This window comes from Schistocerca americana, chromosome 8 (assembly GCF_021461395.2).
Source record: "Schistocerca americana isolate TAMUIC-IGC-003095 chromosome 8, iqSchAmer2.1, whole genome shotgun sequence".
Taxonomy (NCBI): domain Eukaryota; kingdom Metazoa; phylum Arthropoda; class Insecta; order Orthoptera; family Acrididae; genus Schistocerca; species Schistocerca americana.
The window spans coordinates 252451993-252524081 of record NC_060126.1 but is presented as its reverse complement, the minus strand read 5'-3'; the positions used below and the strand labels follow the sequence as shown (position 1 = coordinate 252524081).

Genomic DNA, 72089 nt, shown 5'->3' with positions numbered 1-72089 from the left:
TAGTTATAAACTGTTCTACAGCTTATGGTAAAGGGGTTAACTCGTGGACGTGGTACTACACCAAAAAGAATTTTAATGATTATAACACGAATTAATTAAAACATCTATTATTTTGAAGGTACAGTGCCTTGATTTACAAAACCTGACTCCGAGAGTGTACTGAAATTAAATGTTAACATTTAACAGAGGTAATGATGAAGTTCAAATTAGTTCTTATTTTCGTAGTCTTATAGTGATTTTTTTAATATCTTCATTCGCATATGGGGCGAGTACAAACAGCATGTTATAAACGTGAATTTTATGCGAACAGAGCCAGCATTATGCGAGAGGTATAATTTTTATTATGATTCTCTGAATAATATAGAAAACTGGCCCATACTTTTACGAGCATGTTTGGAATTACTGCAATTATCGCTGTTACTATGAAGCGTCGCAGTTCACCCAAAGTTGTTGGAAAGGGAGCAACATAGACGGAGCCTTTCAAAAACTTCCACGAAATAAACCACATACCGTGAGATAAGGCGAACTTGGAGACCAGTGGTACCGTGCGAGGTTTGTATGATCACTACAGCCGACCCAACGTTGAGCAGATCACTGTTACGAAATACTCTCTCATGGAGGTGCCAGCGTGGTGCTGTTCCGTTCTATTTAGAAATACTCTGTAAGCAGGTTTTTACAGTTGAGGAAGATGCTCACTCCCATACATATCAAAGCACGTGTTTCTTACAAAGGTCTTTTGTGCAAGAAGCACGTGGTTCTTACAAAGGTCGTTTGTGCAAATAACGATGAGCCGTAAATCTTATCACGGGAAATGGATCACAGCACTTTGAAAGCTACATTTTGAAATATTTGCACCTTTCTTGTTTGAACGTATGCAGTGTGTTCCTGACTCACTGAGGCTCGGCAGTTGGAGTGTGTATTTATATATTTTCCTTTATTGCATTTCGAATCCCCCCCCGAGCCTGGCAGCAGCGTAATACGCTGCTCTACCTTATGAGAAAATAAACAAACAAGAACAAAGGCGATAAAACGGTGACATTATAAAAAACTGGAAAATGGAGGAAAGTTGTGGAATTTAAAATATAAAAACACTGCGGAGACGATGGGGATGAAGACACACATTAGGTAGTCAGGCACAATTAAGAAAACACGGCGACAGTGTGGTTTCTGTTCGCACGAGATAAGAAACATAACTAGCGGCAGTATGGTTAGCAACACTCACAGGGGACGCACAACACTGAACACTCATTTAAAACACCACTATACAGGTGCGACACGGCGGCAGATGGGGGGAGGGGAGGACCGGACCGATGAGGAGAAAAAAGGGGGGGAAGAGAAGAAAAGAAAAAAGGGGGAACCATGGAGGGAGGGGACATAGAAAAAGGGGGAGGGGCAGGGCGGACGCGAGAAGAAGTGAGAAAGGCAGTGGGGGGGGGGGGGGGGGAGAGCAGAAAGAACTCGGGGGTGAGAAGGGAGGCAGAGAGAGGGTAGGCGGGGAATTGGAGTGTGTATACTGCCTACCTCACTTACGTACTCAACACAACAACGTTGTACAAGCGGGAGTATACCTTGTACAACAAGAAAACAACAAACTGCGTTAGTTACAGCAATTGAATTGCTCCACAACCTCAACACTGACGTAAATACAGATGAGAACAGTTCTCACTAATACTTAGTTATATGAATGAATTAAGTTTCCTAGAACATACATCAAATATTCGAATTAGTGGCACCTGTTTTACAATGGAATTCCACCACAGAGGCAACACAGTTTAACTACGTAAGGAGAGCGGGCCATATTTTGTTTAGCCGGACGGAGTGGCCAAGCGGTTCTAGGCGCTACAGTCTGGCACCGCGCGACCGCTACGGTCGCAAGTTCGAATCCTGCCTAGGGCATGGATGTGTGTGATGTCCTTAGGTTAGTTAGGTTTAAGCAGTTCTAGGTTCTAGGGGACTGATGACCTCAGCAGTCAAGTCCCATACTGCTCAGAGCCATTTGAACCATATTTTGCTTAAATTTACGGTTGAAAAGGAAAAACGCTCCTAAGCATTAATGTACAAGTGTATTTTTCTCATGCCTGCACCACAATTAAATGAATTCCAATTTATTTTATGAACAAATGTGAATATCAGTCCACGTAATGATGGCAAAAATGACTGCTTACTTGAATCTCAAAGATACAATGGACCTAAAAATGAATTCGCTGGACTCCAGATTTCGTGTTAGAGTTGACTGATTAACAAAGTCAGTTCCACAACGGAACACACGTTGAGGTATGCAACAAATGAACGCTTGAGCAAACATCTGTTAGTATAGAATGTACCGTTAACATCTGGTAAGACCTCAAGCTGTGTGGGAAACTGCTACGGAACCGCGATTGAGTTTCCAAATTTGCGCAGCTCTGTGAGTAAATCAACTAATCAGACGTTGTACACTGTATTTACTATGTCACTATTAGTTGTCTGAGACATTTGTGCCCCAGTGACGATGCTGCTGCCCAATGTGATTTGACTGACAACATACGGAACATAAAGTTCAGAAGTTTCCCTACACTAGCAACTGCGTAATGGGGGTTGCGTGTGTTTGCATCAGCCTACAGTGTGTGCAGATTCGTCACACCAGCAATACTCACATTACCTGCGGCCGCTGTTTTCGAATATCAGAGACCGTTCCACGTCTACATCATTACTCTTCCACTCAGGATTAAGTTCCTGGCAGAGGCTTCATCGAACTACCTTTAAGTTACTTCTCTACCGTTTCACTCTCGATCAGCGAGCGGGAAAACCGAACACTCTAACCTTTTCGTGCGAGTTCTTGTTTTATTATGATAATCATCTCTTTCTATGTAGGAGGGCTCCAACAAAATATTTTCGAGCTCTGAGGAGAAAGCTGGTGATTCAAATTTCATGAGAAAATCTTGTCGCAACGAGCAACCCCTTTGTTTTGATTACTGCCACCCCAGCTCGTGTGTCATATCTGTGGCACTCTCTCCCCTATTTCCTGGTAATACGAAACGACCTGCCCCTCTTAAATCTTTCGACGTTCTCCTTCAATCCAAGGAAACCGCCCCCTATTCAGAGCGCCAAGACCACGCAGGCTTTTCGCAACGCATCCTCTCAGGCCCGTCTCAGGAAAGGACAATTTAAGAACCTTGCACCGTAAATCAGTAGCTTATGGCTCTGAGTACTATGGGACTTAACATCTATGGTGATCAGTCCCCTAGAACTTAGAACTACTTAAACCTAACTAACCTAAGGACAGCACACAACACCCAGTCATCACGAGGCAGAGAAAATCCCTGACCCCGCCGGGAATCGAACCCGGGAAATCAGTAGCTACAACTGTGTATATCCCTTCACCGCAGTTAAGAAAATACAGCTGAGAAATTTAATTAGTATCACAAAGCAATAGTAGACTGAACTGTCAATTTAAACTTTAACCAATGAATACATAGAACTGTATGATTCCGATTTCAGTGCCCTGGAAGCCTTAAACTTTGCATGAAACTTTATCCGTAAATGAAGAACAATGGAACCTGACTGTTAAAACGAAATACGCTTTTAGAGAACTGACTTTCACATAACGAAGTGGAATAATAAAGGAATATTTAATATTAGTTAAGTCAAGAGAAACTGGAACCAAAAACTTCAACTTATCTAATTCAGCGTATCGGTGTTGGTGTATTATTCCTTATACGAATAGGTGCAACACAGGTAATCTGCACACTGTGTTCTATAGTATTTTAAAATCAAGAAATGATCTTTCTGTTGGAGGGCCTTCATGTGCCCTCGCGATTGAATGTGTAGCAATGGATCATGTTTCTTTCAAGGATAATGATCAAGTGACCAAATGTACGGACTAACATTACGAATACAACATTTATAAAGAATTACGTAGTTTAGATGAAGACTGAAGTTAAATTATTTTGCTATCCAGAAAGTAGATATAAAGCCTCATGGATAGTACAAGCGGCGATCGAAAAGTTTACGTTTGAGGTTGTTACTGTAGCGTATATGCGGGTATGTAAGCAACGACATGTAGGCAAGTGATTAATGTGGCAACTTGGTCTTTCCGAGGTTATTACCAAATCCGTCCAAGCAGGACCAACGTGCTGCTGTTATTTTCTTGACTGCTGAAGGACACACGACGGTAGACATCCATCATAGAATGAAGAATGTGTATCGGGCAGCATATATGTGGAACACCACCGTTGTGAAATGGTGCGACAAGGCGAACTGCTGATTCACGGTAACGCAAATATCGTAAAGCAGAAGTTACGCCAACTCAAGAGGGAGACACTAGTGCACCCGCCCTATATTTGCTATCTCTCTCCATACGATTATTACTCCGATGCCTCGAAGTGTCGACGATTCCTGTGGACGAGGATGTGCAGTAGGCAGTTACTTTCTCGTGAAGCTGATCGCGGTGTCACACCACACGAGTATCGAACTTGGTGTGTCGGTGGGATTACTCTTTCGATGCTCACGGCTGTTTTGCCTGATTGGCATTGCGATTCTGGACTATGCGGCCTTCGAACGGAGACTTTTGATTGACCCTTACACATAAAAATGTTCTTCGACGGAGTACGTATCATTACAGAACGAGAGGAAGGTAATCATATAAGTCACTCGTATCTTCGGTTGAGCGAAGATAAATTTGATAAACGTCCCCATATACTTTAACCAATACAACTACAAAATATCTCACGTACGTAAATCTGAAAATCACTTAGCATATGTAAATGTGCTGTGAGACAGTAAAAGACTAACCAAAATCATCGCTGATTTTGCTTCAGTGTAGCCATACCAATACCGCAAGAAAAAGCAGCTGTACTTCACAATCGGCAGCAAGCAATAGAGCTGGTCAAAGTGGCCAGCGGAAGTTTTAATTAATGATCTCTAACCTAGACTAGAGAGAGCCTTTGTCCTGCAGTACATGCTGCCTTAGTGAACTCAAACTTCAACGACAAGCAGTATGATTGGCAGGCTAAACTAAGTGCCTCAAATACTGGCTTCCGACATCCTTTGCAGTTGCCAGCCAAAGACAAAGCTACTCTAGCAGACGAATATATTGATTGCAGGGTCTTTGAGTCATTCAAGTACCTAGCAAATCGTGTACGACTACGTGACGAAAGTCGTCAACTGCAAACGGCTTTCAACATGAAACTTTGGTGAGCTCCCTTTGTTAACGCCTATGGTACGTACGGGCAATGCTTGTCATATTATTTGGCTCTGCCAATTCTCTTCACCACTTCAGTTGAAGACAGCTTCATCACTGAACACAAAACATGATAAGAAAATGCTGTCTTCCAAGTCCAGAATGGATTCACAAAAATGTACGCGTTGTTGTGTACCACCCTGTATATACCTTAAAAAGGTATTTCATGAAGACTTACAAAGGTATTTCATGAAGACGCGTGGATCGCTTAAAGCTGCAAGAATGACGTTACAGGAGTGTCCCAGACAGCGTTAAAGGGAGGCTGACTCACATGCTGCGTCACTATTTTCATTTTAAATCCGTTCATGGTGGCAACACTGATGCCACCAATCTTGGAAACTGTAAGCAATAGGTGTGGCACCTTTTATGGAGCTGCATGTACAAAATAGAAATTACATTAACTTTCGTTCGTTATTAATTGCTAACACAGCTTTAAATTAATCTCAGACGTTAAGAAAAGCCGTCGACTAACATCCTTGGATAATATAGCATCGAGAAAATATTTGTATAATAATTTATTACGTGACGATCGTTTTAATATATATCAAAATGTCGACATCACCGATTTCGAAAAATGTTTGCCATCTTCAGATCTGATAAACATGTACCTATAAAACTTCGTACAATTTCAGTGTCGGAAAAAATCGCAATGCCAAGGAGTTGTCTGACATAAACGAAGGTTGGTAGGCCTGTTTCGTCATCTGAAATATGATGTCTACTCAAATTACGAGCCAGTCGCATAAGAGTAGCGATAGTAGCGCCACTATGAGTATGCGCTCAAGTATGCTTTAAATACTACATGCCTTTGAGAGTGGAGTTGGTGAGTTTATGTTGGTCAAGAATGCCTTTAAGGCAACAAAGACGCCATTATCAGCATCTCACTGAGCTTGGAAGAGGTCAAGCAATAGGGATAAGAGAAGCTGGATGTTCCTTCTGCGATACTGCAGAAAGAGTTGGCAGGAATGTAGCCACTGTACATGAGAGCTGGCAGTAGTGATCACGAGAATGTATGCTCGCAAGAACACCGGGCCATAGACGACCACGTGACACTAACGCGAGGGAAGACCGTTGTGTTCGGCGTATGGCTCTGGCGCATCGCACTGGATCTGCAGCTGCAATATAAGCAGCGGTTAGCACCACAGTGACAACGAACTGTTACAAATCGTTTACTTCAGGGACAGCTCCGAGACAGGCGCCCTGCAGCGTCCTCCCACTGACCACAAACCGCCGCCATTGACGACTTCAGTGCTGTCTGGTGGGAGCCCATTCGAGGGCAGAGTAGAGGTCTGTTTGTGTCTTCTGATGAAAGCTGGTCCTGCCTCGGTTCCACTCATAGCCGTGTGTTGGTTAGGAGGAGGCGAGTTAAGATCCTGCAACCAACCTGTCTGCCTGCCAGATAAACTGGAGCTATGGTCTGGAGTGCGATTTCATATGACAGCAAGAGCCCCCTCACTATTATTCCACGCACCCTGACTACAAATTTGTACATCAGTCTGTTGGTATGACCTGCAGTGCTGCCGTTTATGAACAGCATTCCAGAGAGTGTTTCCTTAAATAGCACACCGCTCGTCCACATACAGCTGTCGTACTGTTGTAACCCAACATGCTCTACGGATTGTCGAAATGTTCCTTGACCAGATCTTTCTCCAGTCGAGCACAAATGGGGCATCATCGGACGACAACTACAACGTCATCCACAACCAGTATCAACTTCCTCTGTATTGACCGACCAAGTGCAACAGGCATGAAATTCAATCCTACAAATTAATATTCGGCACCTGTACAATACAATGCATGCACGTTTGTATATTTGCATCAAACATTCTGCAGATTACACCGGTTATTAATGTACCAGCATTTCACATTTTCAATGGATTATCTCGTGCTTACATTAACCTGTAATCTTTCAAATGTTAATCATTAAAATAAGTTACCTAGACAAATGTTGAAACACGTATGTAACGTAGCAGCGATGGCGAGGCATTGCAGAGTCTCTGACCAGAGAGCCATTTATCGTAGTTAGTCTGCGCTTGACCGCGCGAGAGTTGCGAGCAGCAGTCTGTCGATAACAGTAGCTCACTTGAGTTGCGTCCAGTAGTACGCTAGTAGTAGTCGTGCAGTACAGTTGCGAGCAGTCTGTCAGTGGGCAGTCTGTGAGCAGTGCAGTATGTCGGTAGTAGCAGCCGAGTGCAGTTGTGTGTGAGGAGTCGGCGAGCGTCGACATGGCATTCTGGTCAAGATGCTGAATGAGGTATATTGTTAATTAAGGTAATCATCAGATAATGTAAAGTTTATTTATTGTAATTAATTTCCAACAAGTGCCCCAATAATAATTTTGATTTCAAAGCAATTTTTACAAAAAAAAATTTATTTAATTGAACTAACGATTTCCTTCCACTTCCCTTAAAGAAAAGTTTCAGTTAAATTTCAAAAAAAAATATGTTATTTGCAATGCAGTTCCTCCAAGCCGTGGGCAACAATAAGAGCAGAAATTTGACATGCAGTTATACTGAGGTAAGAATTTAATTATGATTTTTGCACAGGGCCAAAGACCGATATTTCGGTTTAATTGAATTATCATTATCACTGAGATTTTCGTATCACTGAATCGACTTTCATTTTTTTTTGTGAGCAACTTATAGTTGGGTCAGATTGCTAATTTTTGTTTAATTGTCATTGTCAGTAGATTTCATTGTGGGGAGGTTACACTTGGCGACACCTAGTCCAGGATCGTATTTCGTTGAGAATCTTTTGAAAAACAGTCAGATATCTGCTCTTATTTGCTTAAGTATAATTAGGATTTGGCGCTACGCTTTTACTAAACTTGTGACTTTCTTTCTACAGGTCAACGGCAATTCGTTGCTCTATTGTATTTGTGTGTTGCTTTTGCATATGTGCTTAATTGTTTTGTGAATATTTGTGACTATTGCAAAAATGCCGCGAAAGACTGTGAATAGTGTGTCGCGAGGTATAATGAATGAAATTAACGACTCAAACAACTTTACCGATAGGACATGTGAGACTCAGTGTAATGATGTCAATCCTGCGTTCACTAACAATCAGTGCATTCCAACCACTAATGATGACTTTTATCTTAATGATGAACAAACGAACTCAATTGTCTCTTCTGTTAATTGAACGACAGTTGATGACGCGGGACGCTCCATTGTAATGAGCGCTACCCAGCTTAACACAACCGGTTTGGAAAATTCAAGTAACATACAAACAAATTTTTCGAATGAAAATGGTCAGTGTAGTGAAAGTACGACGGATCCATTTAATTCAGAAATAATGACCGACAGTGTACATTCGACTGACAAACCTTTTTGTAAATCTCAAAATGACCAAGTGGTTACAGAAAGTGAAACAATTCCAGATCCACCATCAAACAGCACAGAGAATAGAAATGCTGACTTTGAGTCGAATCCAATTATGGCATTGTTGCGACAAATGAGTAAACAACTTAATGTAAATAGGGAAGATTCCAAACAACAGAGTGAAAATCTCAAACAACTTAGTGAACAGGTCAAACAACAGAATGAAAAACAAAGTGAAGATTTTAGACAACTTAGGGAAGATAACAAACAGTTAAATGAAAAATTAGACGACAATTCCAGACAGCTTAGTGAACAAATTAGAGCTGTTGCCGCGCAGTGTCATGACACTAAGGAACAGTTGCGCGCGGAAATTGAGGCTTGTTCAAGAAAAAAATAGCGAAGAAATTAAGTCTGTTGCGCAGGAATTAAGGGAAATGCAAACAGCCGCAACAGACACACTCAGAGACGAAATTAGCGGAGTCGCTAAACAATGCTCTGAAAAAGCTACACAATTACGGGAAGAGTTTAAAGCAATGACGGTAGAACTTTCGCGCACAATGGACGCAAAGATAGACGCGAAATTCGAACAACAGAACTCTCAAATTAACGAACGTCTTAATCACCATACACAAAACAGTGATACGCGTTTCCGCAAATTTATTCAGGATCAAAATAAAGTCAAACGTCAAGTCATGGAAACAATCACAGCACAGAGACAGGAAGACAAACGTAAAATGTTTGCGAAGGCAAAAACGTATGTAGACAATAATATTACTACAGTGTCCGACAAAATTAATACCATAGAACAGTTGAACGCGGAATTACGTGATGAAATTTCTGATCTTAAATCAAAAACAGATACACACACAGTAAATATTCAAACAGTGACAGACAGATTCGAACAATTAGAACTAACACAGGATTGCGATGTCATCAAAGCTGATGTTAAAAAACTGAGCGAAACTACGCGTAAGTTGCAAAAACAGATTAATGCATCCGATTCTAAAACCGATGATCAGGCAAAAATACTGACTGAAAAATATGATGAATTAGCCAGTCGTATTGATGCTATTGAAAGTAATAATGATAATAAATCAGACGATACTGCACCGGTTTCATTTAACCAAACACCTGAATTTCAAAATTTACAGCAGACAATTAATGACATCGATTCGTCTAATAACACGTTGCGTAGAAAGTTATCGAGTTTACAACAAGAAGTAACAGAGATGAAAAGTATTTCAGTTAATAATAACTTACCACAACAGACGCCACTTTATGAACATTTGTCAGACTCACGCAGCGCGTATAATTTGGGTAATCTACAGAGAGTACGGGACTTAGATTCCGAACAACCACAGTTCAATAGATTCTCTTACAATCCTGAACCTGTTCCATCACACAGAGACGATAATTTTGATTACAAACATTTTCTGTCAGTGAGAAAGTTTAAAGTTTTTAAAAACGATAGAACGCAGATTCACCCACTGGATTGGATACAACAGTTTAGCTTTGCTTTTCCACCGACTTGGCCTGTAACACATAAACTTGAATTTATTTGCAGTTTTTTGGAAGGCGAACCGGCAACTCGTATGAGACCGATCACGAGACAGTGTTACTCGGTAGAGGAATTTCAGAATGCTTTTCTATCAGCGTACTGGTCGAAGACGACACAGCGCGGAATTAAAGATCAGTTAATTAGTTTGCCGAATTACGAGAACTCAAATTTTCCCAGTGTGACGCAATTTTTTGAGCACATGGTACAACAAAACCAATACCTGAGTGAACCGTACAGTGAATCTGCACTTATACAATTATGCATTTCCAGATTACCACGGTCATTACGAGTGTCACTTCTAACGGGCCAGCAAAAAGAAAACATTTCAGCATTCAGGGATCTGTTGCAGCTTTTAGAAGTACAGCAATCTGATTATTCATTTGTAAACAAAAACTTTTCGTATAACAACCAAGGTCAACAAACTTACAGTAATTATGATCAGGGACGTAATTTCAATAGGAAAAGTAACAGACGCTTTAGGAACGACAACTTCCAGAACTTAAATCACAGACAAAATTCAGATTATCAATATCGTCAAAATTTTCAGCAACAGGAAGCACATTTTGGTAACAATAGAAGTTTTCCACCGCAACAGCATGAAAGTCAACCGGTTAGTATACGTAACCAACAATGTAATGCACAAGGTCAACCAGGCTTTAATGTTCCGCCGCGTGCACGTATAGTCACAGATCCAACAAATAGTAACGCACGACAGCAAGAAAACAACTACGTACAAAGAAGACAATATTTCAATTCCTATCGCAATGCACCGTATAGGAATGACTATCACGGCAGATGTAAAAATAATGAGAAAAATTTTCAGCGTACATCTAACAACAGTCGGACATACCAACAGCAAAATTATACACAAGAACCTATTCTCATGAATGAACCCGACAGTAGGTATCATCCAGAGCGTAATACGTCTGGAAGAAGTAATAGAACAGTTCAAATAGTAGAAATGCCACAGAATCCTCATAATAATAATAACACGTCAGATAGAATCTGACTAGATACTACACAGGACGCATCTTCCAATAACACAAGCACCACCTTTGACACGCAAAATGTTGTTCACGAAAATGTAATTACTTTTGACGATATCAGAGACACTCTCTTGCAGGAAAGACCATTTGTTCAGAAAACTATTTCACATCCTGTCATCGAAATTAAAATTGGTTCATCGAAATTCTCAGCAGTAATTGATTCCGGATCACCTATATCAGTAATAAATGAAGAGACTTTCAACGAGTGCAACAAAGAGAATACTTATCCGACATTACCTTTAGGCAAAACAAAAGTGAAGGGAGCAGTATCGAGTAAATGTGTGGACGTTAAATTACAGACGCATTTATCATTTTGTATTGGAGGTCATACTTTCCACTCAAATTTTTGGATTGTTCCTTTATTGACAACAGACGTTATTTTAGGTACGAATTTTCTGGTACAACACGACGCAGTTATTGATTTTCAGAATTCTTATTTAATGTTAAAGGACGAAAATGTACAACTTGCTTTAGAATTTCAGCACTCACTATCTGCGGAAGAACAAACAATAAACCGCACAGAGGTCATTTCCGTATCACGTAACATAGACTGTAATCCCACATTGTTCACGGATACGTACGTACACAACTATAATACTCCAGACGAAGCTGACTACGACGTAATGCAAATGATTTCCGATAAAGTTAGACAAAGCAGTGCAACTACAGACGACGAACGAACGCAACTACGCAAAATTCTTTTACAGCAAGCTCCAGTTTTTGACAATATTCCTGGTACTATGTCCGGTTTTATGTATGAAATTCAAGTGAAACAGCACGACACATTTAAAGCAAAGCATTATCCCATTCCATATATCCACAGAGAACAAGTTAAAAAAGAATTGCAGGATATGCTTGACCAAGGAATTATTGAACCAGCAGTTAGTCCGTACATAAACCCGCTACATATTGTTAAGAAAAAAGATGGCTCACTTCGTCTCGTACTTGATTCACGTCACATTAACGACATTATTATTAATGAAACAGATCGACCGCAGACTTTGGAGGAACTTTTACAGAAATTTCATGGTACTGCTATTTATTCTACACTAGATTTGAAATCGAGATTTTGGCAAATTCAACTTCATCCGAATTGTAGAAAATATACAGCTTTTCTCTGTTTTGGCGACTGTTATCAATTTTGCAAATTACCATTCGGCTTAACTATTTCTTCAGCAGCTTTTATTCGCGGTTTGAACACAATACTTCCGACAGAACTCAAGGACAGAATTACGACGTATGTAGACGACATTCTTATCGCAGAAGCTAACTGGTCGGAACACAATATGATTCTTGAACAACTGTTGCAGACTTTTCATGCACAAGGACTTACAGTTAACCTTAGTAAATCGCACTTTGGCAAAACTTCTATAAAATTTCTTGGACACGTAATTTCAGCAGAAGGCATTGTACCTGATCCGGAAAAACTTCAAGCTCTACGTGACATTACTGTTCCTACGACGAAGAAGCAATTACGCAGTTTTTTGGGTTTAATTAATTTTTTTCGTAAATTTATTCATCACTCTGCTTTAGACACACCCAGATTATGCCAATTAACAGGTAAAAACAGTATTTGGTCTTGGGATAAGCAAGCACACTCTGAATTCATGAACCTGAAACATGCTTTGTTGAATGCTCCACTTTTATCGCACCCAGATCTTACCAGAAATTTCTCCATTGCCACCGACAGTTCTAACACGGCTTTAGGCGCACATATTTTCCAGGAAATTGAAGAAGATGGCTCTACAGTAATTAAAAACATCGCATTTGCAAGCCGCATTCTGTCACCTGCTGAACGAAATTATTCTGTTACAGAACTTGAAACATTATGTGTTGTATGGGCTTTTACGAGATTTCGGCACTTTCTTTATGGCAGACATACCACCGTCTACACAGACCACAGAGCGATACAATTTTTACTTTCGGCTAAATTCACTCACGACAGATTAAGCAGATGGAAACTTTATTTACAAGAATTTAATTTTACAATAGTTCACATTCCCGGCACACAAAATGTTATAGCAGACGCACTATCGCGTTCTCTCGGCAACAATCAGCAAGACGTAGCAACCAACTTCTGCAAAACAAATTTCAGTGTCATGTACATTCAGCAAGTTGCATTTGAAAACTTTATTTCGTCGTCATTACAGGACATAGCACAAGAACAAAATAAAGACAACGTGTGGAAAGAAATTAAACACCTTTGGCAAGATAGGAATAATGTTACGATTAGAAACCATTACACTGTACGCAATGACATTCTGTTTCGCCGCTCTCATCCTGACAGCAACAATTGGTTATTATGCATTCCTGACGAACTGGTTAACAAATTAATCTGGTACACTCATTTAAGTTACGCACATTACGGAGCAAGAAAATGTTTTTTTATACTGAGACAGAACTGTTATTTTACCAACATGGAGAAACGTATTCGACGAGTTTTAGCGTCTTGTAAAATTTGCCAGAAAGCTAAATCAGACACCACTTCACATATTCCTCCTTTATATCCCATTGTACCTGTTAAATTAAGACATATGGCCGCAGTAGACATTTTTGGTCCGATTCCGAGAACTAACAGAGGTTTTTGCTACATATTTGTCGCTGTTGAGCTCACTTCAAAATTTGTTACTTTCACTCCATTACGCAAAGCTACTGCTAAAACTGTTTCGAAAGCATTTGTAAAACATTTTCTATTTCATGTAGGGCATGTGATGAGAGTAATTTCTGACAATGGATCTCAATTTCGTTCTAGCATATGGACACGTATGTTACGAGCTAGAAACATTTCTCCGATTTATATATCCAAGTACCATGCTTCTTCGAACCCTTGTGAAAGATTAATGAAAGAAATTGGTAAGCTGTGCCGAATATACTGCCACAAAAGACATATTGATTGGGATACACACATACTCTCATTCCAAGATGTAATTAATTCCATTCCAAATGAATCCACTATGCTATCTCCGTCTGTTATATTGAAAAACGTTGAACCACCAAACAAAATTAAAGAATTAGTAAACTTCCCTAAATGTCGTCGACTAAGACACCATGAAATAATTGACATTGCGCTGAACAACATCAAACATGCCGCAGAGCGCCGGAGAAGACAGCAAAAACAGGTTTGTACACGCCGCGACTTTCACGTTGGACAGAAAATATTAGTACGTACACACTATTTATCCAGTAAATTAAAAGGTAAGTGCAGTAAATTTGAACTTCTATACGCAGGTCCATATCGGATTCGCAGCATCCCTCACCCCAATGTTGTACACGTCGAAACTTTGAGAACCAGAAAATCGAAAGGCAACCACCATATCTCAAACATTAAACCGTTTATTGAATGAAGACACTTTATGATTCAACACACTATGATGCCATTTACTAATGCAATTATATTCACCTGACTAATTACTGATGATTATCGTATTTTTTCTTGGCAAGTGCCCGGCAGGGTAAGGTTAGCAGGTCACTTTTCTTGTCGTTACACATCAGACGGTGCACATTTTCCACTTTTTTTGTGTATATGATTGTATTCCAGTTTTGTTTGTATGTATTGTGAAATAGTTAAGATATAACACACACCAGTTGACTTTGACATTTATTGCCCTATGACACCTCAAGATCGTGACTGTTTTACATTTTGCTGCTGCATTGTGATATTCTCTGTACATTTTGGCTTTGAACACTGTCAATGTCTTTGACATATTACGTTTTCTGTTTTCTGTCCTGTTATGCTGTATGGTTAATTATGTTACCATAAACTAGTCATTATCTAGTGGGTATACGATTTAAATGCAAGACATTAATCTTTGTTCATCAATTTCAGAAAGAAATGATGCGTGTAAGAAATAAATTCAACAGAAATGGGAATTTCACCTACGGAATAAACGAAAGAGGATGCAATAACTTTATGAGGAAGAGTAAATGGATCAGGATTAACAAGCATTAACAAGAATATACTATACTCATCGTAGAATAGCAGTCTTAACTAATTTTTCTTTCAGAATACAAGGTGATTGATGCAGGCTGTCAGACAGAACTACACATCTTAGTTTTAGTGATGAAATATGCTAGAGATAAGGAATAGTTGTATAATGAGTAATGAAGTGATTTTTTTGCAGATGATAATGAATGCTGATGAATAATGATGAAGAATATGCTGTTATGAATAATGAAGTTATAATGAAGTTTTTCTTTATAGGTGATGATAATAATGAAGTTATGATAATATGTATAATGAAGTGATGGATAATGAAGTTTTTTCTTTACAGATGAGGATAATGCTGAAGTTATGTATTTATGCTATGTAGTTATTTAAGTATTTGTTGCAGTTTGTTTTGACAGCAGGTGTTATATTGCATAGTAGGATGACAGAAAGTTTTGGAAAGGACAGCTATGGAACACATTTTTATACACATTTCACTACCTGTTAATTCGAAGTTCACTACTTTTCAGCATAGTATGCGTTTCTTCTTTCAGCTCAATAATCCATTTTGTATTTTTTTTTTTCAGGAGAAGTTTTTCATGATACTTACTAAACCTGTTACTTATTATACCTGTTCTAGTACTTGCATTTTTATTTTTTACCCATTTGTGTTTGTCATTTATAAATGTGATCACATATACTGCCTTGTTACATAACCTTGCTACAGCTGAGTCATGACGAATGACGTTAACTATCCTCATTTGCAGCAATAGGTCAAAAGCAAATAGTGTTATGCCTCAGCAATTAATTATCGATCCCAACGCAATGCATTGCTAACAAAAATATATATATATATATATATATATATAAAATAATGCTTTGTAACTGGCTAATAACTGCCACTGTTTATTGTAATGAGACTACTTATAATGGCCGTGATTATTAATGCTATGATTGTAATTAGCTGATTTTTAATAATGACTTCGTAATGATCTGAATAATACTGAATGAGGAACGATGTTTTATTGTAATGAGACTACTTATAATGCCCATGATTATTAATGCTATGACTGTAATTAACTGATTTTTAATAATGACTTCGTAATGATCTGAATAATACTGAATGATGAACAATGTTTTATTTTATTCAATACTTGCTAGCCACTGAGTGCCAATAATTAATGTCACTCAATGAATTATGTTATTAATTATGTCATTAATTAGCTCTTGTTTTCAATGTTGAGTTTTCATATTTTCGTAAATGGCCAACGAGTGCCAATAATTTGTATCACTCAATGTATTATGTTAATGTTAGGCCAATAATTGACTCTCCTTTTCAATTAAGACTTCTGATGAACATTATTCTGTCATACTAAATATGCTTTGCAACTGGCCAATGACTGCCACATTTTATTGTTATACGATTACCCATGATGCCAGCTAATGATTATTACTATTGGAATGACAAATGATTAATTAAGTATGCTATGCTTTGTAACTGGAAAAGAATGCGATTATTTCATAATGCTTTGTAACTAGGAAAAGAAGGTTACTGATTCTATGTAAAACAATTAATGAACATTTTTCTGTAATACCACATACATGGTACAGAAATGTTCAACAACTGGGCTATGAATGCCGCAAACTACTAATGAAGAATGGTATGTGACTTAATGTCCTTCACCTTATGAGCTAACTACCCTGAATTACTGCAATGTCCATTTGTCCTGTCTATCCTAGTGATCATGGAGCACTATCTTTGGTTTTGCACTAATTCTACGTTGGTGTGCCTTGTAAGAGCGTGGTGTTGACACGACATGCTGTCCACCACCGTGAGCGATGAAGACGTTATTATGGTCCCACTGTTTGGTGTACCTAGTGTACTGCCAAAATGAGAACATGGAACATTACTACGACAGTTCAGTGTCTTGGCTACACTGATAAATTCTGATGGGAAAAGAACTTCAAATTGTGTCACTTGGTGTTGTACTTCTGTGGAAAGATATGGACTTTCAGAACAGCTGTGTGCAATCTAAAGTGCTACAACCATGATGCAATCCTTCCCTTTCCTATCCTAATTCTTGTCACATAGTGAAGATCATTTTTTGGTTAACATCATTTATGTTCATGGGCTATACATTTTTTTAGATTTGCTGAACTCCAGTGCGAGTACACTTATGTCACTTGTTGATATGATTTTTTTGCCACTATGTTTATTTATTGCGAAAATGCTAAAGACATTTTTTCGATTTGTTCTGAACTACAGTATATGTACACTCTTGTCTTTTATATTGTATACACATTTTTTATTTTAATGATATGTTCTGAACTACAGTGCATGTGCACTTCCGTTAGGTATTAATATGTTTTCTACTGAACTTCAGTGCCTGTGCACTTTTCTCATTTTTCAATATGATTTGTACTCATTCTGTATGTTCAATAATACAGTGCGTATGCACTTATGTCATTTGTTACTCATTGTATATACATTTCGTCATTTGCTGATATGTTCTCAACTCCAGTGCGAGTACACTCATGTCACTTATCAACATGATTTTCTGACATTCTGTTTATTTGTTCTGAAAATGCTAAAGAATTTTTTCAGTGCGTGTGCACTCTGTTATCTGTCAAATAATTTGTATATACATTTTTCTGATTTGCTACTATGATTTGTACTCACATTTTGTCTTTGTCTGATATATTTTGTACTTGGTGCATGTGCACCACATTTAATATATGTACTACATTTGAATATTCTGTAAATTGTAAAAATCTCTTGCAATGGCAAGTCCAAATGGCTCACCATCGCTGCCAAATTTTTGCCCCCCCAGTGGAGGGTTATGAAACACGTATGTAACGTAGCAGCGATGGCGAGGCATTGCAGAGTCTCTGACCAGAGAGCCATTTATCGTAGTTAGTCTGCGCTTGACCGCGCGAGAGTTGCGAGCAGCAGTCTGTCGATAACAGTAGCTCACTTGAGTTGCGTCCAGTAGTACGCTAGTAGTAGTCGTGCAGTACAGTTGCGAGCAGTCTGTCAGTGGGCAGTCTGTGAGCAGTGCAGTATGTCGGTAGTAGCAGCCGAGTGCAGTTGTGTGTGAGGAGTCGGCGAGCGTCGACATGGCATTCTGGTCAAGATGCTGAATGAGGTATATTGTTAATTAAGGTAATCATCAGATAATGTAAAGTTTATTTATTGTAATTAATTTCCAACAAGTGCCCCAATAATAATTTTGATTTCAAAGCAATTTTTACAAAAAAAAAATTTATTTAATTGAACTAACGATTTCCTTCCACTTCCCTTAAAGAAAAGTTTCAGTTAAATTTCAAAAAAAAATATGTTATTTGCAATGCAGTTCCTCCAAGCCGTGGGCAACAATAAGAGCAGAAATTTGACATGCAGTTATACTGAGGTAAGAATTTAATTATGATTTTTGCACAGGGCCAAAGACCGATATTTCGGTTTAATTGAATTATCATTATCACTGAGATTTTCTTATCACTGAATCGACTTTTATTTTTTTTTTTTTGTGAGCAACTTATAGTTGGGTCAGATTGCTAATTTTTGTTTAATTGTCATTGTCAGTAGATTTCATTGTGGGGAGGTTACAATGTATTCCCAAAATTTCTTTACATTTATTATTTCTTATTGTCGGATTATTCCCGTCAGTGTGTATAACAAATATAAGTTAGGCATTTATAATTTCACAAAGTCAACCAAAATATTTGAATGAATGTAAAACAAATGATGTGATGTACATTCACTGAAATATCGTAGTTGACTTCGTGCTGTTCGCAGTGCGTATCTGTATCAATACAAATTGTAAAAACGGATGCATGTTTGTTCCACATATCCTCCTAATCAAATGTACCGATATCAGCCAAGCTTGGTACACAGATCACTTATTGTCTGGAAATAATCACTGTGGGGGTAAGAACGACCTAGCTATTAAACGGTTGGGGGTGGAGGTATAGAAGGAGTCGTACGAATTCCCAAACTTCTCGAGTACTTCAGAATGAGAGCACTCGCTGACTTGCAACTAACTTTACAAATAAATTCAACCATTACGAAACTTTTTCTCCCTGACAAACCTCACAAAATGATGAAAAAAAGTTTATTGATTAATACATTTTCGCTGATCGTGCAGTAAAACGGTCACATGAGGAAGGAAGTTTGAATTTTTTTCTTTCCTATCAACTGTATTCACGAAACATTTCGCATACAATATCCACAAATGCTGCTGAACGTATTTACGCAATTATATCACTCTATGACACATAGTTCAGGAGATATTTCATAAGTGATGAGCTGCATGAAAACGAAACTGCAGGGTGAAATTCACTGGAGACACAGGTAAACAACGTGTACAAATATGTGGGAAGTATGTGAAATATGTGTGATATGTGTACAATGCGTGCAAATACGTGTAAAGTATGTGAAATATGTGTGATATGTGTATAAGCGGGAAAGGCACGAGTGAAATGTACCTCCTAAACACATAAAACAGATTCAATAGAATTTGGTACACATGGTACTTATATGCTGGAAAGAAGTACTGTGGGACAATAATCAGCAACCACTACAGGGTTTGAGGTGATAACGTGGAAAGAGAAGGAGTGGACACAGTTAGGGGGAGGGGGATTTGAACAGAGATAGGAGGGAGCGGAAATGGACAGAGAGGGGAGAGGAGGAGATGGACAGAGAAGGGGAAGAAGAGATGGACAGAGAGAGTAGGAGGAAGATACAGTCAGGAGGGAAGGAGATGGACAGAGAGTGAGATGGAGATGACAGAGAGGGAGGAGGGGATCGATAGAGAGGGGTTCGAGGAGATGGGCCATTTTGTTATGTATCAGTATGAAGATTGGTGGTGGATTTTGTCACATCTGAAGATGGCGGATATTCACCAAAACCTGTGATGTGGATATTTTAATAGATATATTAATGCGATAGAGACGTAATAAATCATTATGCAAACATTTGAAAAGGTCGCATGCTTCCAGCTGACAATACGTCAGTTTTTCAAAAACCAAAAAGACAAGTACATCCACAAAATTTGTAGATTTGGGAATCTGTATTCGCGAAGGCTCGCTTACTTGCTGATTAAACATTATGAGGACCTCAAACTGACCTGACCTTTACGTTCAGAATTGAAATAAAAGATTATGCAGTGGTATACAGCGAGTATATCGGAGAATTTTTCCAACATTGTAGAATGTTACATTGCACCACTGCACGACGAAAAGCGCGATGCATCCTCTTTTCCCGCGGTATGCAAATACCTTCGCGTTCAGCTGAGTTACTGGGTGACGCTGCGTACGGGAAAAACTTGACGGCCAGTTTAGCGGCCGCGAAAAATTCCAGAAAAGCTGTTCGGCAAACAAGTCAGGTGGGAACGCCTGCAAGACTACGGCGTTTCAGAGAATGGAACGCACAGGACTGCATAAACACCTGTGGGGCCACTCAGCCAAGTTGTTCACCTCAGATGTCTTAAGGTTGTGTTACAGAGTGGTCAGCACGATCAGTAATCTCGATGTGCGTCACAGGGAAATCCGTGGACAGTTCGGCAGTCCGCCAGGCTTTCAGGAAAAGGTCTCCTGTTCCCTAAAACGCGAACATATGATCAATAGAATGTGCCATGTACTACACCTCATATGGTACATTCGGTAACTTACATTCCATTTATATATAGCAAACTGAAAAGTACGTTTATCTATCGTTACATTTACGCTACGGTTAGCTACAGTACGGTACATAGTGGGGTTGACAAAAATATGGAAACAGTACGGTGCGTGAAACCTGTTGGCATTCAAAACACCTTCCAATCGTCTCGAATGCTTAAATACAGATGCTTTAGGGTTCTGAACGTCATCTTATACCATCCCTCCCGCAAAATAAAGGCTTTCTCAGGTAAAGAGGTTAAAAGTGGGTAGTGGTCACACACCTTCCTTTGCAAAGTGGACCACAAAGGCTTAGTAGTATTGAGGTCTGGTGATTATGATGGCAACAGGGGATACAACAATTCGTCCTCGTGTTCTCAAAACCAGTCCTGAACGATGCAAGCTGTGAAGCTGTGCGAACGGGGTTCTTGTCGTCTCGGAACACAGCATCACCATTGGGGAGCAAACACTGAAACATGGAAAAGACCTAATCAGCCACAACAGTCACATAAACAATGGCAGTAATTCGACTATGCAGAGTAACCATAGGGCCCACGGAATACCAGGATAAGACCGCCCGTATCATCACCGAAACCCCGCCGTGTAACAGTCTTGTGCTGGCCGGGGTGGCCGAGCTGTTCTCAGCGCTTCAGTCTGGAACTGCTCGACTCCTACGGTCGCAGGTTCGAATCCTGCCTCGGGCATGGATGTGTGTGCTGTCCTTAGGTTAGTTAGGTTTAACTAGTTCTAAGTTCTAGGGGACTGATGGCCTCCGATGTTAAGTCCCGTAGTGCTCAGAACCATTTGTATCAGTCTTGGGATGTAAATTAGGCCAGAAATTGGAAGTGCTGTTGAACAAGATTCGCCTGACCAAATGACCTTCTCCCACTGCATCACAGTCCAGGTTTTATAGCTTCGGCACCACGTTTTTCCGTTATGGGCGTTTGCGTCACCATGAGTGATTTAAGAGTTCGAGCTCGCCCTGCAATTCCCAGCTTATGTAGATCCCTTCGTGTTGTTTTGGTGCTGACAATGCTCGCAAGTGCGGCGTTCAGTTAGTGACCTTTTCAGCTGCTTATATACTAAGATGGTAGCTGTTCTTTCAGACATGTCCGAAAGAACAGATACCATCGGTGACCATGCAGCTCGTTAGAATGAAATTACAATGAAATGAACACCGTTAGCTGCTTACAGGCGTTGACATACGTCAACGGGGACAGATGAAAATGTGCCCCCGACCGGGACTCGAACCCGGGATCTCCTGCTTACATGGCAGACGCTCTATCCATCTGAGCCACAGAGGTTGGTTGGTTGGTTGTTTGGGGGAGGAGACCAAACAGCGAGGTTATCGATCTCATACGATTAGGGAAGGATGGGGAAGGAATTCGGTGGTGCCCTTTCAAAGGAACCATCCAGAAATTTGCCTGAAGCGATTTAGGGAAATCACGGAAAACCTAAATCAGGATGATCGGACGCGGGATTCAACCGTCGTCCTTTCGAATGCGAGTCCAGTGTGCTAATCACTGCGCCACCTCGCTCGGTGAGCCACAGAGGACACATAGCTCGACTGCAGGGATTTATCTCTGGCACGCCTCCCGCGAAACCCACATTCTTAACGTATTGTCCCGCACTACATTCGTAGTGCCCCCGCCCATTATACTCATTACTCGCGGCGCGTTGCCGATTCCCGTAAGAGTTCGGGCAACGGTTGTGCATTCGCGCAGAAGAAGAAAATGGTCAAGTGGCCGGTAAGCCTTAACTATATTTGTATACTAAGATGGTATCTGTTCTTTCGTACATGTCTGAAAGAACAGATACCATCGGTGACCATGCAGCTCGTTAGAATGAAATTACAATGAAATGAACACCCTCAGCTGCTTACAGGCGTTGACATACGAACTCTTACGGGAATCGGCAACGTGCCGCGAGTAATGAGTAAAATGGGCGGGGGCACTACGAATGTAGTGAGGGACAAAACGTTGAGAATGTGGGTTTCGCGGGAGACGTTCCAGAGATAAATCCCGGCAGTCGCATTATCCTCTGTGTCCTCGGTGGCTCAGACGGATAGAGCGTCTGCCATGTAAGCATGAGATCCCGGGTTCGAGTCCCGGTCGGGGCACACATTTTCATCTGTCCCCGTTGACCTATGTCAACGCCTGTAAGCAACTGAGGGTGTTCATTTCATTGTAATTTCTTTTCAGCTGTTGTCTCTTATTTTTCGTCACAATTCACTTCAATGACTGTCCGTCACCATCAGTCAATACACAGTTACGTCCTCGTTGTGACTTAGCAGACGAGGTGTATCCGCTTTCACTGTATACAGTGTAAACCTTCGATGCGGTGCCTCTTGAAACACAAACACTTCGTCATCTTTGTTACGGAAACAACTACCATACGCGCAACAAAAGACTGCCTATTTTTGAATTCACTTGGCTCCAACATAGTGCGCTCGTAACTACACGGAAGACTTCTCGCCACGGCTGGCAGGTGCAACGTATTGGGAACATTGCACAGGTGCCTTTCGTGGTCAACTACGACATCGCGACGTGCTGGCTTGGGCAACACTGTACTACTATGTTCAAAGTCCGCAGCTTGTGTTCTAGTGGCGAGCGTTGCTACCTCTTTATCACGGGGTCCCGGGTGCGATTCCCGGCCGGGTTGGGGATTTTCTCAGCCTGGGGACAGGATGTTTGTGTTGTCCTCATCATATCATCATCATTCCTGACAGTGGCTAGATTGGATTGGGTAAAAAAAAAATTGGGATGTTGTAAGGTATTACTATCTTTACTACGTTTCTCATCGAGCCATATACATTATATCGCATTTCTAGTCGCTTCTCTCACACAAATAGTGATAAAAATTCAGGGTCGCCACCAGCCCAAGCCCTTCCTAACCATTTAAAAAAACGGAGCTGGAAAATTATTAGTGTAATTACTTTAATAATTTAACTACAAGTATGCAAATTTCTTTAAGTAGGCAGATAAATAGCACCCAATGTCGCGCATGAAGCAACTTGATTAATTCAGGATTGGAAATCGGAGTTAGTGGGTAAGATCAACACCACAGAATTTTTTTCACGTAGATTATTTATTGTATATAAGTATTTGGTTGCACATCCTAACTACACATAACTGGTGCCTGACTAGAAATATTTAAGTAAGAATTACGTGAGAAAGTAACAGAACACAATTTAACTACAGCAAGAAGAAATACAAAAAACGGGGGTGGGAGACAATGATGCTATCATCTCCTTTGCATTCATACCATAAAAATATCTCAGTGAGATTCGCATTACGATACTACGCATGTACTATTCTGGACAGAGGTTTAACCAATGCACGAGGTTGTGCGATAATTATTCAACATACTAACTGCGTCTGCTGCTTGCAAACGGCCGAACTAAAGCACGTGGTGCACTCTGACTCAAACTGTTGTGCTGCTTTGTAGAAAGCGCACGAAAGAACACATATTCTCGCAGAAATTATAGCTCATTAAACAAGCAAACTGTTAAAATAAAGCCTACTGCGGTGTCGTGGTGGACCAGAAGGGTCATTGATTACCAAACAAGTGGCACAAAATCGACACACAAATGACGAAAGCAACTTCCACAAAATATAAGATTAAAATCATTACAAATCACACTCACTTCGTCACAGTATTACACTCACGTACTGTTGAAGTGATTCTAACCAGCTTTTCCTAATCAGATTTACCATTTGAAATTCTGCATCATCGTCGTTCAAAATGAACAAAGTAACTTCCACACTTTTAACTCAAACACCGAAAAATCGCCTATTTAAAGCAATATAATTATGGCACATTCGGAAAAATAACTCGCTTCACACGCTTCAGTTAAACATAACGAAGTCCTAACTCAACCTGCTTCCTATCACCTGAAACCACCCTTAAGAGCTACTATCCGTACTCACCAAGAGTACCGCTGCCTCTTTCGAGATTACCTAGCTCCTAGTGCAGCGGAAGCTACCAGAGGGGTAGCCCCACCGTCACCAACCTCACACACAAAAACAAAACCTCTCTGTTCAGGCACTGGAAACCTAAGTTGGTTGTCCTGTGCTCTCCTTCAAACGAGAAGCAACATCGTCTGCTCCCAGCATACGATGACCAACTCAGCGTTTCCCACAAAACAAAACCGAAACCCCGCGTTAAAACACACATATAATATCAATAGGCCTTATTTGAGTGCTCCGTCTTTCTGGAAGAGTTCATGAATTGAGCTAAAATCGGGTAGTAAAGTGAATAAGTTGTACCGAATTCGACAAGTGTCTTATGAAACGACTTCACAGAGACGTTTCACTGTGTTAAAATTGGGACTTTGTGTGGGTGCTGAAGACCGCGCAGTTGAGCGCCCCACAAACCAAACATCATCATCATTATGTTCAAGTACGCATATCTCGCGGCGTTTCCACATTTTTGTCCACCCTTGTAGCTGTGACTACATGACTTGACAGGATTAGCTGCTCCTATAGCTTAAGGTGCAGCTTACAGGATAGCGAGGTGAGCCACAGCTGGTTCGAATCACGGCGGCGGATTAGTGACCGCTGGCCTCGTCCACGGGTCAACTAGAGTCTGGTTTTAGGTGGCCTTCTCCCACTCGTTTAGGAGTATATTGGGCAGGTGGAGCACAAACAAATACCCTGCTGCCGGCCGAAGTGGCCGTGCGGTTAAAGGCGCTGCAGTCTGGAGCCGCAAGACCGCTACGGTCGCAGGTTCGAATCCTGCCTCGGGCATGGATGTTTGTGATGTCCTTAGGTTAGTTAGGTTTAACTAGTTCAAAGTTCTAGGGGACTAATGACCTCAGCAGTTGAGTCCCATAGTGCTCAGAGCCATTTGAACCATTTGAAATACCCTGCTTTGGATTAACTGACGACTGTGGGGACAGGAAACCATCCAGCAACGAAGTTAAAATAAATTTGGCAGATCATCAAAACTGCGAATCTCGCTACTTCTACATCTACATCTATACTCCGAAACCACCATATGGTATGTGGTGGAGGGTACTTTGTGTACCCAGTCTCTCTTCCTCCTTTTCTGTTCCAGTCGCGAATGGTTCGCGAGAGGAGCGATTATTGGTAAGCCTCCGTGTGGTCTTTCCGGGAGGTATATGCAAGAGGAAGCAATATATTGGTTGACTCTTCTAGGAACGTACGCTCCCGGATCTTTAACACTAAACGACACCTCTCCTGCAGCGTCTGCGAATGGAGTTGGTTCAGCATCACTGTGACTTTTTCGCGCCACTAAATAGACCTGTAATTGGACGCACTTCTTTCCGTTTTATTTCCTCTATTTTTCCTATCAATCCTACCTGGTATGGATGCCAGACTGACGAGCAATATTCAAGTACTGGTCGAAAGAGGGTTTTGCAAGCTACCTCCTTTGCGGGTGGACTAAACTTTCTCAGAATTCTTCCAATGACTGTCAGGCATCTGCCTTGCTTGCGATTCGTTTCATATCATTCTTCCATTTTAAAGCTCTCCTTACTCATGCTGTCTGATACTTTATGGATCTGGTTTCTTCTAGTGATTGTTCTTCAATCGCGTTAGCATAGTATAATGGGTTTCTGTTTGTCTGTGCCCAAAACGTCACATTCGTTTACGTTGATGGTCAACTGGCAATTCCTCCACAAAAAGTCTATCCCCTGTAGATTTTCCTGAACTTTGCTACAGTTTTCTAGGGTCGCGACTTTCCTGTATACACTGTGTCATCCTTGAAGCCTTATGGGACTTCTGGTAGTACCCACTAGGTCATTTATATACATGGTGAACAGTAAGGGTCCAGCGATACGCGCTCGGGGTACAACCGAAGTTACTTCTACGTCTGAAGATTTCGCTCCGCTGAGAATGACTCACTGCATTCTGTTTATAAGAAACTTATCAATCCAATCACACAGACCGTCTGATGTTCCGTATGCTGTTATTTTGTCCATTACGTGCCTGCGCGCAGTTGTATAGGATGCCTTTCAGAAGTGCCGAACTACAGCATTAACTTGAGTGTTGCTATCTACGCACCATTTTCCAATATTCAGCTCCAGTGCCCCTTCCTATATTGAGCGATTTCGGTTGCTTTCATAATCATTGTCACTTACTTCGAAATTTGTCATGCTGAAGTTCGTGCGACGATTTAAACTATAGTGCGATCTTCCTCAGCGAAATACTTTTGGCAAATGGAGTTTAGTCTTTCGACCTTCTGTGCGTCATTCACCGTTTCGATGTCATTACGGTTACGGAGGATCAGGATAGTATGCTTCGATCTGTCTTCTGATTGAACATAAAACCAAACCTTCACAGGTTTTTCTACCAAGTTGGTAGACTGACTTTCGATTTCGCTGAACGCTCTATGAATGGCTCTCCTTACACTAATTTCAGCTCCGTTCAGTTTTTTGTTTGTCTGTGAAGTGTCGGCTACGTTTAACTTTGCAGTGCTCTCTTTACTTTCGTTGCAGTTTTATAACGTGGCGTGGCCGTGCGGTTAAAGGCGCTTCAGTCTGGAACCGCGTGACCGCTACGGTCGCAGGTTCGAATCCTGCCTCGGGCATGGATGTGTGTGATGTCCTTAGGTTAGTTAGGTTTAATTAGTTCTAAGTTCTAGGCGACTGATGACCTCAGAAGTTAAGTCGCATAGTGCTCAGAGCCATTTGAACCAATTATAACGTGGCTGTTGAACAACGGCGTGTCTTCTCCGTTCCTCACAATTTTCTCGGCACGTATATTTCTAAAGGGCATTGTACACTACCCTTGAACTTTATCCATTGGCGCTGAACATCGCCAGTGCCGGAGATGAAATTTTCATGATGACCACTCACGCAATATGTAATCGGTTTCTTCTCAATCCAAGGGAAAGTATCTTCCTATCTTTCCTTATATTACTTCTAGCTGATTACCCAGCAAACTATTTCTTCCTCTATTAGCTCACGTCCTCCTGACCCTCTCTCTGTTCATCTGCTTCACTCCCTTTCACTCCCTCTCTGCCCATCTTCTCCTCCCCCTCTCTAAATCCACCTCCACCTCTCCTCTCTCACTGTCTATCTCCTCATCCATTTCCTTCTCCATGTCTCCCTGTTCATTTTTTCCTTCCCTCTTTGTCACTAAATTTCCTCCCCCCCCCTCTCCCCCCCTCTCTCTCCATCTCTTTCACTTTCTTAACCGTCCATCACCTCTTTCCCCCCTCTCTCTGTCCTTCTCTTCCCTTCACCGATTTTCCTTCCCTCTCTCTCTATCTCCTCCTCCCCAATATCTATCACCTCCTTCATCCTCTCCGTCTGTCTACCTCCTCCTTCCTCCGTTCTCTCTCCACGTTATCATTCCCACCCCAATAGGAGGCTGGTGGTTCTTACCTTCGCAATATTACTTTCAGAATAGTATGTAATATGTGTAGAAAGTTTGGTTGAAATCGGCCCACTATCTTAGAAGGAGATTAGGAACATGGATACATACATACATTTGTATGGTATGTATAGATTTAGAGCCGTAGTCAGTGATGCTGTAACGGCCTTATGATCACTGATTCCCTGATCTATGCTGAGGGGTAAAGTTCGAGCCATATGGTAATCAGATGATCTGGTATGTTGCCTTCAAAAGTCGGTTCTTTGAGTAACTGCTCGAGTCAATTTTCCGATTAGGCATTTAGAAAAACCTTACATGATTCTCTTTCCCTACCACATGCGTTAATCACTTGAGGCTTGTAGTCTATACTTGGTAAGTTAAATCCCCACCTAACACTGTGACATAATCAGGAAATCTTGAGCTTGGTGATACAGGAGTAAAGCACGTGGATCGAATCCACGTCGCCGACAGTTTTGTTCAAACTGGCTTTAACCCTACTTTGATTTATCAACGACGTCAACATTCTCCAGGAACGGTTCGATCTTTACGTTAAACTGTAGGTCGTGTTCCCCATTTGGATAACTGTGGTTGGTTAGGGTCACGTAAGTCACCGAAGTGATGTCCGATTGAAAGACTTGCACCATGCCGTTGAGCCACACGAAATTCCTGTACGCGTAATATCCTCCAAATTTCCCCTCAAATATCCTCCACTACTGCTCCTGAGGCAGAGATCTACGGAAACATTCGATGATCACTTTTGATCCACCTTTAAAACTTACTTTCACACAAACTATAAAGGACGTTCAAAAAGAAAAGAAACAGAGGCATAATTACAGAAACCATTACCTGCATGTTAGAAGTATTGACCCTGGCTGTTGAGACACTGGTCCCACTGTGTGACAAGGCGGTGAATGGCTGTGTCATAAAATTCCCGGGGCTGCGATGTTAACCAGTTCCGCATGTCCAGCTGGATGTCGGCGTCCGAGGTGAATCGTTTGCCCCTCATAGACTTTTTAAGGGGACCAAAAATGGCGTAATAAGAAGGAGAAAGGTCTGGACTGTAAGGAGGGTGGTCGAGATCCATTTGAACATCTTCAGGAGTGCCGCGACTGTGTTAGCTGTATGAGGCTTTGAAGTGTCGTGGAGAGAATGATCCCATGGGTAAGATTGCCTGGTCGTTTTGACTTGATCGCTTGACGAAGGATGGTCAAGATTTGCGAGTAGCGCTGGGCATTCACTGTTGTTCCATGCTGCAGGAAGTGAAGCAGAAGGTGGCCATCTTGGTCAAAGAAGAACGTCAGACTGGTAGCATTGGACGATTGATGCATGATGCTGCTAGCTCTGTATAGTCACGTGACGTGCACGCATGCCCTCTAGCGACGGTCTGTGAACTTCCACGCTCTGGTTGGAACTACACCTCCTTACACACGCCACGATATTACCCTCCTGTCATCAGGTTGCGCATTCAAGACTTCCGCTCGTTTCTTTTTGAACGCCACTTATATTTAACATTTGCAATCTGTATTAACCGCATTAGATAATATCGTACTTTTTACGACTGTAAATGCCGCGCGGGATTAGCCGAGCGGTCTCAGACGCTGCAGTCATGGACTGTTCGGCTGATCCCGGCGGAGGTTCGAGTCCTCCCTCGGGCAAAGGTGTGTGTGTTTGTCCTTAGGATAATTTAGGTTAAGTTGTGTGTAAGCTTAGGGCCTGATGACCTTAGCAGTTAAGTCCCATATGATTTCACACACATTTGAACATCGACTGTAAAAACGCCTTTGCGATATATGTTCCAGTCTGACTTTAGAAGTTCGCTGTTGCACTGTCTACTCACATTAATGTGATCACCTGTCCAAAGCCTGAATAACCACATACTGCAGCTTGAGTCGTGCAGGAAGAGAGTCAGTGATGTTCTGGAAGGTTCCGACTGGGATGTGGTGCCATGCCGAGTCCAGTGCCGTAGACATCCGCGTTAGGTTCCATGGTTGAGGCTCCATGGCGCCAACATCCCGATCGAGGTGATCCTACAGATTCTCGAATAGGTTTAAATCAGATGGCCAGGGAAGTACGATAAACTCATCCAGGTGCTCTTCGAACTACGCACGTATACTGCGAGCTGTGTGACATGTTGCATTGTCCTGCCGCTAGATGCCATCGTGTCGAGGAAAAAAAAACTGCATGTAGGGGTAGACATTGTTCTCAGAGGTAGATGCGTACGTGTGGTAATCCATTGCGCCTTCCAGAATGATGATATAACACAGGGAATGGCGCGAAAGCCTTCGCCAGACCACAACCCCCTCCTGGTTACAGGGCGTTTGCTTTCAGATGTTTCGCGCAATACACGGCAATGGCCATGTCTGACGGAGCATAAAACATGATTTTTCAGCAAAGGGCAATCTGTCACCGATGAACAGCAGTGTGGGTACAGGAACCAGGCATCTGCTGCGAGGCCCATACGTAGCTACGTTTGCTGAATTGTGGTTGACGAGACACTCTTGGTTCAAATGGCTCTGAGCACTATGGGACTTAACATCTGAGGTCATCAGTCCCCTAGAACTGAGAACTACTTAAACCTAACTAACCCAAGGACATAACAAATAGCCATGCCCGAGGCAGAATTCGAACCTGCGATCGTAGCGGTCGCGCGGTTCCAGACTGAAGCGCCTAGAACCGCTCGGCCACACCGGCCGGCAGAGACTCTTCTCAACACCTTGGTTCACCTGGCCGGTCAGTTACTCCGCAATTGCACATCTATTCGCCCGTACACATCACCGCAGCCGTCGTTCACACCTGTCATCAATTGTCCGTATTGTCCGTTGCCTCTGCGCTGGTTTTGGATAGCGCCGTTTTGCCATGCATGGTATACTCCAACCACGGCGGCACGCGAATAGCTTACAAACATAATCAATTCGGAAATAGTTCCATCCTTGGGCCGGAAGCCAATGATCATACCCTTTAGGACAATAGATAAATCGCTCCGTTTATGCATTACGACAACGACTGCACAGTTTTCCGCGTCGAGACATCCTTTATATATCCTCCACTGTCAGTGCTGCGACCAGCCATCTGTAAGTCCAACATAGGTAGTGGTCACATTAATATGACTGGACCGAGTATTAGCATCTAGTGCCAGTCACCGTTCGAGTAACGTACGGGAATGCAGCAGCGTGACGTCGTCGATAATCGCCGTCATTTCGATAGCTAACCAACCTCTCATTTTGAAAACAAAACTGCACCAAGTAACTACCATGTAAGTGAATTTTTGCAGAGAAATTCCAGGTGGCTACACAAACACACACACACACACTCACACACACACACACACACACACACACACACACACACACACACACACACACTAACACACTAGCACCTATTAAAATCGCTATGCCACGAAAATGACGTGCAACAGACGCGAAATTTAGCCGACAGGAAGAAGATGCTGTGATATGCAAATGATTAGCTTTTCAGGCATTCGCACAAGTTTGGCGCCGGTGGTGACACCTACAACTTGCTGACATGAGAAAAGTTTCCAACTGATTTCTCATACACAAACAGCAGTTGACCGGCATTGCTTGGTGAAACGTTGTTGTGATGACTCTGGTAAGGAGGAGGAATGCGTACCATCACGGTTTCGACTTTGATAAAGGCCGGATTGTAGCCTATCGCGATTGCGGTTTATCGTATCGCAACACTGCTGTTCGCGTTGGTCGGGATCCAATGACTGTTAGCGGAATATGGAATCGGTGGGTTCAGGAGGGTAATACGGAACGCCGTGCTGGATCCCAACGGCCTCGTATCGCTAGCAGTCGAGATGACAGGCATCTTATGATGGTATGGAGTGCAATTGGTTACACGTCTCGGTCACCTCTTGTTCGCATTGACGGCACTTTGAACAGTGAACGTTACGTTTCAGATGTGTTACGACCCGTGGCTCTACCCTTCATTCGATCCCTGCGACACCCTACATTTCAGCAGGATAATGCACGACCGCATGTTGCAGGTCCTGTACGGGCCTTACTGGATACAGAAAATATTTGACTGTTGCCCTTGCCAGCACATTCCCCAGATCTCTCACCACCTGAAAATGTCTGGTCAATGGTGGCTGAGCGACTGGCTCGTCACAATACGCCAGTCACTACTCTTGATGAACTGTGGTATCGTGTTGAAACTGCATGGGCAGCTGTACCTGTACAGGCCATCCAAGCTCTGTTTGACTCAATGCCCAGGCGTATCAAGGCCGTTATTACGGCCAGAGGTGGTTGTTCTGGATACTGATTTCTCAGGATCTATGCACCCAAATTGCGTGAAAATGTAATCACATGTCGGTTCTAGTGTAATATTTGTCCAATGAATACTTGTTTATCATCTGCATGTCTTCCTGGTGTAGCAGTTTCAATGGCCAGTAATATATATACAGGTTGTTACAAAAAGGTACGGCCAAACTTTCAGCAAACATACCTCACTCACAAAGAAAGAAAATATGTTATGTGGTCATGTGTCCGGAAACGCTAACTTTCCATGTTAGAGCTCATTTTATTACTTCTCTTCAAATCACATTAATCATGGAATGGAAACACACAGCAACAGAACGTACCAGCGTGACTTCAATCACTTTGTTACAGGAAACGTTCAAAATGTCCTCCGTTAGCGAGGATACATGCATCTACCCTCCGTCGCATGGAATTCCTGATGCGCTGATGCAGTCCTGGAGAATGGCGTATTGTATCACAGCCCTCCACAATGCGAGCACGAAGAGTCTCTTTATTTGGTACCGGGGTTGCGTAGACAAGAGCTTTCAAATGCCCCCATAAATGAAAGTCAAGAGGGTTGAGGTCAGGAGAGCGTGGAGGCCATGGAATTGGTCCGCCTCTACCAATCCATCGGCACCGAATCTGTTGTTGAGAAGCGTGCGAACACTCCGACTGAAATGTGCAGGAGCTCCATCGTCCATGAACCACATGTTGTGTCGTACTTGTAAAGGCACATGTTCTAGCAGCACAGGTAGATTATCCCGTATGAATTCATGATAACATGCTCCATTGAGGGTAGGTGGAAGAACATGGGGCCCAATCAAGACATCACCAACAATGCCTGCCCAAACGTTCACAGAAAATGTGTGTTGATGACGTGATTGCACACATGTTGATTGTGAAAATTTGCAATTTGATCACGTTGGAATGAAGCCTCATCCGTAAAGAGAACATTTGCACGGAAATAAGGATTGACACATTGTTGGATGAACCATTCGCAAAGTGTACCTGTGGAGGCCAATCAGCTGCTCATAGTGCCTGCACACGCTGTACATGGTACGCAAACAACTGGTTTTCCCGTAGCACTCTCCATACAGTGACGTGGTCAACGTTACCTTGTACAGCAGCAACTTCTCTGACGCTGACATTAGGGTTATCGTCAACTGCAAGAAGAATTGCCTCGTCCATTGCAGGTGTCCTCGTCGTTCTAGGTCTTCCCCAGTCGCGAGTGATAGGCTGGAATGTTCCGTGCTCCCTAAGACGCCGATCAATTGCTTCGAACGTCTTCCTGTCGGGACACCTTCGTTCTGGAAATCTTTCTCGATACAAACGTATCGCGCCACGGCTATAGCCCCGCTCTAATCCATACACCAAATGGGCATCTGCCAACTCCGCATTTGTAAACATTGCACTGACTGCAAAACCACGTTCGCGATGAACACTAACCTGTTGATGCTACGTACTGATGTGCTTGATGCTAGAATCGTAGAGCAATGAGTCGCATGTCAACACAAGCACACAAGCACCGAAGTCAACATTACCTTCCTTCAATTGGGCCAACTGGCGTTGAATCGAGTAAGTACAGTACATACTGACGAAACTAAAATGAGCTCTAACATGGAAATTAAGCGTTTCCGGACACATGTCCACATAACATCTTTTCTTTATTTGTGTGTGAGGAATGTTTCCTGAAAGTTTGGCCGTACCTTTTTGTAACACCCTGCATATATATATATATATATATATATATATATATATATATATATATATATATATATATGCACTCCTGGAAATTGAAATAAGAACACCGTGAATTCATTGTCCCAGGAAGGGGAAACTTTATTGACACATTCCTGGGGTCAGATACATCACATGATCACACTGACAGAACCACAGGCACATAGACACAGGCAACAGAGCATGCACAATGTCGGCACTAGTACAGTGTATATCCACCTTTCGCAGCAATGCAGGCTGCTATTCTCCCATGGAGACGATCGTAGAGATGCTGGATGTAGTCTTGTGGAACGGCTTGCCATGCCATTTCCACCTGGCGCCTCAGTTGGACCAGCGTTCGTGCTGGACGTGCAGACCGCGTGAGACGACGCTTCATCCAGTCCCAAACATGCTCAATGGGGGACAGATCCGGAAATCTTGCTGGCCAGGATAGTTGACTTACACCTTCTAGAGCACGTTGGGTGGCACGGGATACATGCGGACGTGCATTGTCCTGTTGGAACAGCAAGTTCCCTTGCCGGTCTAGGAATGGTAGAACGATGGGTTCGATGACGGTTTGGATGTACCGTGCACTATTCAGTGTCCCCTCGACGATCACCAGTGGTGTACGGCCAGTGTAGGAGATCGCTCCCCACGCCATGATGCCGGGTGTTGGCCCTGTGTGCCTCGGTCGTATGCAGTCCTGATTGTGGCGCTCACCTGCACTGCGCCAAACACGCATACGACCATCATTGGCACCAAGGCAGAAGCGACTCTCATCGCTGAAGGCGACACGTCTCCATTCGTCCCTCCATTCACGCCTGTCGCGACACCACTGGAGGCGGGCTGCACGATGTTGGGGCGTGAGCGGAAGACGGCCTAACGGTGTGCGGGACCGTAGCCCAGCTTCATGGAGACGGTTGCGAATGGTCCTCGCCGATACCCCAGGAGCAACAGTGTCCCTAATTTGCTGGGAAGTGGCGGTGCGGTCCCCTACGGCACTGCGTAGGATCCTACGGTCTTGGCGTGCATCCGTGCGTCGCTGCGGTCCGGTCCCAGGTCGACGGGCACGTGCACCTTCCGCCGACCACTGGCGACAACATCGATGTACTGTGGAGACCTCACGCCCCACGTGTTGAGCAATTCGGCGGTACGTCCACCCGGCCTCCCGCATGTCCACTATACGCCCTCGCTCAAAGTCCGTCAACTGCACATACGGTTCACGTCCACGCTGTCGCGGCATGCTACCAGTGTTAAAGACTGCGATGGAGCTCTGTATGCCACGGCAAACTGGCTGACACTGACGGCGGCGGTGCACAAATGCTGCGCAGCTAGCGCCATTCGACGGCCAACACCGCGGTTCCTGGTGTGTCCGCTGTGCCGTGCGTGTGATCATTGCTTGTACAGCCCTCTCGCAGTGTCCGGAGCAAGTATGGTGGGTCTGACACACCGGTGTCAATGTGTTCTTTTTCCATTTCCAGGAGTATATATATATATATATATATATATATATATATAGTGTACCGTAAATACAAGCGCCACCATGCAACTAAAGATGACCGACGCTTGAATTATTTGTAATGAAAATTACTAAACAACGGGTGAGGTGGCATTAACTCTGTTTCTCTGCTTTTTGGCAAAGGAGAGAGAAGGATTCCATGCAGAATTTAAGCAAGATGCTCTATCTTTATTTACTGTGTTACTTACTAACATAATCTCAAGCTTTCCTTCAGTAACACCACCCCAATTGCTGGAATTGGATGGCAGAACACCCAGATGCCTGTTTTAGCACCGGTTGCACTATGGAATATAAGAACAGGGTGGATTCTGACATGCACTTGCACCTACAGGTGTAGGTTATTATGGAAGCAGATGAGTTTAAATTAGCAACTTACCTCGTATCTAGAGATGGATGTTTTTCCTTCAGATCTATGTGTAAACCTGCTCTCTCTCTTATATATAAAAAAGACAGAGGGACAGAATTATCCTCCTTACTTCATACCTTATTTAGTAATTTGCAGTGTCGATAACCTTTAGCGCCGGTCATCTTCGGTTGCATGGTGACGCTAATGGTTGCAGCGTGTGTGTGTGTGTGTGTGTGTGTGTGTGTGCGTGTGTGTGTGTCTAGCTTTCGGAATTGCTCTGCAAACCGAGGTTTTAAATTCACTTGCACACCGCTTACTTGGTGCAGGTTTGCCTTGAAAATGAGAGGGTGTTCACCTGTCGAAATATCGGCCGTTGTCGACGACGTCATTCGTCGGAATCTCCGTAAGTTATTTGAGCGATGTATACACCGACAGAAACTCAAGTCTCACATAGTTTCAGTTATGTTACTATTTATAATAGAGACTAGTTCTGCGACCTTTCCATGGACGCCGCCCTATTCTGGAGTAGTGCTGTGTGGTGTGGGACTGACGGATGACATAGAAAAAGTACAAATAAGGACAGCTCGTTCTGTATTGTCGCGAAATAGGGAAGATAGTGCCACAGACATGACACGTGAATTGGAGTGGCAATCATTAAAACATAGGCGTTTTTGGTTCCGACGGGATCTTATCATGAAATTGAACCACCAGTTTTCTCCCCCGATAGCGAAAACATTGTTGGCACTCACCTACACAGAAAGAAATGATCATCACGATAAAATAAGAAATATCAGGGGTCGCACAGAAAAATTTAAGGGCTCGTTTTTCCCCGCGCGCCGTTCAAGAGTGGAGCGGTAGAGAGACAGCCTGAATGCGGTTCATTGAACCCTATCCCAAGCACTTTATTGTGAATAGCAGAGTAATCACGTAGATGTTGATTTAGATATTAACATTTTCGTTCTCCGATACGCCACGATGAATGTTACTCTCTTTCTTAAGTGGTGTAGTACCCTTCCGTGTCTGAGATCAGAACGTATCTTTTAGGGCCTGTGGAGGAATTTCTCTATCATAAAAAACCAAGATGTGCACACCACCACGCCACATGTGCTCTGCTACATTAGTAGCTGTCTACTGCACTACTGCCCTATTAAAAAGGATTCTACAATTTTGCGCCCGTTAGCGAAGGTCGAGAAAGCCGCATCCAAATTCGGCACAGAATCATCTGAGCCATTGGTTTAAGTCTCTCACTCTGTTCTGGAAACGATGCTGCTTCAACCTCTTGAGCAATGGTAGCTGTCTTCATCAAAGGAGCTAGTCGCCTGTAGGAATCGAGGATGGCCTCTGAACACAGGTGGATGGCGTCAGTCATGGCGACATGAGCCTTGTTCTGCAGACGAGATTACCCAGTCGCTCAATCGCTGCCGGCAGAGCCTCCTTCGCATTTAGACGTGACCTCCGAGCATGAAAACTGGGTAGACTCTGGCCTTCTTGCCCGACCGTGTTGTTTCCTTAAGGGGCTCTCTCACCCGTCTAACGTTGGAGCTCCCCCAACAAGCAATCCCAAAGTTTGCGCTTCTTGAGGCCTTTTAAGGTAATCTGTCCTCTTCGCAACATTCGAGGCGTCCTGTGGTGGCTCAGCTACATTATCTCCTAATTGTTTTACTGCGCGGCCGGACAGCCGTACAGCCGGTACACACTTTCATCTTCTCCCTAGAGATTCTCTCCGTTCATGAAGTGATTGTAGACCGGCAGGGACGCGCGAATCGGAAGGCGCTGTTGCATCAGAGCTCCCAGGCCACAGAGGAGTCAAAGCATTCGTCTCAGGTTCGCCAACGCAATAGCAGCCCATGAATACTGTCTGTAGCCTGCCAATCATGGACAACACAGCTCCCAGATGACTATGGACAGTGGCCAAATCCCTCTGAATTCCTACTCAACAGGCACATTCCCCATCCGTCATTAACCAATTTTCGTCTTTACCATTACTGCTGTAACGGAAACCGAAGAGGTCGCTGGGTGCAACTGAATGATACACATTCGAGCTTCAGCTAAACATTCCTTTTGAATTATTTGATCGAAAGCGAGCCTCATGCTCATTTGCATGAAATATGTCTCAATCAATTAATTTAAGGAATGACTAATAGACAATCCAACTATGCTTATACTGATTTACTGGGATGTTATCTCTTCATCTACATGGATACTCTACAAATCACGTTTAAGTGCCTGGCTAAGATCCCGTCCAAGCACAACTCTCGTATTCATCCCACAACACACACACACTCACACACACACACACACACACAGGCACAAATAAATGAACATAAATTTGTGCTCCAGGTTAATGCATGATGGGCCAGAGGTTGCTTATCTTAACAGATCAAACATAAGGTTGGTGATTTGTGTAGAAACTTACCTCGGAGATATAAAAAACGTATAGAAATATGTAGGGTGAGACCAAATTCCCATTAGATCCGAAAATCAATGTAAACAGCACGCTTTAATGAATAGTAACGTTGAGCGGAAGGCTCCCCACATGGTGGAGAGTCACCTGGTCAGTGATAATGGCACTGTGCTGTGTCTTGTACAGTGACATATTATTGTAGGTACATTCAGTGGCATGTGCTGATTTGTCAGCGAAATACGTCATGAATGAAGTTAGGAGTGAAGAAGTTATAAATACACACACACACACACACACACACACACACACACATGCAATTTTATAATATGTATGGATTTATTTATTACTATTTTCCAACATTAGCTCTCAGAACGGAAAAATACTAAAATTCGGGCAAAAATTTTGAGTACGTTAATACGCACTACCCAACTTAGTAAAGCGGGGAAAATTGGGAATTTGGCGCCCCTAAGGCATTTTGACCACAAAATTTGTTTTGTAATACCTAGAGGCTCCCTTTTTGTACAGCATTAGCCACACGTGTTGGCTGTAACGTATATTAACTCCATAAATATACAGCTACACGTTTTAGGAAAAGACTGATAACTGTGGCATCATTGCATTGCGAGTATGTGGGGTAAATTGGGGCAAGGAATGGTACAAGGTATTTAATTCCACACATCTTATAATAAAAAATATTGAATATTATGTTTATTAAACAAGAGACTGAACAACGTAGTTGAAAAAAGAAAAACATCGAAAATATCAGCTTAAGTAATTTTGAAATAGATACAAAACAATAATAACAGTTCTCTTATAAAATAGTGACAAAAATGAAGAAGACTCGAATATAAGCTTACTCGGCAATTGGTCTCTTGCACATCTGTAAAATAAATAACGCTTCTTCAGAGAGGAATCACAGCTACAGTCTTCAGGTCTCTCCCACTCACTGCATTTAGAATGACACCAAAAGCACAAAAAACACACCAGTACCATTTCTCGCGATCTTTGTCAAATGCACCACATACTATGCACAGATATTTGCCTCTGGTATCTCATGCTGGATGGCGTTATGTCTAACGGAAATTCCATTATGAATTGCAGTGACGGTATTTCTTAATGCAACCGCCGTCCAAGAAGCTCTCTCTGTTTTATTGATGTACGTCCTCAGCATCTGAACAGACGAACCCGTTCATATAAAAATATGCACTACGTTATTTTCACTTTCGTTAAATATACTTTAACGTATTTCATTTAGCTACCTACTTTTATTATTGTGAAACCGAATGGGGGTAAAATGACGCACTCGGCCCTGTGCGTCAAATTACCCCAACAGGAATGGCTTAGAGAAAAGTATATATTTTTTCTTTATTGTTATTTTAATACCTTACAACAGCTAAGCCAGCAGCGGCCTATCTACGCCGCTCTTTGGTCACAGAAAAACAGACAGTAAACAAGGAGACAGAAAAAACAGACATACATGAGTGGTAAAAACAGGACACATACATGAGAAATGAAACGAAGGCGTTCACAGAACTCACTGGTTGTACAAGTAAGTTCAACAGTGCACACAAACGTAGACAAGGAGTTTCACACGCAAACGAAGGAGCACACTGAAGAAGAACACTGACACATTAGACGAAAAGAGCACTGTAGCGCATTGGTGATGATCTTTGGCACAGTGAACACACTGGGGCGATGGGTGGGGGGGGGGGGCTGCCACTGGGTGCAGGAGATGGGCAGGGGGGAAGGAGAGGGGGGAAGAAGCCAAGAAAGGAAGGGTGAGGAGAAGGGAGAGGGGAAGGGAGAGGGCAGAGTTGGGTGTGGAAGCCTGGGGAGGGGGAGGGAGGAAGGGGGAGAACTGGGAGAGAGGAGGGGGGAGGGAGAAAGGAAGGTGAGGAAGGAGGGAGGGAGCCCTGAAGGCAAAGGGGGGAAAGTAGGAAAGGGAGGATAAGAGCTGATAGGAGGAGTGTATGGATGGAACGAGGACATCTTCAAGAATGGGGAGTTGGCAGAAGAAACCTTGGGCAAGGGTGTGGAGAGCGTGAAGATGGAGAACAGATGGGATGCAAGAGTATAGGCGCAGCAGCAGGATGGGGTGGGAGAGGATGGGAGAGACAAGCAGGTGGGGTGGATAAAGCTTGCGGGAGGTGGAGAGGAACCATATCCGTTTGAGGAAAAGGAGGAGGTGCAGGAAAGGGATCAAATCATAAAGGATCCGCATGGGGGAGAGGAGATGGATGCAATAGGCGACGAGGAGGACATGGCGTTCGAGGATTTGAAGGGACTTGTAGCAGGTGGGAGGGACGGATATCCAGGCAGGGTGGGCATAACAAAGAATGGGGTGGATGAGGAACTTTGGAGGATCGTGGAGGGTCCAGACACAATGTTTGGCCAGAGAGGAGTTTCAGGAGATGGAGACGGGTTTGTGCCTTGGCTGGGACTGTCCAGAGATGGGGGGGGGGGGGGTTCCAGGAAAGGCAGCGGTTGACGGTGACGCCAAGGTACTTGAGGGTGGGGGTGAGGTTAATGGGACGGTAAGGTAGAATCCAGGAGACGGAAGGAAGGGGTGGTTTTGCCTATGATGAACTTTAGGGCCACCAGATAATGACAATAATGGATGAATGGTGAAACATGTCCTAATTCAACGGGGAAAGTATATGTGGATGTGCCATCAACTATTCAGAGACAAATGTGTCTGTGACGTTCCATGTAACAGCCGCAAGTCCCATTTTGATCACACTTGCTGCTTCCTCCATCTGGGAGTTCTGGGGGTCGCATGAGAGCGTAATTAACAAAGACACAGTTTACAGTCCAGGAAAGCTTCGGTTCTCTCATGGTGCTAAAGTGTTATAGACTACGGGAACAGACAAGAGGAGAGGAATAATAAGTGACTACTTTGTAACTTCGACTTCGGTGGTCCATCTCACTTTTCGTTGTTTACCAACAGTGTGCTGTTAGGAGACGAAGCTAAGGACAGTTGCTTGGCGCTTGCGCAGTTGTGTTTCAAACAGCAATTAATGCGATTCTGAGATCTTCCACTAACATTTATCAGAACCCGGCTGAAAATGACGAACAAGTGCTTCGTGAAAAACATCGATGGCCTTCAGTGACATCGTCCGACACAACAACCCGGCCGCTGTGGCCGAGCGGTTCTAGGCTCTTCCGTCCGGAACGACGTGGCTGCTACGGTCGCAGGTTCGAATCCTACCTTGGGCATGGAAGTGTGTTGTGTCCTTAGGTTATTTAAGTTTAAATAGTCCTAAGTCTAGGGGACTGATGACCTCAGATGTTAAGTCCCATAGTGCTTAGAGCCATTTGAACCATTTGAACCGACACAACATGTAAGAGATGGAGCCAGTTAGCGTGTCTCGATGAGGGGCGAGTAATTCGGAGTTGGTAGAAGTGCGTTCGTTCAGGTTACTTCCGGTACTACTATAGGTGCGGACGAACAGTCGGGGACGGGCCATATTAAACGGAAGGGGCAATTACAGGGCTAAAGTATAGTTAGTGAGCTTCTAGGTTTACTGACGAGCACATTGGGGTGTCTGACTAGCGTGATCTCTACGGTCACGTACAAGGCTGCAGTAAAAATCACTTAGGAAACACTCTTAGTGGTCATTTTATAAAAGATGTCGAATGGTTTTAATTAAAGTGAAGGAGTTCTGCGTGCTATATTGGGGGCTTTATACATCGCAGGACGTTGAAACGTCATAGGTATGCTCATTAACCACTGCGCTCGTGGAGTATGCTGAAACAATAATAGTTCCATTTTTGCCACCAGGTGGAAATACGTCGCTGTGAGCAGTCAGAATGTAAAATGGTTTTTACGTCAGTACACTGTTTTGACACTTGGCAACGGTGTTGATTTCTTTTGTGAAGTGCCTGTGAATCTAAATGGTGAAGAATGTTGAAGTTTTTCATACGAGACCCAATAACTGTTGAGACGTAAGACCGTGAACTGTTGATAAAATTGTTTTATTAGAACGGCAGGAATAGTAGCTCTGCACTGCAGGAATATCGCCGATACAAACGATTGCAAAGAGGCCACATGTCAATAAATTTGCTAAAAAATACGATTAAGAAATTTTAAGAAACAGGTGATACATTAGACAGGTGAATTAGGTAGTGCAGCAGGGACTGGGAGGCGGCCCGTTCCCACCGCAGTTGTTCATGAAGTTGCTGCAGCTATAGACGACTGTGCAGCACATGTTTGAAATTCTGCAGCCAGTGTTCGAGCTCTATCACATGAATTTTCTCTCCCCTCGTCAATAGTTCAAAAGATTTTGCGGCGCACTTGACGCTCGCATTCCTACAAGACCCAGAATGTACAGCAAGTCCCAAGATAACTACAACGCTGTGACCCTGCCCTTCGTTTTTTGGGACGCATAGAAATGGATGACATGTGACTGGGGAATGTTCTTTGGACGTACGTGGCACATTTTATTCTGCACGGTGCCGTGAATGTACAGACCTGTCGGATATGGGGCTCTACTCCACCACATGGTGTACAGGAACCTCCACTGCACTCAGTTTGTGTGACTGTAGTGTCGTATCACAAGCTCCCTCATTCCCGGCCCGATTTTCTTTGACGAATGACACCTCGCGGACATGTTATATTTACAGTGATATATGTACAGTATAAGGACCTCCTTATGAAACTCGTGTTTCAAGATTTTCAAGAACAAAACTGTATCCCCACCATTGTTTTCATTCAGTACGAGGCGACCCAACATGTCACTTGCCACGCTTTCCTTGAAAGTTGGTGACTGTCCTTTCCTCTTAAGAATATGTAGAGTCCGTTCATGTAGTGTATCGTTTACCATTCTTCCTTTATTGTCGATAGCTTCGGGGTGCGTTAATGTCTGCGCACACTAAATGGCTTCTGCATATTGTGCAGTGTTTCTAATGCATTGCACATTTGTTTCTATTTTGTTGGTGTTCTGTGCATAGGGAGTGGCTATGACCCATGTGATACGTCGTCATGTGAGTTCTATTGATGCTATGTGCTTGCCGCAGTGTTGACTTATTTTTGTTACTGCGATATTTTTATTGAGTGTTATTGTGGCAGTCATTGGCATTTGTTTACCGTAAGTGTTATTATTCGTGAGTCGCCGTCCGTGGGATACGTTTCTTGGAGGCAAATTACGTCCGCACCGAGTTTGACCGGCAATGTCTGTAAAATCCTCGCTTACTACACTACTGGCCATTAAAATTGCTACAAGAAGAAATGCAGATGATAAACTGGTATTCATTGGACGAATATATTATACTAGAACTGACATGTGATTACATTTTCACGCAATCTGGGTGCATAGATCCTGAGAAATCAGTACCCAGAACAACCACCTCTGACCGTAATAACGGCCTTGATACGCCTAGGCATGGAGTCAAACCGAGCTTGGATGGCGTGTACAGGTACAGCTGCCCATGCAGCTTCAACACGATACCAAAATTCATCAAGAGTAGTGACTGGCGTATTGTGACGAACCAGTCGCTCGGCCACCATTGACCAGACGTTTTCAGTTGGTGAGAGATCTGGAGAATGTGCTGGCCAGGGCAGCAGTCGAACATTTTCTGTATCCAGTAAGGCCCGTACAGGACCTGCAACATGCGGTCGTGCATTATCCTGCTGAAATGTAGGGTTTCGCAGGGATCGAATGAAGGGTAGAGCCACGGGTCGTAACACATCTGAAATGTAAGCTCCACTGTTCAAGGTGCCATCAATGCGAACAAGAGGTGACCAAGACGTGTACCCAATGGAACCCCATACCATCACGCAGGGTGATACGCCAGTAAGGCGATGACGAATACACGCTTCCAATGTGCATTCACCGCGATGTCGCCAAACACGGATGCGACCATCATGATGCTGTAAACAGAACCTGGATTCATCCGAAAAAATGACGTTTTGCAATTCGTGCACCCAGGTTCGTCGTTCAGTACACTATCGCAGGCGCTCCTGCCTGATGCAGCGTCAACGGTAACCGCAGCCATGGTCTCCGAGCTGATAGTCCATGCTGCTGCAAACGTCGTCGAAGTGTTCGTGCAGATGGTTGTTGTCTTGCAAACGTCCCAATCTGTTGATTAAGGGATCGAGACGTGGCTGCACGATCCGTTACAGCCATGCGGATAAGATGCTTGTCATCTCGACTGCTAGTGATACGAGGCCGTTGGGATCCAGCACGGCGTTCTGTATTACCCTCCTGAACCCACCGATTCCATTGTCTGCTAACAGTCATTGGATCTCGACCAACGCGAGCAGCAGTGTTGCGATACGATAAACCGCAATCGCGATCGGCTACAATCCGACCTTTATCAAAGTCGGATACGTGATGGTACGCATTTCTCCTCCTGACACGAGGCATCACAACAACGTTTCACCAGGCAACGCCGGTCAGCTGCTGTTTGTGTATGAGAAGTCGGTTGGAAACTTTCCTCATGTCAGTACGTTGTAGGTGTCACCACCGGCGCCAACCTTGTGTAAATGCTCTGAAAAGCTAATCATTTGCATAACACAGCATCATCTTCCTGTTGGTTAAATTTCGCGTCTGTAGCACGTCATCTTCGTGGTGTAGCAATTTTACTGGGCATTAGTGTAGTCTCTTTCTTTCAGCATTAAGTTGAATTGTTTTCATAATCGACATTCGTAAAGACATACGGTGACATTGTCTTGGTGTGGTAAAATAGAAGTCTTCCAGGTGCGTGTACGAGATGTTTATATATTTTTATTGTCGTTTAGTTCCTCAGAGCAGCGCGTACCTACCTTTCTCGTTAGGTCACATAATTCTTGCGCATCTGTTGGTAGGTTTTGTTGCCCGTAGTAAGATACTCTTTATTCAGTTGTACAGTAACAAATTTTGTCAGCCTGTAGAAGTGTTAATCGTATTGCTAACATGTGGACATTCTGGAGGTTGTGTTTGTTTTTTAGTCTGCATAATCGCAAGTCTTCTAAACCTTCATAGTCTACAGTGGACCGGTTAGGAGTGAGTTGTTTCTTGTAGTTCTGAACTTTTAGTTGTGTATTACGTCACTAGGCTGAACGTTGCTTTGTCGGGATCAGCATATTCCAGTTCTAGATTTAATAGAATTTTTGTGTACAGATTTGTCATCTTAGTGAAACCTGCTGGTACATAATTAACAGGGATGATGTATTTTCAGCACTATGTTGAGTCGTCTATTTGAGGTGATACTGCGTTCATTTTTTTTAGTATTATTTAAAAGATAACTTATATTATTACTGTCACTTAGTGCAAGTACTGTTTATACTTGGCTAGTACTGAAGGACACTCACGTCTCAGGGTGCAGTTAAATTTAATCTTCGGTACACAGTTATGACAAATAATACTAGCGCTGCAGGAGCCGATTTGTGCTGATGTTCCTCTCTCAATCGACGATATAATACAGTGGGGAGACCGGCGCTGCGCTCTGACGTATGTAGACATCCAGCAGCGGCGGCGTGTGGAACCTCTAGAGGGCATGTCTTCGCCGATGTGTCTCATTCGTGGCTTTCTTTAGCTTTTGGTGCTGTCGTCAGGTACCAACTGTAACCTGAGATCCCAGTCTTCGGACGACACCACAATTAGCGTGCGCTTCAGTTATCAGAACAATATCGTCTAAAAAAGACATACGTGCAACTATTTACATTATACATTGCTCAAAAGAATTAGGGAACATCCCTTTGGGTGTCTGTCATACCCCACTGAGAAATAATTGAGGATCAGTATGTTACCAAATTATACCTTTATCTTTCACAAATTACATGCATAACGAAACATCGTTACAACCTCGATAATTTATATAAAAGGAATTGAAATATTCGACAGATGTCGAAAGCGAAGTGGAAAGAATCATTCATCCCGTCATGCTGCGTGCTTTTCGTAGGACTCAGAGCGCTTCGAACTAGCATGTCCGGCGTGAGCGTTTATCACCGCCTAACACGGCACATCCCTTCTGATTCTACGACGTTCACTCTGTGGTATCCGTTCCCATTCGTCAAGGAGAGCCAATGTGACTCCTTGGAGAATCTGTGGTGGAACAAGACGACCACGAACACCCCTTGCAAGCATGTCCCGCACATGAACGATTCAGTTTAGGTAGAGAAACAACGCTAGCATCACATTATTTCGATGTCCCGGCTTCGCAAGACATCCCTGCCGATGCCCGCCACATAGGCCCTGGTATTAGAAAGAATTTGGGACCACCACAATGTGTAGCAGCCACAACGTGGTCCAACAGGATCTGTTAGATCTACTGGCTGGCGGTAAGGCGACCATGGACAACAACAAGATCAGTGTGACTATCAACAATGAAGCCTCCCCATAATATCACGGAACCTTGGAAATCTGTCGGTTTCCTGGACAATATTTGGCATGTATCGCTCACCATTGGTCTCCGCTCACGAATACGGCCACCGTATTGCGGAAGATGATATCTGGACCTGCCTGTGAATAACACTTTTTACCTGTGGGAAAATTGCTGCCTGACTGAGGAGCGGCAAAACTGAAGGCAAGCTGCAAGATGATGTATCAAGTGGGGTATCGAACAGGACGTCTGCTTCATGAGGTCCATTCTCTTATCCTGTTTATTACAATCTGCTCTGACACAGTGGCTCCAGAAGTCCTTCTGAGGTAGTCTTGCAGTGCTCTGGCGGTATCCGTACGATGCTGCAGTGCGAGATGGCCGACATGTACCTTCACGTGGAGTTGTAATGCGTCGGCGTCCTTGTCCAGCTCACCTTGTATCCTGACCTGTCTTCATGTAGCGCACCCTAGGCAATACTTTCGCTGAAGGTCAGCTGGTCAGATACTTAATAGTAGGGCTGTTGGTAGCAAGTGTAATCGGACTGTTCCACTGATGGTTATCTTACATGCTACACAGGTTCTGCCAATATGTTCTACTGTAGAGCAATCAACGCAAGGGATTCTCCGCTGAGAACTGATATATTCTCTCCCCACGTGCTACCTGCCAGCTTTCTCACCAAATTAACTCGTAACTTCGTAACGGTGTTGGAAATGTCTTAGTGTGACTCTTCTTAATTATATTCTTGTGCATCGGTACGCATGTGCTACCTGATATGTTCCAAAACGCCACGCGTAAAAGCGGGATTTCTACAGGTCCCATACCTAGGGTTATATTAGCGATAAATGGTAGGGTCAAGTCCTTTGATTAGCCGTTGGCTATGTGCCATTAGTGAACCCAATAAGAAGCATCGTCTTACAGTAATTATGCAACAGTACAGGGTCGAAGTTTGAATATTACACACTTCCTCCAGCACACTCAAATGGAGCGAATCGATTGGTTCTTTTTGCAATTAATGTGGTCTACGGTGTCCCTTTAGGCGCTTATGGAGACACTATTTAGTTCATAGCAGGTTCCTAAGAAAACGTCGTTTTTCGGTGCCAAAACAGCGCCGCGGATCCCAAGAGGACTATGCGCAGCAAATCGCTGTAATCTTTTCGACGTATTCCTAAGATTCACATTTCGAGTATCCTTCAAATTTTTCTTAATATCTTTATCCGTTTCGGAGATAGAGAGATTCAAAATGTGCGCTATTTGTACACGCAAAACGCGCAGGTAAAATACGGCGTGAGGCGAAAACGTAGTTTATAAAGTGATGTCGTATCATGGGAGAAATATGCTGTAACGGTTCTCTGTTATGTCAGACTCGTTCTGGCGACCCCATGTTGTTGTACTGAAGCAAATGCAAAACTTTGTGCACGTAAAATCCGTTCTAACGTGCAAAATTAGTTTTTTTTCGTTATGTCAGATTCACATAAGTTAACTACCAAAATTTTGCTGATGCATAAAGTTCTTTTCGTGTGACATGTCCTACTGTAGCAGGGAAAAGAAGGGAACCAGCGGGAAAATGCTCCTACAGGAGCACAAAGAATACTGTATGAAAACTGGAGGACCAGATTCCTCATTCTACCTTCCTCGGCCCACAATAATTTTCCAAAAAATTCGCGCTTTTTTATGCTGACAGTGAAAAGAGATGGAAAGGTAATAAATACTGTAAGGTAGACAGTAACTGTGGTGTAGAAAGAGGGAAGGAGACAACAGCAGTGTGTGTGAGACAGAGAGGAACAAAGTGGCAGTGGAACATAGCTGACAGTGCTACGATAAGCGTGAAGGCGACAGTGCCACTGGCAGAGGAATATAGAAAAGGAGAAAGTGGAATTGGATGAGAGCCAGTGATAATGAGAGTCAGAGACTAAAATAATGCCAAAGAGGAAGAGAGAGATAGTAACAGTGAGAAGAGACAGCAGCATTAGGAAGAAATGAGAAAGAGGAAGAGCAAGAGAGAGACAGTGAAAATGAGAAGGCACTATTAGTAGGACATAGCGAAGGAGACTATGGCTGTGCGACAAGAGACAGACACAAGGTGATAATGACCATAAACTAGGCTGAATGAATGAGTGACAATGGGCAAGTGGAATGGGTACGAGTTACTCACAGCAATGGACTAGAGCACGTGAGCGAGTTACAGATAAGAGAACTTGTGCCAGTGAGTGGTGAATTAAAAAAGAGCGCGAATATGTTTGCACTCCATAATTTTTAAAGGTGCTGAGGAATGTACAATGAGGCAACTACTCCATTTTTCAGTCAGAGTTAATAAACACGAGTTTATCTACATTTTTTTTGCTTTCATAGCAGCATTTTTACGCTGGTCGCATTTAATAGTAGCGCTATGGTTCACTCATGTATCTATAACATGTGTATTTCCACGCGCATATTCAACATTGGTGTCTTACCCGTGGTCTGGGGGTAGCGTCTTTGATTCATAATCAAAACGTCTTCGGTCCCGGGTTCGATCCCCGCCGCTGCGTAAATTTTGATAAATAATCAGCATTGGCGGGCGAAGACTTCCGGCATAAGAAGTCAGCCTCATTCTGCCAACGGCCTTGTCAAAGAGGGCGGAGGAGCGGATAGAGGTTCGGGGCACTCTCTTGTCCTAGGGGTGGGAAAGTGCCCCTAAAGGCGGAAGAATCAGCAGTGATCAACGACATGAGGATGCAGAAAGCAATGGAAACCACTGCATTAAAGACACGCAACGTGTATCCACAGGACATGTGGCCTGTAATTGAAGAAGTGTCATGATGATCTCTCCATTGGCAAAAGATTCCGCAATAGTCCCCCATTCGGATCTCTGGGAGGGGAGTGCCAAAGGGGAGGTCACCATGAGAAAAAGATTGAATAATCAACGAAAGGATAACGTTCTACGAGCCGGGCGTGGAATGTCAGAAGCTTGAACGTGGTAGGGAAACTAGAAAATCTGAAAAGGGAAATGCAAAGGCTCAATTTAGATATAGTAGGGGTCAGTGAAGTGAAGTGGAAGGAAGACAAGGATTTCTGGTCAGATGAGTATCGGGTAATATCAACAGCAGCAGAAAATGGTATAACAGGTGTAGGATTCGTTATGAATAGGAAGGTAGGGCAGAGGGTGTGTTACTGTGAACGGTTCAATGACCGGGTTGTCCTAATCAGAATCGACAGCAGACCAACACCGACAACGATAGTTCAGGTATACATGCCGACGTCGCAAGCTGAAGATGAACAGATAGAGAAAGTGTATGAGGATATTGAAAGGGTAATGCAGTATGTAAAGGGGGACGAAAATCTAATAGTCATGGGCGACTGGAATGCAGTTGTAGGGGAAGGAGTAGAAGAAAAGGTTACAGGAGAATATGGGCTTGGGACAAGGAATGAAAGAGGAGAAAGACTAATTGAGTTCTGTAACATGTTTCAGCTAGTAATAGCGAATACCCCGTTCAAGAATCACAAGAGGAGGAGGTATACTTGGAAAAGGCCGGGAGATACGGGAAGATTTCAATTAAATTACATCATGGTCAGACAGAGATTCCGAAAACAGATACTGGATTGTAAGGCGTACCCAGGAGCAGATATAGACTCAGATCACAATATAGTAGTGATGAAGAGTAGGCTGAAGTTAAAGACATTAGTCAGGAAGAATCAATACGCAAAAGAAGTGGGATACGGAAGTACCAAGGAATGACGAGATACGTTTGAATTTCTCTAACGCTATAGATACAGCAATAAGGAATAGCGCAGTAGGCAGTACAGTTGAAGAGGAATGGACATCTCTAAAAAGGCCCATCACAAAAGTTGGGAAAGAAAACATACGTACAAAGAAGGTAGCTGCGAAGAAACCATGGGTAACAGAAGAAATACTTCAGTTGATTGATGAAAGGAGGAAGTACAAACATGTTCCGGGAAAATCAGGAATACAGAAATACAAGTCGCTGAGGAATGAAATAAATAGGAAGTGCATGGAAGCTAAGACGAAATGGCTGCAGGAAAAATGTGAAGACATCGAAAAAGATATGATTGTTGGAAGGACAGACTCAGCATACAGGAAAGTCAAAACAACCTTTGGTGACATTAAAAGCAAGGGTAGTAACATTAAGAGTGCAACGGGAATTCCACTGTTAAATGCAGAGGAGAGAGCAGATAGGTGGAAAGAATACACTGAAAGCCTCTATGAGGGTGAATATTTGTCTGATGTGATAGAAGAAGAAACAGAAGTCGATTTAGAAGAGATAGGGGATCCAGTATTAGAATCGGAATTTAAAAGAGCTTTGGAGGACTTACGGTCAAATAAGGCAGAAGGGATTGATAACATTCCATCAGAATTTCTAAAATCATTGGGGGAAGTGGCAACAAAACGACTATTCACGTTGGTGTGTAGAATATATGAGTCTGGCGACATACCATCTGACTTTCGGAAAAGCATCATCCACACAATTCCGAAGACGGCAAGAGCTGACAAGTGCGAGAATTATCGCACAATCAGCTTAACAGCTCATGCATCGAAGCTGCTTACAGGAATAATATACAGAAGAATGGAAAAGAAAATTGAGAATGCGCTAGGTGACGATCAGTTTGGCTTTAGGAAAAGTAAAGGGACGAGAGAGGCAATTCTCACGTTACGGCTAATAATGGAAGCAAGGCTAAAGAAAATCAAGACACTTTCATAGGATTTGTCGACCTGGAAAAAGCGTTCGATAATATAAAATGGTGCAAACTGTTGGAGATTCTGAAAAAAGTAGGGGTAAGCTATAGGGAGAGACGGGTCATATACAATATGTACAACAACCAAGAGGGAATAATAAGAGTGGACGCTCAAGAACGAAGTTCTCGTATTAAGAAGGGTGTAAGACAAGGCGGTAGCCTTTCGCCCCTACTCTTCAATCTGTACATCGAGGAAGCAATGATGGAAATGAAAGAAAGGTTCACGAGTGGAATAAAAATAGAAGGTGGAAGGATATCAATGATACGATTCGCTGATGACATTGCTATCCTGAGTGAAAGTGAAGAAGAATTAAATGATCTGCTGAACGGAATGAACAGTCTAATGAGTACACAGTATGGTTTGAGAGTAAATCGGAGAAAGACGAAGGTAATGAGAAGTAGTAGAAATGAGAACAGCGAGAAACTTAACATCAGGATTGATGGTTACGAAGTAGATGAAGTTAAGCAATTCTGCTACCTAGGCAGTAAAATAGCCAATGACGGGCGGAGGACATCAAAAGCAAACTAGCAGTGGCAAAAAGGGCATTCCTGGCCAAGAGAAGTCTACTAATATAAATATCAGCCTTAATTTGAGGAAGAAATTTCTGAGGATGTACGTCTGGAGTACAGCATTATATGGTAGTGAAACATGGACTGTGGGAAAACCGGAACAGAAGAGAATCGAAGCATTTGAGATGTGGTGCTATAGACGAATGTTGAAAATTAGGTGGACTGATAAGTTAAGGAATGAGGAGGCTCTACGCAGAATCGGAGAGGAAAGGAATATGTGGAAAACACTGATAAGGAGAAGGGACAGGATGATAGGACATCTGCTAAGACATGAGGGAATGACTTCCATGGTACTAGAGGGAGCTGTAGAGGGCAAAAACTGTAGAGGAAGACAGAGATTGGAATACGTCAAGCAAATAATTGAGGACGTAGGTTGCAAGTGCTACACTGAGATGAAGAGGTTAGCACAGGAAAGGAATTGGTGGCGGGCCGCATCAAACCAGTCAGTAGACTGATGACCAAAAAAAAAATTCAACATTGAGTAGCTCCTTCTCAGCCTTTCCTACCCTATTCATTATGTTATCTTCGAATGTGACTTACTCGAATAATTGACTTTTCAGTTCGCGGGTGGTCCATTGATAGTGACCGGGCCAAATATCTCACGAAACAAGCATCAAAAGAAAAAAACTACAAAGAATGAAACTTGTCTAGCTTGAAGGGGGAAACCAGATGGCGCTATGGTTGGCCCGCTATATGGCGCTGCCACAGGTTAAATGGTTCAAATGGCTCTGAGCACTATGGGACTTAATTTCTGAGGCCATCAGTCCCCTAGAACTTAGAACTACTTAATCCTAACTAACCTAAGGACATCACACACACCCATGCCCGAGGCAGGATTCGAACCTGCTACAGTAGAGGTCGCGCGGCTCCAGACTGTAGCGCCTAGAACCGCTCGGGCTGCCACCGGTTAAACGGATATCAACTGCGTTTTTTTAAAATAGGAACCCCCATTTTTATTACATATTCGTGTAGTACGTAAAGAAATATGAATGTTTTATTTGGACCTCTTTTTTCGCTTTATGATAGATGGTGCTCTAATAGTCACAAACATATGGCTCACAATTTTAGACGAACAGTTGGTAACAGGTACGTTTTTAAATTAAAATACTGAATTTTATTCCGGTTGTTCCAATATGATACACGTACCTTTGTGAACGTATCATTTCTGAGAACGCATGTTGTTGTAGTGTGATTACCTGTAAATACCACATTAAGGCAATAAATGCTCAACATGATGTCCGTCAACCTCAATGCATTTGGCAATACGTGTAACGACATTCCTTTCAACAGCGAGTAGTTCGCCTTTCGTAATGTTCGCACATGCATTGACAATGCGCTGACGCATGTTGTCAGGCATTGTCGGTGGATCACGATAGAAAATATCCTTCAACTTTCCTGACGGAGAGAAATCCGGGGACGTCAGATCCGGTGAACGTGTGGGGCATGGAATGGTGCTTCGACGACCAATCCACCTGTCATTAAATATGGTATTCAATACCCATTCAACCGCACGCGAGCTATCTGCCGGACATCCATCATGTTGGAAGTACATCTCCATTCTGTCATGCAGTGAAACATCTTCTAGTAACATCGGTAGAACATTACGTAGGAAATCAACATACATTGCATCATTTCGATTGCCATCGATAAAATGAGGGCCAATTACCCTTCCTCCCATAATGCCACACCATACATTAACCCGCCAAGGTCGCTGATGTTCCACTTGTCGCAGCCATCGTGGATTTTCCGTTGCCCATTAGTGCATATTATGACGATTTACGTTACTGCTATTGGTGAATGACGCTTCGTCGCTAAATAGAACGCGTGCAAAAAATCTGTCATCGTCCCGTAATATCTCTTGTGCCCAGTGGCAGAAGTGTACACGACGTTCAAAGTCGTTGCCATGCAATTCCTGGTGCATAGAAATGTGGTACGGGTGCAATGGATGTTGTTGTAGTATTCTCAACACCGACGTTTTTGAGATTCCCGATTCTCGCGCAATTTGTCTGCAACTGATGTGCGGATTAGCCGCGACAGCATCTAAAACACCTACTTGGGCATCATAAGCTGTTGCAGGTCGTGGTTGACGTTTCACATGTGGCTGAGCACTCCACGCCCGTGCCTTGGTCGACAGGGACCTTAATTTCTGTTTGCTGTCAATGGAGTCAGCAGTATACCGTCGACTTGTCTATGGCTGCGTCATTGGGACAGACGTGCACCTCTGCGTGTTCGTGTACAGCAAAACGGTGGCCATAAACCTTCGTCCCCTCTGGATCGAGGCCGCTGCCACAGACACAAGACAGCTCTAGCAATGTTTCCACCTGTCTCATTAATCCCATGTACTGGGCAGCCTCCAGAAAGGCGACAAGCCATTCTACTTAGCAGCTGACTTTCCCTCAGACGTAGCCGTTTCTTCATTATAACGAGTGAGCTTGAAGGCTGTTTGAGTACTAATCTGCTTGGAGAAGAATTTATTCAATTTGACTGAATATACACTCCTGGAAATGGAAAAAAGAACACATTGACACCGGTGTGTCAGACCCACCATACTTGCTCCGGACACTGCGAGAGGGCTGTACAAGCAATGATCACACGCACGGCACAGCGGACACACCAGGAACCGCGGTGTTGGCCGTCGAATGGCGCTAGCTGCGCAGCATTTGTGCACCGCCGCCGTCAGTGTCAGCCAGTTTGCCGTGGCATACGGAGCTCCATCGCAGTCTTTAACACTGGTAGCATGCCGCGACAGCGTGGACGTGAACCGTATGTGCAGTTGACGGACTTTGAGCGAGGGCGTATAGTGGGCATGCGGGAGGCCGGGTGGACGTACCGCCGAATTGCTCAACACGTGGGGCGTGAGGTCTCCACAGTACATCGATGTTGTCGCCAGTGGTCGGCGGAAGGTGCACGTGCCCGTCGACCTGGGACCGGACCGCAGTGACGCACGGATGCACGCCAAGACCGTAGGATCCTACGCAGTGCCGTAGGGGACCGCACCGCCACTTCCCAGCAAATTAGGGACACTGTTGCTCCTGGGGTATCGGCGAGGACCATTCGCAACCGTCTCCATGAAGCTGGGCTACGGTCCCGCACACCGTTAGGCCGTCTTCCGCTCACGCCCCAACATCGTGCAGCCCGCCTCCAGTGGTGTCGCGACAGGCGTGAATGGAGGGACGAATGGAGACGTGTCGTCTTCAGCGCTGAGAGTCGCTTCTGCCTTGGTGCCAATGATGGTCGTATGCGTGTTTGGCGCCGTGCAGGTGAGCGCCACAATCAGGACTGCATACGACCGAGGCACACAGGGCCAACACCCGGCATCATGGTGTGGGGAGCGATCTCCTACACTGGCCGTACACCACTGGTGATCGTCGAGGGGACACTGAATAGTGCACGGTACATCCAAACAGTCATCGAACCCATCGTTCTACCATTCCTAGACCGGCAAGGGAACTTGCTGTTCCAACAGGACAATGCACGTCCGCATGTATCCCGTGCCACCCAACGTGCTCTAGAAGGTGTAAGTCAACTACCCTGGCCAGCAAGATCTCCGGATCTGTCCCCCATTGAGCATGTTTGGGACTGGATGAAGCGTCGTCTCACGCGGTCTGCACGTCCAACACGGACGCTGGTCCAACTGAGGCGCCAGGTGGAAATGGCATGGCAAGCCGTTCCACAGGACTACATCCAGCATCTCTACGATCGTCTCCATGGGAGAATAGCAGCCTGCATTGTTGCGAAAGGTGGATATACACTGTACTAGTGCCGACATTGTGCATGCTCTGTTGCCTGTGTCTATGTGCCTGTGGTTCTGTCAGTGTGATCATGTGATGTATCTGACCCCAGGAATGTGTCAATAAAGTTTCCCCTTCCTGGGACAATGAATTCACGGTGTTCTTATTTCAATTTCCAGGAGTGTATATGAGAAATGTTTGTTCGTCAAAGTCATAAGCTCCTTAAGATAGTGTGATTTGCATTTGGTTCTGGAGGGATCACTGGATACAGCGGAATGGAGGGTGGGAAGGGGGGGGTGGGGGAAGGTATTTTTGTTTATTGTGTCCTACACGCCTGCATATTATAGAAATGGCAGTATGTATGTCATGTGTTGCACATTTCCTCCTAAACGACTGGACCGATTTCAAAAAATGTTCAAATGTGTGTGAAATCTTATGGGACTTAACTGCTAAGGTCATCAGTCCCTAAGCTTACACACTACTTAACCTAAATTATCCTAAGGACAAACACACACATCCATGCCCGAGGGTGGACTCGAACCGCCGCCTGGACCAGCCGCACAGTCCATGACTGCAGCGCCTGAGACCGCTATGCTAATCCCGCGCGGCGGACCTATTTCAGCCAAATTTGGTACACATATTCCCTACTATGAGCTAACAATCGTTGTTGTGGTAAGAGCCCCTACCTATCATAACTCAGTAGAAATGACGTCATAAACAATGAGATGTGTGAAAAATTTCTGCATCATGCATGGCGTTTAAATTTATTACTCCCTTGCTGCTGACTCTATTTACAACGTATTTCGCAGACTTTATCTACAAATGCCGGTGAAAGTCAAGAGATACGACGTCGTAGACACTGAGATGCGCGGAAAAATGCACGAAGTTTTAATACATTTATTCTTTACTACGAAGACACTCCTCCAGTAGAGTCAGCGTAAGAAAATCCCTAACAGCTCTTTTGACAGCTTTCAACTGCGAAACGCAAACGGCTGTAGTCGAAAACAATAGCCGTCTTTAGAGCTACGAAGAGGTGTTGCTATTGAAACGTGTACAAAATCGCCTTGTGAAATCGCGAAGCAGTTGCACCGAGCGTACAGAACGTGTCCAGGATACTGTATTTACACATTTGTACATTATGAATATTTCTTTGTACGAATGTTTCATAACTTCAAAGGTGTTTTCACGAATACGTGGAAATGAAATTTTTTCGTTGTTACAGTTTCCAGTTTTATGTTGTCGTTTCTAATAGAAAATTGGCTAAATGAATACCTATGCAATGCCGTGTTTGTTAGCTAGTGAAAGTCTTACACACAAGTGCAAAATTACTGACCAAAGTGGTTAATACTTATATATCGTTTCCTTTGTCAAAGCGTCGGAAGCAAACAACGCTCAACATAAAGATATAGTGTCATTAGGCTGGGATTCATGTGCATCTGAGAATCAAAGAATAAGCCTTATTGCTTATGATTAAATGAGAAGTAATGAAAGAGTTACTAGACACAGATCCTTAGGTTGGACTCAACAGTTATTCATGCTGAAGGCGTTTCTGCAACTTCCTGAGTTTAGTTCATTTGAGCCGCATAGACGTTGGGCTAAAGGTGTGTCTGCATGCAATGTGTTATTAATAGATTAATAGTTTAAGAAAATAATATAACGATAATTTGTATAGCGGCAGCGTTTCCTTAAATATTCGAAATGGGGCTTGGTTGTTAGCATGCAGACGACTGAAACCTCTCCAATGTAATATATGGAGACATGTGTTATTCGCATATGACACCCCGTGAAGCTTGACCGCCAGATTTGTGTTGCAGCAATGTAGGTACGGCCTGCAGGCACGTGAGGCTAAAAGAGAAGGATGTGGCATGATATCAATGAAAAATTGCTAGGTTATACAGTATGAAAAGTTAACTTTAAAGTTAGTCAGCGGAGTAGTTATATTTTCACAGATTTTTGAAGTTATAGTGTGTGACTCATTCGTAATCGATAAACTGGATGGTCTATCAGCAGCATAAATGAAAGGTGGTGATGGCTGATTACAAACTCAACAATCAAGAAATGGGGATTCAGACTGAAAAGTGACTACGTTTCTCTTCATTATGATTAGCATGAAGAAAATCTCAAAATGGCAATCACAAAAAAAAGAGTGGCAGGAGTGCACAGTCATGTTAGACGACCACTGACTGAATGTAAGATGTTGCGGATAACTAAGCAGAAAGGTTCAAAATGGTTCAAATGGCTCTGAGCACTATGGGACTTAACATCTGAGGTCATCAGTCCCCTAGAACTTAGAACTACTTAAACCTAACTAACCTAAGGACAGCACACATATTCACATCACACATATCCACATATGCCGCTGAATTTATCTACAAAATTATTTCTTTGTACGACACATAGTTCACGAGATATAGAGTCATAAACACTGAGCTACATGGAAACGAAACTACAGGGCGAAATTCGCTAAAGATACATCTCTAGTGAATTCGTTATTACAATAGACGTATACGATAGTAATGAAACTTTAAAAATGACGTGTTTTCTTCGCAGTACGCTAAAGAACCCATAGATGACGCTCTTAACTTTTGTTAACTCAGTGACAGAAGTACACTACTGGCCATTAAAATTGCTACACCAAGAAGAAATGCAGATGATAAAGGGGTATTCATTGGACAAATATATTATACTACAACAGGCATGTGATTACATTTTCACGCAATTTCGGTGCATAGATCCTGAGAAATTAGTACCCAGAACAACCACCTCTGGCCGTAATAACGGCGTTGATACGCCTGGGCATTGAGTCAAACAGAGCTTGGATGGCGTTCACAGGTACAGCTGCCCATGGAGCTTCAACACGATACCACAGTTCATCAAGAGTAGTGACTGCCGTTTTGTGACGAACCAGTTGCTCGGCCACCTTTGACCAGACGTTTTCAATTGGTGAGAGATCTGGAGAATGTGCTGGCCATGGCAGCAGTCGAACATTTTCTCTATCCAGAAAGGCCCGTACAGGACCTGCAACATCCCGTTGTGCATTATCCTGCTGACATGTAGGGTTTCGCTGGGATCGAATAAAGGGAAGAGCCACGGATCGTAACACATCTGAAATGTAGCGTCCACTGTTCAAAGTGCAGTCAATACGAAGAAGAGGTGACCGAGACGTGTAACCAATGGCACCCCGTACCATCACGCCGGGTAATACGCCAGCATGCCGATGACGCATACACGCTTGCAAAGTGCATTCACCGCGATGTCGCCAAACACGGATGCGACCATCATGATGCTGTAAACAGAACCTGGATTCATCGGAAAAAAAGTCGTTTTGCCATTCGTGCACCCAGGTTCGTCGTTGAGTACACCATCGCAGGCGCTCCTGTCTGTTCAAAAATGGCTCTGAGCACTATGGGACTTAACATCTATGGTCATCAGTCCCCTAGAACGTAGAACCACTTAAACCTAACTAACCTAAGGACTGGACACCCCCCTCCCCCGTCATCACGAAGCAGAGAAAATCCCTGACCACTCCGGGAATCGAACCCGGGAACCAGGGCGCGGGAAGCGAGAACGCTACCGCACGACCACGAGCTGCGGACGCTCCTATCTGTGATGCAGCGTCAAGGGTAACCGCAGCAATAGTCTCCGAGCTAATTGTCCATGCTGCTGCAAAAGTCGTCCAACTGTTCATGCAGAAGGTTGTTGTGTTGCAAACGTCCCCATCTGTTGACTCAGGGATCGAGACGTGGCTGCACGATACGTTACAGCCATGCGCATAAGATGCCTGTCATCTCGACTGCTAGTGATACGAGGCCGTTGGGATCCAGAACGGTGTTCCGTATTATCCTCCTCAACCCACCGATTCCATATTCTGCTAACAGTCATTGGATCTCGACCAACGCGAGCAGCAATGTCGCGATACGATAAACCGCGATCGGGATAGGCTTCAAACCGACGTTTATCAAAGTCGGAAACGTGATGGTTCGCATTTCTGCTCCTTACACGAGGAATCACAACAACGTTTCACCAGGCATCGCCGGTCAACTGCTGTTTGTGTATGAGAAATCGGTTGGAAACTTTCGTCATGTCGGCACGTTGTAGGTGACGCCACCGGTGCCAACCTTGTGTGACTGCTCTGAAAAGCTAATCATTTGCATATCACAGCATCTTCTTCCTGTCGCTTAAATTTCGCGTCTGTAGGACGTCATTTTCGTGGTGTAGCAATCTAAATGGCCAATAGTGTTTTTTTGGTGGTTTACGTAAGTGGCAGAATGAAGGGCCGCAATCTTATCTTTACGAATAGAAATTAACATTGAATTTACTTGGGTAGGATATATGGATTTACTGATTCCGCAGCCGGCTGCTGTGGTTGAGCGGTTCTAGGCGCTGCTGTTACGGTCGCAGGTTCGAATCCTGCCTCGGGCATGGATGTGTGTGATGTTCTTAGGTTAGTTAGGTTTAAGTAGTTCTAAGTCTATGGGACTGATGATCTCAGATGTTAAGTCCCATAGTGCCTAGAGCCATTTGAACCATTTGAACTGATTCCGCTTTGTGTATTAATAAATTAAAGATCTTGTTCTGTATCTTCCAATACATTTTATTTATATTCTTTGCTAGGAGAAACGAAATTCGTTCTTTCCTAGCACCCTCCGACTAGATCGTTTGGGGTACTTGTTAGTAATAGGTCGCTTCTTGCTATTCACCTTATCGCCTAGATTGGTAGGGACACTCCCTTATGGTTTGCGTCTGTATTTATTCATCTACGTAGTTTATTATGTCTTCGAGACTTCCTGTATCATCACCACTGTCATCGCCTCCATCTCAATGTCGTCCCGTCGCTATTCCGTCCCTGCCACCACCTCCACCGCCACTGCTGCCTCTTCCACCACCCCTGGCGTTTTTGTGGTCACCACCAACACTCACAACACCAACACCAATAACACCACCACCACAACTAACTCCCTCTGTGGTGATATAGTTTCACTCCTACAACATAGTTACCTTGAAAGCAATTCCACTTCTATTATTTTCCTTGCATCTCCTAACCTTCTTGGGCGCATTACTGCAGCAGTCATCGACCCTACTGGAAGTGAGCATCTCTCTATTCTACTCACTATCCCCTACACCATCCACACTATTCATGAACCCATCCCTCCTGTTTTTCCGAAACACATCCAGCACTACCCACATACAAACATGGGTGCCTAAAGAGAATCCATTTCTACCCAAATTGGAAACCATCCCTCATCCTTCAAGTGCCCCAATGACAACTTCCTTTGACAGACCTTGTCAGACTCCGTTACTCACCACATTCTGATGGACTTCATCTATCCACAGTCATCCTCTCTCCCTTCGCATGCTCTGCTACTATTCCATGAATTTCGTCATCTCTACCGATCGTTCCTGTGACCCATGACCGAGACAGACTTACACACTTCCACCAACCACAGCAACACATCAGAAATCTGTTAACGCCAACAAAGGACGTGATAAGCGACAAAAATGGGCCGATCTCTACACTGCCCAGAAATTCTTTTAGATACTAGAAGGCATTTCACTTTCTTACTGGTAACAATGTTACTCCCTCTTACCCCATCCCTCATGACAATGCCCTTATATGACAACCTAAGCAAAGTCAACCATTTCTAATCTTACCAGATGATCCCCCACTTCGATTACTCCTCATTCTCAACAGTCCATGAGTGCACCAACATCTCCCTCCCACACCAGCTCCTAATTACCAGTATCTTGACAGCTCCCACAGACAGGACTCAATATTCTGATAACAACACAAGACATTCAACAAACACAACACTGCTCCAGGCCACGACTGCATAACACACAGATACCTGAAAGAATGCACCGTCCGCTTCCTGGGAATCCTAGCCACTCTTTACAGTATAATCCTACATATTGGTCTCTATCTGAGCTCTCGAATCCATCTCTACCTCAGGCACAATAATCCTGCGGTGACATCTCCTCCTACCATCCCATCAGCCTCACCTCTGTGTTTATCAAGGTTTCTAAGTCCTCTTTATCCCAACATATCTATAAACACCTGCAAAAACACCCGTCCCTCAATGTGGCTACCATTCCAATTTCTCCTCCGATGACCAAGTCCTGTACCTTACTCGTCGTCTATCCCACCAAAACAACAATCGCAAATACGCCATTTCGGTCTCCCTTGATCTCTAAAGAGCATATGGCAGTGTACGGCATTCGATTTTTCTCTTTAACTTCCAGACCCACACACTTCCGCAAATTATGTGCGCCTTATCGTAAACTTTCGCTCAACACCCATCTCATGTCACCATCAACAACACTAACTGCCTTCTGCCGTATCTTCAATCCCACTGCAGATGTGTTTCAAGCATCTGTTCTCTCTCCACTATTGTATGTGCTCTACGCCACTGATATACCAAAACCACCTGCCCCTGTCCATCTCCTCCAGTAAGCTGATGACACTGGTTTCCTCGCTCTTTAACCTACCCTCAAGAAATCCTAACGATTCCTCCAGCTCTATTTCAATCACTACACCTCCTGATGTAACAAGTGGCTCCACAAATCAACCCTACCAAAACCCAGGCAATAATTATTGGCCGAATCAGACACAGCTTCCAGCCCGCAACTTTTACTTTACCAACAACGACTATCCTATCCCGTTCATTGACACACTAAAATATTTCGAAATAATACTTAATCGTCTACTAACATGGAAGCTCCATCTACTAATCATTCAACAGAAACCCTACAATTGACTAAAATTACTGAAACTGATAACTGACTGAACATGGTGACTGCACCTTCCACAGTCCTCCACATCTGTATATCCCTGATCTGATCTATCCTCTGCTAGCAAATGTGACATAGACTTTTGCTCATCCTTTTCTTATCAGGGCCTACAGGTTCTCCAGTGCTATGTGTTCCACCTAGCCATTTGGATCCACTTACTCTCCCCCACCTGCCACCTGAATGCTCTACCAACTGATAAAACTCTCCATCTACTCCTCCATCTTGAACACCTCTGAGTATCCTATACGATTTACAAACTCGATACTAACCACATGCTAGTTTCCCCCTTGCTATCTGATCCTGGTACACTGCCGTGTCTCTGTCACCAAATTCTCCCAACAGCTGCACACTCTCCACGTCCACTCCCAACGAAACTCTAATTGACTCCCTTTACTTGACCATGCAATCCACTCTGATATGTACCCATTGTACCAGATCTATGTGAAACCATCTCTCCTCCCCAGGTCACGGATCCATCCCTTGCCACTCCCCTTTACTCAAATCCTAGGGCTTGGCTTGGAACAGCATCCCTCTTCACACACCCCAAATCAGTCCTGCAAACATCTGCTTCACACATCCCCTCCTATGCATTAGCTCAAATGCTGCAATTCCCTGATAGTCCTCTCCCTGGCAGTCTACATCCACTGATCACATTCACTCCTCTGTGTATCTATTCTAATGAAGCAGTATATTATCTTTTATCTGTCGAGTTCTGCACATGCTCACCTGCGTTTTATACTCTGTGAAACATTCACTTTCCATTCATTTGTGTATACGGTTTAATTAATCAAGGACTCAGCTTTCTATCTTTTAATTTATGCACCTGTCCTAATGACTTTTCTATTGTGTAGACCATTCACTTTTTCAGTCACCATGTACAATATCATGACACGTTTTGAAAAGTTTGCAACTACATGTCTGAAGAGCGCCGAATTGTATCCGTTGGCAGTCCCCCCTCCCAATATTGGGTGAGGCGGATACAATAACAATAAAGGAAAAAAGGGAAAACGAATTTATTAGGTTTGCTTTGCGATTTGGGTGCCTAGTGTTACATTCCGATTTCGTTTCGTTTACGAATAAAAACGCCAAAATAAAGTCGAGTCCGTAATTTCAAACATTTCAAAAAAATTTCTCGCTAACAAACCCCACAAAATTATGAAATCAGGAAGTTTATCACTTACGTCAGTTCACGCAGTATAACTGACGCGTCAGGCGTGACGCAATGACGTTAAAATTTAGTACTTCTTTACTGCTAACTCTATTCACAAAACATTTAGGAGATAGTATCCACTATAATGAGGGGAAAGTGAGTGGACTGGAAAACCAGAAGACTTCTAAAATTATTATATCTTGATCAAAATGCCTGAGTTAAAGTGATAGGAGAAAGTACATACTGGATCGTAGTAGGAAAAGGAGTAAGACAAGGATGCTGTCGATCACCTATTCTTTTCAACCTTTGCTTGGAAAATATGATTGATCAATGCTCATTAGATGACAAAGGAGTAGAAATTGGAGGAAGAAGAGTAGGACGTTTCAGGTTTGCTGATGACATGGTCCTTCTAGCCACAGGGGAAAAAGTATTACAGGATTTGGTGGACACCATTGAAGCTAACGTAAAAAATTATGGAATGAAAATTAACACAAAGAAAACAAAAGTATTGGCACTTGTAGGAAATAAAGAAATAAAAATATGCTGAATGGAGAAATACTAGAACAGGTGCAAAATTTTAAGTATCTTGGAAGCAGGATAGACACAGACTGGAAGTGCACCACAGAAATTAAAACGAGGACAGCAATGGCGAAAGAGGCATTTTATAAAAAAAACGAGAATTTTCTGCAGCGGTCTGAGACATACTGTCTTGTATGCAGTGTTCTTCTATATGGCGCTGAAACAAGGACTTTGAGAAAGAAAGACAGAGAACGGCTGGAGGCTTTTGAGATGTGGACATGGCGGAGAATGGAAAGAATAAGTTGTATGGACAGAGTAAAAAATGAAGAGGTACTGAGAAGAGTGGAAGAGAAGAGAGTTACTAGAAGTAACAAAAAGAAGAAAAAGAAATTGGACTGGGCATATATTAAGATTGAATGACAGACTGATAAAAACAGTTTGAGAAGGTTGTGTAGAAAGGACAAGAAAGCGAGGAAGGAAGAGATTTCAGATACTGGACGACGTCGGACGGTACAACATACAGCAGCCTGAAGAAGGAAGCAATGGATCGCAGAAAACGGAGAGGCAAAGGACCTGCTAATATAGCAAAAAACTGGTGATGATGATCCACATATGACACTGAAAGTGTCATTTTACGACAGAGGGAGAGATGTGGGGGGGGGGGGGGGGGTTAGGAGGGGATGGATATAGAAAGGAAAGGAGAGGAGACGGACAAGGAGAGGGGGAATTAGGAGATGGACATAGAAAGGGGAGGAGACAGACAGAGAGAGAAGGAGGAGGAGATGGACAGAGAGGAGGAGGAGGAGGAGGAGAAGGAAATGGACACAGAGAGGAGGAGGACATAGACAGGGAAACTGGCAGCAGGAAATGGACGGAGAGTGGGATTGAAGGAGGCAGACAGAGAGAAGGAAAGAAAGAGATTAACAGAGAGAGGGAAAAGGAGGAGGCTTACTGATAGAACTGAATTAAACACATTCTTTGGCAATGTCAGGTACTCAGCTAGTATTGTAATAAAACTGATGCATGACGTAAATTCTGCTACCAAAACGTTGAACCAAGACGAACTCCACGTACTGACTGCTTTAATGTATGCCGTTTGTATAAACGATGTTATCAGTACCGATGAACTGTGTGCGCTGAATATTTTTCATTTTATTTCTGCTCTGTTTAAACTATAGGATGTTTCCAAAAGCATGATCTAATTTTGGACGGTAATAATTACGAAACATGGGACGTGGCACCAAGAAAATGAAAGCTGTTTGAATGGGCATGACCTACAGTTTCAGAAAATCGCCGTTAGATGTCAAATCAATGCATCTTTTCAGTTTTCAGTCAGTCAGAAGTAAGATGTCTTCCACTCAACGGAAGGCGTCTTGTGTGCTGCAGTTTGCAAAGAGTGAATCAGTGATTTCAGTCCAGCGTGCTTTTAATCGATGTATTGGCACTGATCCGCGTGCACCCAAAAACATTTGGTGTTCCTATCGCCAGTTCGAAGAGACAGGATACTTGTGCAAAGGTGAGTCCAGGTCGACCTCGCACTTCTGATGGCATTGTGGAAAGAATTCGGTAAACGTTTGAGCGGAGTCCACCAAAGTCTATTCGCCGCGCAAGTAGAGAATTATTGTGTTAAGCCGTTGTTTAGTCTATAAACCATACATATTGCAAGTAGTGGGGGGGGGGGGGGTTGATTTGGGGGGAGGAGAACAAACTGCGAGGTCATTGGCCTCATCAGATTAGGCAAGGATAGGGAAGGAAGTCGGCCGTGCCCTTTCTAAGGAACCAATCCTGCATTTGCCTGAAGCGATTTAAAGAAATCATGGAAAACCTAAATCAGGATGGCCGGACGCGGGAGCCTGCAAGTAGTGCAACTCTCTGGGTTGGTGATAGATGCTATACTAAAGGAGATTTTTACCACAGTTAATTTTCAGTGACGAAGCAACATTTCATATTAGCAGTAAAGCAAATCGACGTAACGTGGGCATATGGATGCTCAAGAACCCTCATGACATTACTGAGCACGAAAGAGACTCACCTAAAGACAAAATTTCTTGTGCCATTTTTCGTGAAAAACGTAGGGTTCCTTCTGTTTTGAGGAAAACACAGTGACTGGAATGTTCTATCTTCAAATGCTGCGGAATTGAATGGTACCTTAACTTTACCACACTGGTGACCTCATTTTCCAACAGGATGGAGCTCTGCCTCACTGGCACAGAAATATACGTCAGTTTCTCAACAACACTCTGCCTCAAAGCTGGATAGGGGAGCGCAGGACACAGAGACACAGCCTTGCATTCTTGGCCTCCAAGATCACCAAAGGTGACCCCCATGCGATTTTTTCTTGTGAGGATATATGAAGGAAACTATGTTTATCTCCACTTTGCCTCGTAACATAGAAGAAGTGAAGAACAGAATAACAGCCACCGTAACTTCTGTAAAAGCAGATACACTGTGTAAAGTTTAAGACGAATTTAATTTTTTCTTGATGTTGTTCCTTCTGCTACTGTAGGACACACAGAGCGTATGTAATAGCATAGATAATACTTTAAGATTTTGTATTTTGCAATTCATCCCATGTTTGTGGTATGTTTCAATCAATAAATATGGTGTTTTGAAATCAGATCATTCTTTTTGAAACACCCTGTATTTTATGCAACTGATTAAGGAGTTTTTTAATTCACGTTAATTCATCAGAATATATTAAGAACTTAAAGAGACGAATCAATATATATTTCTTAATTTTTCTCTATGAGGAACATGAGAACATGATAATGTAATGCAGAATCATGGATATTCTACTATTTATTTTAATTTCTCCTTTTAAAGAACTTGAGCGAAGGAAAAATGTTATAAAGATATAATTATTTTCAGAAGAAGATTTTATACAAATTTAAAGAAAGAAAGCTGTCAGTCGAAAAAATTCATAATTTATTGCAGATCCAGATTTCGACAGGTACGAACATGTCAGAGCATAAACTTGTGACAAATGACACTAAACTTTACACGGCCATCTTGTTTCTGCGATGTAAGGGCTAGTGTCATTTGCCACAAGTTTATGTTCTGACATGTTGGAACCTGTATGTTTTCTTTCTGCCATTTAAAGGTTAGTGTCATTTGTCATATGTTTATGTTCTGACATGTTGGTACATGTGGCTCTTCTGGTACTGGACTAATGATGACTATGTTACAGTCAAAATCTAGATCTGCAATAAATTATGAATTTTTAAAATTGATTGCTGTACTTCAACGGTTGTTGTGCACGAAGGAATCCAACGAATTTGAATTTAATTACAAGAATTTATTTTAATTATGGTATTTATTTAACTGAAGAAGCGATTGTTTATTTTATCAAGAAGTAACGGTGTTTTACGAAGAGGCAAACATTTATGTTTGTTCAATTTGTCTATCTTGCTATAAACCAGAGAGGAATTCATTTGAAGAAGAGAAGCTTTGTTCAATGGCGTCTGAAGCCACGCCGATGAGTCAAGTACAATGAGCACAACGAAAGGTTGAAGGAAACGATGGAGGACGTTTGAAAAAAAAAAATAATAAAGAAAATGAGAAAATGAAAATTTTACTTCTTGTATTTGGCTGGAAAAGGGAGAGGAATTGGCAGCATAAATGTCTTGATCATCATACTTTGGGAAAATATTCTGCATCAAATGTCAGACATCCCCATAATGTCTCATGAAGTGAGGGGACTTTGCCACTATTGATGTTGAAAAAAACATCAAATGGCTGCCTTAAGCCTTGGGGCCCCGTTGGTACTGTTTGAAAGGAATAGATTATGTGTTGGTCCTTCTCTCGCCGTGAACGTACAACACAGACGTAACACTTCATTTCACAGGCATCCATTACACTCACCAAACACACACATATGCAGCTCGCACATATCCCTGAGGAAATGATCCATTGTGTGTGGAGTAAGAACAATCTTTGCGACACAGAAACTGGACCTGCCAGGGTCTACTAGCCACCAATGCTATATGAGCGTACTTTTTACTGAAAAAATGAGAGCAGATGGCCACGTCTGTCATTCCCTTCAAATGCCACATAACACAGGTAGATACATTGTCTCAAAACATACAGTACAAGAAAACAATGATTATTATAATGGATTTAAGTAGAGCTCAAGAGCCAGCCACACAATGAAGGACTTTTCATTGGGTTTGCTGCATTTATCCCCCAACATACGAAAGATCAGAAACAGAAAAAGAAGAAATTATAATTAATTGAAACCCTCAGCTGGCGACAGGTGTTGTTGACATAACTTGATGGGGTCAGCTGAAAATGTGTGCCACGACCGGGACTCGAACACAACGTGTTGGGAATGTGGATCTCACGGGAAGTGTGCAAGGGATAAGTCCCTGCAGTCGCGCTATTCATCTGTGTTCTCAGTGGCTCAGATGGACAGAGCGTCTGCCATTTAAGCAGGAGATCAGGGGTTCGAGTCCCGGTCGGGGCACACATTTTCAGCTGTCCCCATCAAGGTATGTTACAAACACCTGTCTGCAGCTGAGGCTTTCAATTAATTATCATTTATTCTAGCGAAGCTGCACGGTCATCAATGGTATCTGTTCTTTCGAGAACAGTTACTATCTTCATATATAGAAAAAAAAGACTCATGTATTCAAAATGTTCAAATGTATGTGAAATCTTATGGGACTTAACTGCTAAGGACATCAGTCCCTAAGGTTACACACTACTTAACCTAATTTATCCTAAGGACAAACACACATACCCATGTCCCATGGAAGATTCGAACCTCCACCGGGACCAGCTACACAGTCCATGACTGCAGCGCCTGAGACCGCTCGGCTAATCCCGCGCGGCTAGACTCATGTATTGACCCCACACGATCAATGAAGGGCTTATGTCATAGAAGCAAACTGAAGACAGTTTGAACTTATGCTACGAGTTTCTGAGTTGAGTAGTAGGTACAATAAATTTTAAAAACTTTTTGATCATATATGTATATGTTGTTTTGTTCTTGTTTCAGTATGAGAATTCTGTATCAAAGATTCCAAATGTGGACAATCTCTATTACACGAACATTAGGACTTCATTGTCCTACGTAGGAAAACACAGAGTTTGCTTTTATGTCTGAACACGATAATTAACTCGAAATAATAGGCACTCGTCTGGAGGAAGAAATTTTCAGCCTAGAGAGAATGTAAGCGGGGTCGTGTATTTTCTGTGCATAAGCTGTTAGTGCTGTTGGACAGCAAATTCGGTTCCCCATTTGGCACGTAAATTTTTAAAGTTATTGCTTATGCGTGGACCACGGCGAATCAGATCTGTCTATACCATGTGTCACAGCCAGTATCTGGAGCACGCAAATAGTGCTATGGCGCAGAAGGCAGGGTGCCACTGCCAAAGCGAGCAGAGGAGTAATCAAGGAGTATAAATGGTGCAATATGACGGCACCTCGCGCATCATTCTGTGAGCTTTGCACTATGGAGCCATAACTAACCTATCTCAGCCACTCTACCCTAGCACTGGCGAAGTGTGAAGGCAAGGAGAACTGACAACAATAGATACACCACCAGGAGACAAATAATGAGTCTAAGTATTTGGCCATCTAATCTGCATCTCTGATTCCAATGGAATGGCAATCTTGCTTGTTACAGGTTAAATTGACTGGCGAATCATGTTGTGCTGCCTACCGCTTGGAGAAGACTTTGCCTCTGAGACCACGGCTGTAGTGGGGCTTAGCCACTGCTGTGAGTGAATAACATGTGAGTCTGGGCCTTTCCCTGGTGAAGGGCCATACCAAATGACTCAAACTACTGTGTATGACCTGTTGGTTGAGACGCCTGAGTATTGCTTCTCTCATTGTACGTAGCACTACCTCCCTGGCTGTACTCTCTGTTTATGATTTGGACCCTGGGCTTCCTCTTTCATGACGCCTGCTGTCCATGATATGGTGTCGGCACTCAGGTGCATATCACTCTCCGAGACTGCAGGGGCTGGCCACACTAGCTACCACTGACAAGGGGAGGCCGCCAATTGTGAAATTCAGATTCGATTCATACTGCGCATAATAAAAGCTCATGGCCAGGGGCGTAATGTGGCAAAGCACCAAGATGCACTTCTCAGCCGTTGTCGAGAAAACCGACAGTTAAAAAGAAACCGTTGCGGTGAAATACTCTCTAAGATTTACAGTTTTCTACAGCGTTGTGGCGCAGCGGTAAACGCTCGGGTTTGTAATCCGAAAGTCGCCGGATCGAATCTCGCGCCATGCAACTTTTCTTTTTAGTATTTGTTTTTTGTAATTCAAATGTGTATATATACACACACATATATATATATATATATATAATTCCCGGCAATCAGTTGCAACAATTATGCATATAATAAGATGTTGAAAGTCGTTTGTCGTGGAAAAACTGGCGACTTCGAACATCATTATGTTTTCCGCAAACAAAGTTGTATTTCACAAATGTTATTTATTGTCTTCATAATGTTTACCACGTATAGTTAACGGAAGACGTAGAAACGATATTCCGAAACGAATACGTATAGCGTAAGTCAAACGTTCGAATTAGAATAGAGACCCCACGAACACAAATTTGCTGTGGCACGTATGAAATATAAACTCCGTTACTCGCTCGTTACACTTGATGGACAGATGTTGAATGGGCCGAAACGAGCTGCCGCATAACAGCGTAGTTGCCTGCTAACTTCGAAAGAAGGTAGATGCGGTTCCTAGCGCAACTTATAACATCGTCGAAAATCAGTGCGGGCGTGAGAGCTTTGGTACACCCTGTTAAACAAACGGAAAAATGGAGGCGGTACAATTGGAGAGCGATCCGCCTTCACCAACATGCATAAGCAATTCATTAATTCGCGGCATGCAACTTTTTTTATTATTAGTTTTTTGTAATTAAAATATATATTTGAATTACAGTGTATATATATATATATATATATATATATATATATATATATATATTACAACATATTACAATATATATTACAAAAAACTAATAATAAAAAAAATCGCATTCCGCGGGATTCGATCCGGCGACCTTCGGATTACGAACCCGAGCGCTTACCGCTGCGCCACGACGCTGTAGAAAGCCATCAACGGTAGAGTGTATTTCACGGCAACGGTTTCTTTCAACTGTCGATTTTCTCGACAACAGCTGAGAAGTGCATCTTGGTGCTTTGCCACATTACACCTCTGGCCATGAGCTTTTATTATGCGCAGTATGAACCGAATCTGAATTTCACAATTGGCGGCCTCCCCTTGTGAGCCACAGTAGGCTTGCGCCTACAGACTGCTGTCACAGCCACTGGCGCGACATCGTCACTGGGTCCTGACCCGCCCAGCAGCCACGACCGACGATGCGCTTTGTGTCCATTCCTTGTTGCACTCGTCTGTGTGAATCAGCACACCTACAATAATGCCGGAGAAGACAATCTTTACTGTAAAATCACCTATAATAAATACGAGGGTGATTTGAAAAGTTCTCAGAATCACCACGAGATGTCAGAGCTAGCGCAACGAGTTGTTCACGTAATATTCATTGGGCAGTTGCTATGTCAGTGCTCTCGGAAGAGAGCTGTGGCGATGACGTGGCTTTGTTGTTCCCGGGTGGTGATTGCGGAGATGGAAAAATTGAAAAAAAAACAAATTGGTTCAAATGGCTCTGAGCACTATGGGACTTAACATCTGAGGCCATCAGTCCCCTAGAAATTAGAACTACTTAAACCTAACTAACCTAAGGACATCACACACATCCATGCCCCAGGCAGGATTCTAACCTGCAACCGTAGCGTTCAGGCGGTTCGAGACTGAAGCGCCTAGATCCGCACGGCCACTCCGGCCGGCGGAAAAATTGAGATTCGAGCAATGATTAAGTACTTCGTAGAGAACAGTATGAAAGTAAAGGACATTCATGCCGATTTCCAGACTTGGGGGCTCTGTTTCTTCAAATTCAGCTGTTGCCAAGTGGACAAATTAATTTAAATTTGGTCGGGAGAACTTACAGATGATCC

The 72089-nt window shown here is 43.2% G+C and overlaps 2 non-coding genes across 2 annotated transcripts; one reads left to right on the top strand and one right to left on the bottom strand.

Annotated features, from left to right (window-relative positions):
- Positions 1-21948: 21948 nt before the first annotated feature.
- Positions 21949-22023, bottom strand: Trnat-ugu. The gene has a single exon. It is a non-coding gene; the product is annotated as a tRNA-Thr (tRNA).
- Positions 22024-22764: 741 nt separating this feature from the next.
- Trnat-ugu lies at positions 22765-22838 on the top strand. The gene has a single exon. It is a non-coding gene; the product is annotated as a tRNA-Thr (tRNA).
- Positions 22839-72089: the final 49251 nt, after the last annotated feature.